Raw genomic sequence first — 72089 nt, 5'->3', positions numbered from 1 at the left:
GGCCTCTACCTTCCTATTCTTCCCTCCGAAAATAGACCCTGCTCCTGTGTGTGGGAGGATTCCAATCCCTGCAGCCTTTCCCCTGCATCCCTCCTTCCTCCACCCCTTGCCACTGAATTGCAGTCCTGGGGAAGTAAAGCCGAATTCCCCAGATTAACTTGCCTCTCTTTGAACCTCCTGGGACTTTCCTCCAAGCCTGTCTTGTGATGTGCATGACTCCCCGAGGATCTTGGTATCTACAAAGACAGCTTTGGGGTCACTGAGAAGCTTAGAACTTTCTTCTTCTTTTCAGTGTGTTGCATTTTGGGCTAAGATCGAGACATAATGGGAGGAGATGCTGAGAGAAGGAGTGGGTCAGCAGGTCCTGAGCCCCAGAAGGAATGGGTGTGGGTACGAAGGCAAGGAGTGTGCTCCTCGCTGGCAGAGTCCCCAGGCCTTCTGCCTCAGCCTGCTTCTCTGTTTGCCACTGGTGGTATTTGTGCTGCTCACCGCAGGTACGAGAGATTTCTACTCCTTCCGAGGGGCAGATGTGAGGTGCTTTGTGTCCCACCCCGGGCTCACGAGTTCAGCTCTGTGGGGTTCTGGGGTGGCTTTCTGGCTTTATTACAACATGGGTTCCCATCTGCCAAACTGTCAGTTCCTGGAGGGTAGGAGATCTGTCTCATTTATCTTTATCTGTCCCCTGTCCTAGATGTTTAGCAAAGTGCTTTTCCACAACAGATGCTCAGTCAGTATTTACAGGAAGAAATGTCACCACACATAAGGTTTTATGCTTCCTTGTCTCTTTCCCCAGTACCTTTGTTCAAGGAGAGGGAGTGGTATGGAGGCAGCTGCACTTCAGGTTTGGGTCAGAAAAATTGCACCTACCTTCAGTCCTGTGAGCGTTACCTGATGCCCAAGAAAAGCACCTTCCCTAACCCCCAGTGCTGGTCCTCACCCCCTCCTTCCTCAGGCTGCACAGCCCATAAACCCGGTGCCGGCAGCATCCTCCCCGATAGCGTCCTTCCCCTTAAAGCCCCATCCTGGGGCTGGTCACTGGAGTGGAAGCTGTCCAGTTGACTTAATTCTGAGTTCAGAGTCATGTTCAGAGAGGAGAATGGGCTTTGCTTACTGTTTTCCTCTCTTGCATGACCGGGTCTGTACCAGGGATGACACTTGGCACTGCCCCTTCCCCGCCGGAAGGCGAGCAGTGCCACAGCCCTTATACGTAAGATGCAGTTGCTCAGCTTCTTCTCAGGAGAAGCAGGAACCCCGCGTGGACAGTGGAACTGGCCTGGCAGCTGACCCTCCGAGGCTGGGAATTTCGTGCATTCCCTCTGACCCAGCGTCTTGTGCTACAGGCTTCTTGCAGAGGACCAACAGCCTGGAAGAGAAGAGCCGGCTTGTGAGCGCCTTCAAGGAGAGACAGTCCTCCAAGAACCTGCTTTCCTGTGAAAACAGTGACAGGGATGGCCGTTTCCGGCGCACAGAGACCGACTTCTCCAACCTGTTTGCTCGAGGTAGTCCCCACCTCCCTACCCTCCCCACACCCCCCAACCCTCCCCAGCCCTGTCCAGTACTATCCAGTAGGTTTCTTGTTTAGGTTTCTTAACCTTTTCCTAAAATTTTACTTCTTTGACCAAATTGATCATTACTCCTTCTGAACTGTCATGAAACAATTTTTCCAGTATTTAAATATAATATACTCCCTTCTTCCCTATGGCCTAGGACTTCATCATTTTGGAAGCTGGATGAGGGTAGTCAGTAAAAACAGTCAACTCCAAAGACACTTGCAGGGACAAATACAGTTTCATAGACTCTCAGAATCCAAAGGAATCTTACATAAAAGAAAATCCAGTGATTCCCATAATAGCATTCATCCTCCAAGGGCGGCAACAATGACAAAATCACTCTGTGGGAAGCTGTGTGGTTGGGCCTAATGACCAAGTACTGTCCTGAAACTCATTTTCCTTTTGGAGATCTTTCATTATTACTTCTGTCCCCACAACTCTGTCTCAGGAGGAGCTTTCCCCATCTCTCCTGAACAGCTTGAAGGTAAACCCCCCTGTGCCCCCTTCCATTAGCTCCCCACAGGCCATAGAGGCCAGACCCAAACAGTTGATAAGACTTCACTAAACCTCAGAGATAATCTTGGGAATCTACACAGAGCATTATGTAAAGCCAATCTGCTCTTGAGCTATGGCTCACCACTTCAGTTGGGGCCCCCCATAGTTTTCCTCCCAGGTTAACCCAGCCTGACTCTGCCTACCAGAGGCTGGAACCCAAAATCACCCCCCAGACATCCCAAAGCCCAAGCCCAAAGGACGAGGTCGAGAGGGAGAGATGTGGGAGTTTCCTTTCCCACCTTTCTGAGCCCCACTTTCGAGCTCTTGTTTTCTAAAGACACTACAGAGGACCGCTCCACTCTGCAGGGGGGACCTCAGCCTCTACCCACAGAACCCTCACCCTCTGCCATCAACGATCAAGTGTATCATAATGGCCAACCAGAAGGCCAGTGTCTGAACCAGATGTAGAGAGACACACACACCTGGTCGCAGGGGAGCAGGGCAGAGGCCTCCTCCATCACGTTCCTGACAGGTGCCCAGTCAGCCTACAAGTGGACAACAACAGTGACCAGCTGCTCATGGCTTCTAAGAGCTCTCCGTTTATGAGCAGCCTAACTATCGGAAAGTCTGCCAACCTTCAGAAAGTATGCAAAACCTCTGTGTGTAGGCATATGCGCATTTTTCTGGGGAGACGGTACATCAGATTCTCCATGTGTATACATAACCTGGAGTAAATTAGGTCTGTAAAGATATCATGGCTGGTATTTGGGATTTCTGGGCTGAGGAAACCTAGACATGGGCCAGGCGATAATCCTTTGTTGGCTTTCCCCCCTCAGATCTGCTTCCGGCAAAGAATGGGGAGGAGCAAACTGTGCAGTTCCTACTGGAAGTGGTAGACATACTGCTCAACTATGTCCGCAAGACGTTTGATCGCTCCACCAAGGTGTTGGACTTCCATCACCCACACCAGCTGCTGGAAGGCATGGAGGGCTTCAACTTGGAGCTCTCAGACCACCCCGAGTCCCTGGAGCAGATCTTGGTTGACTGCAGAGACACCCTGAAGTATGGGGTCCGTACAGGTAAGGGTGAGAGCCAGATGGACATGCGGCAGGAACCTTGCCCTCTCTCACACCCCTGCCAGTTGAGGATGGCAAACCCGTGTGGAAGGTGGTGAGGGAAGGCAGCAGTGTGTTCAGTGACCACAGAACAACCTTGGGCAATGCCGGGGGTGGAAGGCCCAACCTGGGCAAAAGCTCATCATTTATTGTAAACATAAATTTAAAAATACAAACACACGGTGCTGTGTTAAGTTCTGTATAAAGAGTTTGCATTCTTTGGATTTATTCACAAGCTAAAAAGAGCAGAATGACCTGCTTCCTACTTCTTTTCTCTCCTCCGTTTCATGCCTATTTCATTCTGATAAATCCTACCCTTCCCTGTCCCTAAAACTGGGGAGAATTGGGCCCATTTCCCTCCCTTTCTGTATTAGTTTTCTAGGGCTGCCATAACAAATTACCACAGGCTGGGTGACTCAAAACAACAGAAATGTATTCTCTCACAGTTCTGGAGGCTGGAAGTTTGAAATTTCGGTGTGCAGGGCCATGCTGTCTCTGAAGACTCTTGGGGAGATCTGTCTTCGCCTCTTCCAGCTGCTGGTGGTCGAGGGCTTTCCTTGGCTTGTAGATGCATCACTCTAATCCCTGCCTTCACCTTCCCTTGGCCTTCTCCCTGTGAATGTGTCCAAAGTTTTCTCTTCTTATAAGGACACCAGTCTTTGGATTAGGCCTACTCCAATCAGTTATGGCCTCATCCTAACTTGATTACATCTGCAAAGGCCCTCTTTCCAAATAAGGTCACACACACAGTAATCAGGAGTTAGGACTTGATCATATCTTTTTGATGGACACAATTCAACCCACAACACCTTCTGTTGGCAAGGCAAAAAGGTCACATACATACACACCATTTGCATCCTACTTCAACTTCTGGAGTTTAGATGCTCTGAGTCACTAAATCCTATCTCTAACAGGGGGCCCTTGAGGAAGCCCTCTTGCCTCCTTTTCATGTTGCAGGAACCCTCTCTAATCAGTGGTCCTGGCCAAAGTGGTTACTTCCCAGGTGCCTCAGGTTCAAGGATTTTTTGGGTTTCTACCTGGCTGTTTCTAAGCCTGGGAGTAAAGCAATTGTTTCTTCTCACTGCTTCTTTCCCCACAGCAGTCTGGCTTTCCTGAGCTCTTGGGCACGCAGTTCTGCAGGAACTGGCAATCCATGGCATAGTTGTCACCACAGGGGATCCCCTGATAGCCCCTTGTTCTTTTTTCTTCTTTCTCTCTCCCTCTCCTTTATTATCCCTCTCACTCTTCCTAGTCACCTGAAGAGAGATTTAAGGCCAAGACTAGGGAGCTTGGTGGTGATAGAGCTGAGTAAGACTACTGGGTGTCAAAAACAAAGTGTTATAATGGAATAATGAGGCCGGTCAGAGAGGCATTTTTATTTTTTTTTATTTTTATTTTTTAAAGATTTTATTTATTTATTTGAGAGAGAGAGAGAATTAGAGAGAGAGCATGAGGGGGGGAGGGTCAGAGGGAGAAGCAGACTCCCCGCCGAGCAGGGAGCCTGATGTGGGACTCGATCCCGGGACTCCAGGATCATGACCTGAGCCGAAGGCAGTCGCCTAACCAACTGAGCCACCCAGGTGCCCTGAGAGAGGCATTTTTAAATAAGGAATCCCAAACAGCTTTTGAGGTCTGCCAATGCCACTGAAATAAGTGTAGCTTCCTTGAATAACTGCAGGATGGACAAAGCCTAATTATGTCATAAAGTCTGTGTTTGATTTTTAAAGAAAAGCACACTCATCAATTTAGTTACTGCTCACCTTGGTCTGATGGCTAACCTATTCCTGATGGAGATCAAGTAGTGTTATATAGCTAGATAAAAAAAGAGTCTGGATTCTCCACGTATGTCTTAGCTGGACTTGGTTTAGGCCACCGTTTGTTATTTTATCAGGCCTCTCTGTATGCACTTTCTCAGAGAGTTGAAACCATGTACTTCTATCATTAAAGCTCAGAATAGTGTTGTCCTTCAAAGAAAAATACATGGGTTCCTCATAACTAGCAGCTTATACTGCCTACAAAATGGAAGCATCACAGGGTCATAGGAGCATGGACTCATATGAGTGCAGTGTATGACTCCACTTAGTTACCCTGCAGCCATTCATCCCTGTTCGTTAACATAGCATCTGGGAGCAGGTATTTACATTTATAGAGTTCATGATCTCTCGGGCCATGTGAAACCTTCAGCTGCATCGCAGGGTGTTGACCCTGGGAAAGTAAACTGTTGCTGCCATATGAAAACACAGTTCCTGGTTGCTGAGCTGTAATCAGATGTAGATCAGAGCCATAGGGAAACCCCACAGGTAGCCACACACAGTGGAAGGTAGTTTTTTTTTTTTTTTAAGGGTATTAATACTCAGCCAAAATAATGAATTGGGCTTTAATAGTGAAAACGTTGTCTCTTATCTCTGACTGAGCTGGCTGCAGTTTGTGAAGAGATGATGGTATTTGGAAATTTCTTTACAAAGTAACAAAATATTTCTGAAAAAAAAAGGAACAAGTACGTGTAGATTTTTCATGACCTGATACAGACACTGTTAGCCCTCAACCATAGTAGCTATACCAACTCCCGTAGTTCTTCTTCTTTTTTTTTTTTTTATTTATTTATTTGACAGAGAGAAACACAGCGAGAGAGGGAACACAAGCAGGGGGAGTGGGAGAGGGAGAAGCAGGCTTCCTGCTGAGCAGGGAACCCCATGTGGGGCTCGATCCCAGGACCCTGGGATCATGACCTGAGCCGAAGGCAGACGCTTAACGACTGAGCCACCCAGGCGCCCCTCTTCTTTTTTTAACTATGTATTATGGAAAAGTTTAAACTTATACAGAAGTAGAATAGTGTAATGAACCGTATGTAACCAACACTCAGCTTCAACTCTTATCAATTCCTGACAACTTTGTTTCACTTTGTCGCCTCCCCCTTCTCTATTATATGGAAGCAAATCTGAGATATACTATTTCATCCATAAATATTCTTTTGGGGGGGCAGGAGGAAGCCACCTTCCCTTTTTTATTTATTTATTTTTTATTTATTTATATTTGTTTATTTTTTTTTTTAAAGATTTTATTTATTTATTTGACAGAGAGAGAGAGAGCACAAGCACAAGCAGGGGGAGCAACAGGCAGAGGGAGAAGCAGGCTCCCCACTGAGCAGGGAGCCCAATGCGGGGTTTGATCCCAGGACTCCGGGATCATGACCTGAGCCGAAGGCAGACGCTTAACCAACTGAGCCACCCAGACATCCCCATAAATATTCTTCATTCTCAATAACTGCTTTCTTTTAAGAGGAGGGCAGGGGCAGAGGCAGAGGGAGAGAGAATCTCAAGCAGACTCCCTGCTCACTGAGATCATGATCTGAGCTGAAATCAAGAGTCGGCCACTTAACCAACTGAGCCACCCCAATGCCCCCTCAAGAACTCTTTAAAAAATAAATAACCACTCGGGGTGCCTGGGTATCTCAGTCAGTTAAGCGGCTGACTCTTGATTTCAGCTCAGATCATGATCTCAGGGTCATGAGATGGAGTCTGCGGCAGGCTCCACACTCATTGGGGAGTCTGCTTGAGATTCTCTCTCTCCCTCTGCCCCTCCCCCCACATTGGCGCATGTGCGTGCGCTCTCTCTCTCTCTCTAAAGTAAAAAATAAATCTCTAAAATAAATAAAGAACCACAATATCATTGTTAGATCAAAAAAATCCAAAATTCACAGTTCCTTAATACCAAGCATTCAGTCAGTGTTCAAATTCCCAGTGGTCTCATGAATGTTATAATTCATTTGAGTCAGGATCCAAGCAAGTCCTCCACATTGTAATTGTTTAGTATATCTCTTAATAGATTTCCCCCTCCATTTTTTTCCCTTGAAGTTTATTTATTGAAAAAGTTAACTTTGAAAAAATAACTCTTTCTCCCACTACCTGACTTGGTACCACATCTATCATCTGTTATTTCATTGAATAAAGAGATTTGAAATTGAAATTTAAAAGAGGTCATTTTGTTACTTGATAGAAATTCTGGTATAAGATTTTGGGGACATAATGTTGTAGTCGTAAGATAAAAGTAAGGTTTTAGACAACTTCGTTTCCTTTATATATCCGAAGAACAAAGAGATACTGTTTCATGTTTATTTGAGGGCATTTGTGTCAGTCTGTCTATCTTTGTTCATCTTTTGTCTCTGCCATATTGAGTGGCTTTGATACATGGTCCAATAGTGTGATTCCGTTTATTATATATATATATATATATATGTGGTCTTGTCTTGAAATGTTTATTGTTATGGGGTGCCTGGGTGGCTCAGTCGGTTGAGCGTCTGTCTTTGGCTCAGGTCAGGATCCCAGGGTACTGGGATCGAGCCCTATATCGGGCTCCCTGCTCAGCGGGGAGCCTGCTTCTCCCTCTCCTCCCCGCTTATGCTCTCTCTTGCTCTCTCATTGCTATCTCTGTCTCTCTCAAATAAATAAATAATATCTTTAAAAAAACATTTATTAAAAGTTTTCAAATGGATATTGCGTATTTTTTTAATGGATAGCAACAAAATTTGTTAGGTTGCAGGAGATCTTGTAGATTCTGTTGGCAGTGAGCAAAGTAGAATAAAGTGGACTGGCTTAAGCATTTAGAGTAATCTACATGAATGTCTGGAATCTGGCCCCATAATTACACTAAGCTTACTGTCTATGAATCTTTCATTTTTTCCCCTGAGGAGGAGGAATATTTTTTGAGGACTCTGGAGATATGGTGATTAGTATACTCTAAGAAGTCATAGTCTGGATGTTCTAAATGAGTCTCCATTACATCCAAGGAGGAATAGGCATTTTCAGAGAGGGGGCTCAGACCAGGAACATTCAAACACCAGCTCTCTGACAGTTATTTCAGAGGCAAAAGCAATTTCTACTGGAAACACAGCAGTCAGCATATCTCCCTAACACCAGTTCTCTGTCACACACCCCTAGATAATCTATTGCATTGACACCTTCGCGACAGCCTAGCCAAGCCTGCTGATGTGGGATCGAGATTTCCTGTGCACGCCAAGTTGGCCAAAACTTGGCAACAATCCTGAATTTGCTGAGAACAAAGCTTGTTAAAGCATCCTCTGTGTTGCAAAGGGTTTCAGAGTTATAAAGTAATAACAATTATTTTACCAACAACTTGATGAGTAAAGGAGGCTATATTTGCCTCAGTTTCACAGAGGAGATGCCAGGTCATCCATCTCAGCAATAAATTTAGTTTAATGGTCACCTGACTATATATGGGCAAAAGACACCAATGCTTGACATCATATTTGAGTGACACAGAGATCCAGAGACGGCATGCCCTCAACATCAGCCTCAGAGCTGGCACTTTTCCCGGGCTTGGTTTGGTCCACAGAGCCACAGACCCTCTCTGAGGCCTGCAGGCTCTCCTCCATCAGTAAATGTTGATCTACTTGATCTTGAGCCCTTGAGATGTTAAATTGAAAGTTGAAATATTTATAAATAAAACTAGGACCACCACATCCTGATTTGTAATTTAAAAAATTATTATGACAGAGAAGTTCATCTGAAAATCAACAAATTAGATACCAGAAAGATTATTAGTGTCATGACATAGGATTTTTTTTTTTAACTTTAAAAGCATTCTGCTTCAGAAGCATAAGTTTGGGGAACATCATTAATGCTAAAGGTTAGTATAGCAAGGGTCAACCCGCCCTTCCTTCCCCAATATCCTTGGGCAGTCCTGTTAGGCTGCTGGGATGGAGGCACCATAAGTATGGACAGCCTTTTGCTTTGGAGAGAGCTTAAAAAATTTGGGTTTGCCTTGATGCTTGCCTGTTACTCATCTTCCCAGGTCATCCTCGATTTTTCAACCAGCTCTCTACTGGATTGGATATCATTGGTTTAGCTGGAGAATGGCTGACATCAACTGCCAATACCAATATGTAAGTTCCACATATTATTTTCATATAAGCAACCATGATATGTGATTATGGCTTGTTGCTTTAAAAGTGCACTTCCAATGGTTCTATAATAATTTATTACGGTTTTCCTAGTCATCTTTTCTCTTAAAATCTTTTAGCTTTATCACAGTTCTGATTTAATAGTAAATATTCGGGTGCCTGGTGGCTCAGTCGTTAAGCGTCTGCCTTTGGCTCAGGTCATGATCCCGGGGTCCTGGGATCGAGCCCCGCATCGGGCTCCCTGCTCGGCGGGAGGCCTGCTTCTCCCTCTCCCACTCCCTCTGCTTGTGTTCCCTCTCTTGCTGTGTCTCTCTGTCAAATAAATAAATAAAATCTTTTTTAAAAAATAATAGTAAATACTCAATAAGCTATTTTTAATGAATAATGCAATTTAATAAGAACATGGTCATGAGAAAGAATAATTCTAGCTTTCAGAATTTAGTGTGAAATTTCATGTTAAAAGACTCCATGTCCCTTAATGATGTATCTAAAGTGGTCCATTCCATATTTTGGAATATGATCTTGGTCCGTTTTCCTATCTAAGTAGATTGGTCCTCATCATTTAGGGCTATATTTCCTTCACAGTTAAAGCTGCCAGAGAGCCACAAACCAGTTTGATCAACCTATTGCTTACCTAAAAATTCTAAAACAAAATTCAACTGATAGTGATATATATTCCTTTCAAAGTAACTCATTGTTTTTCTAAATTTGACATTTTTTTCCATACTTGTTAGGGTTGACAAAGCCTTCATTCATTTCCAATTTCTTATACATTTATATGAAAGTGACTCTAAGGTCCTGGGGTGCAAGTACTTCCTGGGTAGTCTTGCAATCACCCCAGAATTTCCTCTACATACACATGCCCTCTTTGGAGACAAGGACGGGTTACAAGTTGATGGAGGGTCATTATAGCCTACTGAGTACTGTCTTTTCTCTCAACACTGTGATAATATTTTAGGATTATCTATACACCCAGCCCATGGAACCACATTCTACTAAAGTATCCAGGGGAAAATAATAAAACAAGTTTCTAACAATAATTCTTTAAATAGCTACATAAGAATTATATAAGTTTTAGTTACTGTGGAAATACTTAGAAAATAACCATCCACTTTTTAAGTTCATGGTAAAGTAGATTTGAAAAACAAATTTAGGTGAAAGGGGGATATTTTTTAAAATGAGAAATTCCATTTGATATCAAGATAGAATGTAAGTTATTGAAGTTCCAGGTATTCTATTTTTCTTAAACAAGCTACTACCAGCCACAAAACCTGAAAAGTCACTTTAAATTATACATTGGGGTGGCTGGGTAACACAGTTGGTTAAGCATCCGACTCTTGGTTTCGGCTCAGGTTGTGATCTCAGGGTTGTGAGATCAAGCCTCAAGTAGGATTCCACACTCAACACAGAGTCTCCTTAAGACTTTCCCTCTCCCTCTACCCTACACCTGCCCCTCCTGTGAGTTCTCATTCTCTCTCTCAAATAAATAAATAAATCTTCTTTAAAAATTATACATTGATACATGTGTGTGCCAAAGCTATTTAATGCTGTGACTCAAAATATCTAACTACATTCAGAAAAGTTTCTACTGGGGCACCTGGGTGGCTCAGTTGGTTAAGCATCTGCCTTTGGCTCACGTCATGATCCCAGGGTCCTGGGATCGAGCCCGCATCTGGCTCCCTGCTCAGTGGGGAGCTTGCCTCTCCCTCTCCCTCTGTTCCCCAGCTTGTGCTCTCTCTCTCTATCTCAAATAAATAAAGAAAATCTTAAAAAAAAAAAAAAAGAAAGAAAGAAAAGTTTCTATTAATTAAGGATTCCTGCTTTGTTTGCTAACTTAAAACAACAGTGACAAATTTTTTAAAAGCAAATGTGACAAGTGAAGCCTTTAGTGCTAAAAGGCACAAAAGATTAAATTAATTGGAAACAAAAATGATTTTCATGCTCCCTGTTTGCAAGTCATGGTTAACTTCATGGAGTGTCTGTGTTGGAGCACTGAGGCTATAAAGAGCCAAGAGGAATTGGGGTTAAAGATACAAGTGCTCATATGGCCTCCTCTAACAAAAAACTTGCCTTTGCAACCTTTACTGTGGTATGATTTGTGAGATAAAATATATCAGCAAGCCCAGACATCATAATGTACTAATTATAACTTGAAAAAAGACACTAATGCTTAATTGGAGCATCTCACACTGAGGAACAATTTTAAATTGGGAAGTACAACTTTTTAATGAGAAAAGTAGAGTGAAAGGTATATATCCATTAAAGCCCAAGTACTCATATTAACATAGGCTCTGAATTCACCCAGCGTCTTTAAGTGCATATATCCCAATCTCAAGGTAAATAAAAGGAACTCACTCTTTTGAACCGTTCATGACCAGATATTCTCCTAAAAGGCTTTTCTTCAATCAGAGAGATCTCACAAATTCTCCTTTTTGTGTGTGTTCATAAAATCAAGACCCTTACTCTTTCCTTACCTCAGCTCAGCCATGAAACACTAAAATATGTCCCAGCCATCTGAGGTCAAGGCCAGTCCAACTAAATGGCACATAGTAATTGCAGCTGTACTGATCACAGTGGATATTTATAAAATATGACCCAATTCCAGCAGATCGATAGAGAAGGTTATTTAAAATAGTGAAATAGTTTCTGTCAGTTCTAGAGACAAGGCATTGTCTGAAGAAGTAATAACTATTATCTAGAAATTGTTCTAAGTCCGTTCCCCTGGAAGATCATGAAATGTGGCAGCACTGTCAGAAGCTGATGCAGAAATTTGCTCCCTCGGGACAGTTTCTTCTCCAACTGGGGACAGTGTTCAAAATAAACCTGGGAAAGAATGACAAAAGGATTTGTCTTTGGCAGAGTAGGATTTAATTAGTGACATACTCATGTTGATGACCTGCACTATCATTGCATTTGGGTGGCACTGGAAATAGTAACAACTATATTCCTCAGTATAGTCTTTCAGAAAGAACTATCCAGGCTCCCAATTCAAGTAGCAAAGTTTAAGGGATCTGACTGCTCACAGAAAGTAGAAAGAACGTTGATGTTCATGCTTTTACACCTGCCTGTGCATATAGCTTTGAGATCTATTCTTCCAAGCAAGGACCCAGTGAAGACCCAAAGAAGACTTCACAAATATGTAGTTGTTCATGGCATGTCCAGCTCTTTTCTTCCAAAACAGGGCTCCTGAGCACAACTGTGCAGGCTGAGCAGTGCCCAAGTGCAAACAACAGCCTTCCCTCAAGCACCTAATGACAATACATAATCTCAATGGCAAGATCTATCACAGCCCTTTGTTATGAGGTTATGGTTTCAAGTATCCCGTGCTTTATTTTTCAGAGAAATTACACAGGAGAAATTTTCTGTGGGAGTTATCAGTCATTTTGTACTGCTAGGCAGGTTGTTAGAGAGGAACCTGCAGTAAGCAGATCTCGTTTGTCATAGAAAAGCATCTGGGAGGTAAAAAGCCTGGGAATTCTGACTCTGAAACATACTGAGATCTTAAAGCAAATCACTGGATTTCTTTGAGCCTCAGTTCCTCCTTCAGAAAATGAGAGATAATAATATCCATCCTATAGAGCGGCTCTGAAGACTGGAGAAGGCGCCAGTCTTAAGTGCCCAGTGTATGCAAGGTGCAATGAACACACCTAGGAGGGGCAGCCACCACACAGGTCACTGTCGCCATTTGAGATGCCTCCCAGCTCTTTTGTTTCTGTATGTCATTATCTCTGGAAACCAGAGAGCCTCACTAAGTTTCCCCTCAGACATGTTATCTTTTAAGGTGAAGATGGGCCACCTGCCACATCTGTAAGAAGGAGAAATCTAAGAGGAGTGTATAGTTAGAGAGTCCACATAGAAAACTATTTCTTTTTCTGATTAAAGAAGATCCCAGTTTGACAGTCACCAGGGATCCAGGTTCCTTGTGACTTTCCAATCCATACTATAGCACATGGCTCTCATACTCAGAGTCACCTCATGGTGCAGGCTGGCTGCTGGAGCTCTAGCCATCACTTATGTGTTCCAGAATTAGGAGGGAGGGAGGGAAGGAGGGAGAGAGGGAGGAAGGAAGGAAGGGAGGGAGGGAGGGAGGGAGGGAGATGGAGGAAAGAAAGGAGAGGAGGGAGGGAGGGCAAGCGCTCAAAAAGGGAACACACTCTTTCCTTCTAAGAAACCTTTTCAGAAGTTCCACACAACAGTTCCCATAGCATCTCTTTAGCCAGAACTTAGTCCCATGGCCACACCTAGGGAGGCTAGAAAATGTAGTCTTTGATCTAGGTGAATTGCAACCCTGAATGAAGCAAGGGAAAATTGATACTGGTTAGCAACCAGCAAACTTTGCCACAAGAGAAATACAGCTTCTTAACGATTTGCCTTAGTTTGGAGTGAATCCCACTAAGAAGTTGAGTTGAACCACTAAAAAGGGCAGACCCACTACCCTACTCAGAACATAGAAAGTCTCTGAACTCTCCTTTAGAGAGTCACTCATGATCATCACCATCCTGTTTTGAGCCCTTACTTCCAATCCCATGTTCTTAACTTCACCCCACAGCCTTTTACAGTTTTAACTTCTTGTTCTCTGATTCTGAAATGTCATCTTGTACTCTGGCTTTAGCATCTAACCAGCTTCTTTTGAATCCGTATTTGACCTTTGATCTCTTGGCTTTATTTACTTTTATCTGTCATTTAGGGAAAGGGTACCTAACTTGGAGTTCAGGTTGCAAGAAAAGAATCTCCTATAATACAAAAATGATGTCCATATCCTCATTTTCTTCCTGGAGAGAGGGACCAGAGCTTTCCTAGGATTCCCAGAGGCTTCCATGACCCCAATTAAAAACCACTGCTCTAGGGTGAACTTCAAGGCCTTCTGTAAGGCTTTGGGTATAGGCAGACTCCCAGTTGTTAACATGGTCCAGGATGGGAAGGAAGGATAAGAAAAGTGTCAGAAACAGAGAACGCTATGTTAGCCCATTTGTCAGGCTTGGCTGAGGATCAACAGCCATGGACCAATCTATCAGCTTCCAGAAGAGGATGTCAGGACTAAAGCCGTGGATCAGAATAAGCTTGGTGTTAGCTATGGGATAACTGATCCTTCAGACCCCAGCAGGGACTGTCAAACAGGATGCTGCAAGGCCAAGAAGCAGATGCTGGACTCATCCTAGTAAGTTTCCTCCTCAAGGCTGGGAATGGTGCCATAACATCTTCGTCTCCTCAGTACGTAAGATGCCACCTAGCAGAGAATAGTCACTCAATATGTATTTATTGAACAAAACTGAGAGACAAATTTAGGAACTGAGTACCTGGTACAGATAAGAAAACTGAAACAGATGAGATCAAATAGTCTCATGGTCAAACTCTCTAGACTCTTCCGCCTAATCCTGAGAGTAGTGGCCATGTTCCTGGTCCTTACGTGGAATCACTAATTCATACAAACCTAGGATCTAAATTGATTTAAATCATGAGGTGGACCAACCCCCTGGCCTTCAGTGCCATCCCTTCTCCCTTCCCCATGTGGTTCCTGCCTGGCCATCTAACACGGACTTGACTCCCACTCAGCTTTCATCTAATCCGTGATAAGGTTCTGATATTATGGTGTGTGATTCCATTTGTTCCTTGCCTTTTCCCAGGGAAATTCCAGCACACACGCCACCAGTACCTCCACCATGCAAACATTTTTGCCATTCCAACATTTCCAAAACTCAGTGGCACTGTTGATACCACGTTTGTTCAAGAATGGTTGGAAGCACATCATGAGTTTGCCTCTTGGGTGCACTCAGCAGCACAGGCTAAACCAGGAATCCTTCTCTTCTTCTTCCTTTATCAGGCCATCAGACATGAGGGAGTGTTGGTTGCTACGGTGATGGGGCTCAGAGCAGAACCAAAGCATGATTGTGACCTCCAGAGGTGATGGTAACTGAACACATGATTTCCAAGGGTCTTCCTCCTAAATTTCAAGGGTCCTCCCAAGGAAAATGGACATATTCTTTTTGGAAACAAAATTCTTCTACCAACGGATATATCCTGAGTGTCCTCCAGGATCTCTTTGTCCTCTTTTACCACCAAGTGATTAATTTGATGGCTTCCCCCCAACTCCATGGTTAAAACTTAGTAGCTTCACCTGTGTCTTATTGTACAATTGTTACCTCATCCTTGCAAATAGCTTTTCTAAATCATTAAGCCAGCAAGAATTCCCATTAGTCCTCAGCATTGGTGTTCAGCCCAAACACCCTAATCAATGGTAAAGTCTCCCCATATCACTTGGCTGAGTCAATCTAGGAATCTCTCTTCAGCAAGCATGGTCTGAGCCGAGCCCACTGGCTTTAATGTTTAAGAAGACCAAACAAAAAGCAGAAAGACAAAGAGCCTCAGAGTCAGTAAATATCTTTTTGTTTTCTGGCTTAATTTTCTATGGATGGGCCTTCTTTGAATTCTCTTAAGCCCTATCCTTGGTAACACAATCTTGTTTCAATGACTAGTCTATTTGACCGTGCTTCTGTTCTCAATTGCTTTGAGAAGAGTATGGCTTGCTACTTCTAAATCGGTTTGTTAGAAGACAAAACTAGCCTACCAGGATATCTGATAGCCTGCAGTTAGCTGTGTATGCCAGTTGACTATCTTCTTATTATTTATAATTGGTAATTAGAAAATCATCACTTATAATTATTCTTGACGGTACTGACTTCAGAAATTATAGAAACATAGCTGTCCTTGGGGATTATCAGTAGAAAAACCATGTAGATAATTATATTGAGATCTTTAAAACCTGGGTCAATATTTCCAATTAGATTCACAGTTAGCGTTCAGATGTTTACATTGTTTTTAAAAGATAGATTTTGGCTCTGGGTTTTATAGATTCTACAAGTATGAAACTGGCAGTCGGTTTCGGTCAGTTGCAAACCAATTTTATGTAGATCTTAGAATACATTTTTTCAATTAACATTTGCATCATCTTAGATCTTAGAGGTGAAGGAGACCCAGGAAAGTCATTTTCTTTCCTTCTATTTTTCTGGGTGGACCACATCTAAGACATTCCATTCAGATAAAAATCTATTTTGTTGATGAGAAAGCACAGAGCAGGCACTTCCACCACCTCTCTAGGTAACCCCGGCTGGTTTCTGATATTTTATGATTGGTGACTTACTGCATTTCCAGGAAATAAATGTTTTAGGGGTTTTGAATACACCTTTTTTTAGAACCCAAGTACAAGTACTAAACCTATCATCTGTGTTCCCCAAACAAGTGGTATGACTTCTGTATGTTCATTTTTTTTCTCACCACCTTTTCAGGTTTACATATGAAATTGCACCAGTATTTGTCCTCATGGAGCAAATAACACTCAAGAAGATGAGAGAGATAGTTGGATGGTCCAGTAAAGACGGTGATGGGATATTTTCTCCTGGTATGTTTCTCTTCTCTTTCCCTGACTCTCCTCAAGATTTGTAGAACACTAAACATAAAGTGAGTTTGTGAAAGAATACCGACCTTAAAAGATATTTTTTTCAATACTCCTGCCCTGTCTTTGTCAGGGCGAAGGCTAGCAAGAATACTGCATACTGTGTGCACTATCTAACAGAGCTTGTGCCTCAGCTGTAAAAGCTGACAAAGGTTGTGTTCAAATCATGCTAAACAACTAGTCCGTCAAGAACAATTTGCTTAGTCTGGGAATCAGTGAATCAACATTATCAACTGACTAACCAATTTCAGCCAAAATAGTGTATCTACTTTGACTCTTTAGTTTGATGTAAATACGGTAAGAATCTTCAAAACAAGGACAGATATTCTTGAAGGTAAGAAGCACTGTGGGGTGGTGTCAGAGCAGCATGATTGTGTACAAGGGGAAGAAAAGAAATAAGAATTACAATTGTCCAGGCAATTCAAGTTGGCCGTGAATTTGCCTGTTTAATTGTCAAGGAATTGCCAGACATATCTAGTTACCTCCATTCTCCTTGTGATCTTTATTTAAGTAAACACAAGTTTAGTTTGATTTTAATAAACTTAGAGCTCTCCCAAATGACTCAATATTCTTTGAGGACAGTATCCAGGCAATGTCACTGTTTCCTTCTGTAGGCTCCATTACTCTCCCTTTTTCTGTCTTTCTGACTCAGAGAATAGATTCATCTTTGTTCGGTAAATAGACGGAGCAGGATGGCAAAGCAGGAAAGTGGTAACTCACCTGTCCCTTTGCAGTCACTGCCATTGCCACCTCTTATATCTCTGTCTAGGCTTCAGGTGGAATGGGCCTTGGAGTACATGAATCACCTCCAGCCAAATTGCCCAGATGGCTTTGGTAATGAGTGTGACTACTCGTATTCCCAAGGACCAGAGGGAAGCCTGGCAGTAGGGAAGCCAGCAAAGCCTATCAGGATACTGTCCCTCCCCTTTCTGCCTCCCTTGTCTCTTAAGACACCAGCTCAGTCTTCGTTACTAGAAACAATAATGATGGAGCTTCATACTTCCCAGTGTATCCGCTTGCTCATAGGGGGAGCCATCTCCAACATGTACAGCATCATGGCCGCTCGCTACAAGTTCTTCCCAGAAGTTAAGACAAAGGGCATGGCGGCCATTCCCAAACTGGTCCTCTTCACCTCAGAACACGTGAGTTGGGTGCTCTTGCTTGTGGATTATGGTGTTTTACAAGGGACTGTCTAATTTCTAACCTCAATCCTCTGTTTGTTGCAGAGTCACTATTCCATAAAGAAGGCTGGAGCCGCACTTGGCTTTGGAACTGACAATGTGATTTTGATAAAGTGCAATGAAAGGTAGGCAGGGGAGAGTGAATATTAGGTTCTTGATGTATTAAATGTGTTCATCTGTTAAATTTGTTTTATTGTGCTTAAGCACTGACTCAGTACAGTGTGCCAAGCTGCTAATGGTCTGTTGAAAATATCCGATTAAATTACTTTTTGCTGCTGCTGAAGTTTCTTTCATGTGCAATCTCATTGATTCTTCATTTTAATTTCTCTTCCTTTTAAATAATTATAGAGGGAAGATAATTCCAGCTGATTTAGAGGCAAAAATTCTTGATGCCAAGCAAAAGGTATGTACTATGTGGTGCACCAAAACTCTGGTGAATACAAATTTTTAAAAATATCTTCTTTCTGCCCTAGACAATAAAAGTCTTTGATAATATAAGAGGTAATTTTATTGTGTTTCTAAAATTATAATGTCAGGTATTTGCTTATTTCCAATTTGAGATGATTCCACTTTCAACCTGTGTCTATACAACGTCATTTTTTTTTAAATGAGAAACTCAGTCTTAATTAAGCCACTTGTCCTATCTTTATTATGCCAAGTGATTAGTTTGATGTACTTCAGTAAATCCACTACCCAATCATCATGAAGATACAGCCTAATTGAGCTTTTTACTTGCTACTTGTTAGGTATAATCTCATTTTAACAAATACCATTTTAGCTTAGGCTTCTGTTTAGCAGAGTGCTTCCATGCCTTGGCAGATGGCCCATGGTACTTGGTGAATCTAGCCTCAATAAATTCTATTAAACAACAACAACAAAAACCTGACAGAACAGATGTATCCACAAGGCGCTGCCAGGTAGCTATCAGGCATTTACCAACTCGTTGTTTTGGTTACATCCTTGTACCTCATTCTCTAGCCTTAGCTGTTTGCTGGTCAGTAGAGGAGATGGATGGAAATGTCACTAGGATTGAGCAACGGGCATGGGTGGAGCTGAGCTTGAAAAAAACCTAGGACTCCTAGATTCTCCCAAGCCTGTCTTAGCCCTATTACTCCACTCACTCATGTATTTCTCGTTCACGTGAAAATTTTACTGTGTCGACTATTCGTGAATGTTTCAGCTTCCACTGTGTTTTAAATAACCAAACAATGCCTCAGTATAATTATTACATCAATACCCTTAGAGCAACACAGCTTCTAAAATGTATAATACCCAGATGATGTTCAGAGCTATCCGCCCATCACTTCAAACACTTATTATTACTCTTTCCTGCTTTCCTCTTTGCCATAGAACTTACCGCTGTTGAACGTACTGTGTATTTTGCTGCTTTAATTTTGTTTGTTGTCTGTCACTCCCCACTAGAATGTTAGCTCCATGAGGACAGAAATCTCCATCTGTTGTGCTCACTGCCGTAGTCCTCTACAGCTCAGCAAACAGGGCCTGGCATGTAAATGTTGCTCAAAAGCTATTTGTTGAACGAATGAGTAAATGGACCAACAAAGAATTCTCCCAGATACCGTATCTGACAGCACATCGGCTTAGCTGATCTCTGTTAGAAAGAAAGGCTATTGCAGCTCTTCTACTTCATGTGGAAAGGAGAGGGTTAAAAAGACTCATCAGCCTGTCTTTCTTCCCTTGTAGGGATTTGTTCCTCTCTATGTCAATGCAACTGCTGGTACGACGGTGTATGGAGCTTTTGATCCAATACAGGAGATTGCAGATATATGTGAGAAATATAACCTATGGCTACATGTCGATGTAAGTGCTATCACTCACAGTGTAACCAGTCCGTTAGGGGGTGTAAACCGCTCTGCTTTACAATTTGCTGCAAGCTTCTCCCCATGCCCCAGCCAGCCCTCTCTCTACGTCCCATCAGCTCGCCCTCCTGTGGCCTCCAGCCGGCCATTCATGATGGGTACATACTACAGGCCTGTACATCATCTAGGACTCATCCGGCTCCTCCCTGGCCCACCGCTGTCTTCTGCGGTCCTTGTGAGACTACAGTCCCCCTCACCTTTCCAGGAAGCTTGTGTCTAGACAAATGGCTACAGAGTGGAATATAGCCGGTTTCGGAGGGAAAAAAAGTATAAGCTACAACATAGAGAAAGTAGCCGTGAATCCAGACACTCAGCTGCCTGCCTTCAGTCTAGCCATCTATGACCCTTTAAAAAAAAAAAAACCCACGTGTCTGCATGTAGGAAAAATATGGCCCTATAGGAAGGTGTTATCAACAAAGAGATTTAGTCCCAAATTTTCCTAGGAACATAAAAGGTACATTTTCCACATGTGAGACTGGGTGTATTTTTTCCTTTTTCTCTCTCCATTCTCTTACGGGTATAACTTCTCACAACTGGACAGTTGGGTAATTTGCCCGACTGTTGAGCACGTGACCAACAAAGGCTGCTGTTGTGGCATGTGGTGTCCCAAGCCGTTCAGTAAACATGCATCAGCGTACCCACAAAAATGTCTCCCTGTTGTGGGACCTCCGAGCCTGGCAGAGTTGCTGCTTTCTGACTTTTTTTTCAGGAGCCCTTAGAATTCTACCCTAGGGAGAATTGGATGGCAGGCTCCAGTCCTTTGGGTCACTTCCAGAGCCATGGTGGGGCTCACTGAGCGTCCTTGGCTTTCCACAGGATGCTGGGCCTTTGGGTCTTGGCACCCCAGGCTCAGACCCGATTTATCTGTATCATTCGCACAGCCCCTCTGCGGTTAACCTGGAGGAACTTTTGACGAAGAAGTGACAGATGATAAATAATTACAACTGCCGCTGGTTGAACAATCAGTTGTGGGTTCCTTTTGTCAAACAAACTCATGCTTTTCACCATTTACGTTCTCTTTCATATTTTACTAGAGGTGTGGAGTGATTGGTTTGTGAGTCTTAAATGTCACTGCTCCCCCTCCCTCCCCTGTCTCTGTCCTCACAGGCTGCCTGGGGCGGCGGGCTGCTCATGTCCAGGAAGCATCGCCACAAACTCAGTGGCATAGAAAGGTAAGGGCCTGAACTCAGGGCCGCCTTTCATCCAGGCCGTCAGACATGCTGGGCCACCCCGTCCGCTGATGTTCCCCACCCTGATTCCCAACATCTTACTTCCATCGGACTAGGTCCACCTTAGTTCAGTAGGCATTTACTGAGCAATTATTGTATGCTAGGCCGTGGGAAATCAAAAATGATTCCCAGTCAAACAAGTCCTCAGTGAGTTCACCATTTAGAAAGAGAGAAAGATAAGTAAACAGTGACAACACAATGTGGTAAGCACGGCAGACGTGATTGCTAGGTGGCCAGCTGGTAGAGAAGAGAAAGTAAGCAGTGCAGGGCTCTAGAGGCTAAGGGAGAGTTTGCCAAGGGCACAGAAAGGGGCCCGGATTCGGTCCACTCTTCTCGCTCATTAAATTTACTGCTGAGAGTGGGGTAGTTCTAACTAATGTAGTTGATCTAACTCAGTTGATCAGTTGATCTAACTAATTTATTTTCTTGCTCACCATTTAAGTTCAGTGGGTGGTTCTAAGCTAAATATGATTTTTTTTCCCTAACCCATTCTACTTTTTATTTTTTCTGGCCCAGTATCAGAGCCATTTCTGCACAAGCTCCCAAACTGAAGCCCCCCCTTTGTTCCCTGTTCTTCTCAATCACTGAGTTTATTTGGTTGGCGGTCAAAGCCTTTGGCATGTTTGGATCTTGCACCCATTGCAAATGGCAGTCCCCTCTCCTGTCACCTACAGGGGCTGAAGAGGCAAAGAAGATTACCCAGAGGAGCACTGAGGCATCGAAACCCATCTGGGCTTTTCCCAAGTCATTCACTGCCGCCAGGACACCCCTACCTTGACCTAGGAGAACCAGGTCCCTACCCCACCAGCTAGAATTAGAACCATTTCTTGTGTTCACTTGCTAACCTGGCACATTTCGTGTCAGGAACAGAAGCTTCTGATCAGAGAGAATGTAGTCATAAACTAAACATGATTTTAACCTGACTCCAAAGATTTTATCCAAAACGAGCTCACTTCGATTCATTTATTCATTAAGCAAATATTACTGAGCACCAGTCATGAGCCAGGCAGGCATGGATATGAATACTCAGTTACCTGCCTTCAGTCTAGCCATCTATGGCACTTTTCTAAAAAAAATGTGTATCTGGTACACGTAGGAAAAATAAGGCAGTATCTAGAAGGTGTTATCAACTAAGAGATTTACCTTCCTGAAGCTTACCATCCAGTGAGCTAGCTGTTCATAAACAAGGAGATATTCAGTCTGCCTCATAGTAAAGAAAAATAAAGGAGGGTAGTAAGGACAAAGGCATGCCATTTGAGACAGGGTAGTCAGAGGCCTTCCTGAGGATGTGACATTGCAGTGGATACTGGGATAAAGGGAGACAGGAAGCAAGGATACATAAAAGAGTATTCCAGGTGGTGGAAGGGCAAGTATGAAGGCCCTGGGGTAGGACTGTTCTTGGCAAATTGGAGGACCATCAAAGAGGCCAGTGTGGCTGGAGCAAAGTAGAAGAGGTGAGAGCAGAGTGAAGTGGAGAGGTGGGCTGGGAGCAGGGAAAACCCACCAGTGGCTTCTCTCACAGCAAGGACTCTGGCTTGAGTTTCAGTTACCTCTACTGTGCCTCTTCCCTTCAGTTTTGGAAGGCCAGGGTCAGGTGAGTAGGACGGACTCTTTGAAGCATAATTATACGACCCTGTGACTTGGAGGATAATATACTAAATGTAGATGAGCCAGTCAAACTCAACTTTAGATTTCTCAGGCAATTTCCATTTTCCATCTTTGAGTCCAGGAAAACCTGAAACATTTTGCACAGATCTTTCTAACATTTTAAAGCACATACGTCTTCTAAAAGAAATTGAATCCATATCATGTCTTGTTACTTTATACTTGGAACAGCAAAGAACCATTTACTTCCGACCTCTAAGACATTCAAAAAACCATTTAAGACATTTTATGAGATCTAAATAAAAAATTTTAGGGCACCTGGGTGGCTCAGTTGGTTAAGCAACTGCCTTCGGTTCAGGTCATGATCCTGGAGTCCCGGGATCGAGTCCCGCATTGGGCTCCCTGCTCAGCGGGGAGTCTGCTTCTCCCTCTCCCGCTCCCCACTCTTGTGCGCGCGCGCTCTCTCTCATTCTCTCTCTCAGATAAATAAATAAAATCTTTTTAAAAATATTTAAAAAAAAATTTAATGACTCAGTGAATGAGAGCTATGAGAAAATTGATTAAATCCACTACCTTTTAAATATGGCCCGACACTGATGATTTTTACTGTGATAAACATTTAGTCACCTTTTTAAAGAATTCTTCACAGGTCTCTTTCACAAAGGTTATCGTACTATGTGCAAAGGCGAAAAGTACTTCAGGCTTACTTCTCCATCTAGAGGACCTCACCAAGATGAAGAGGTTAAAAATTCACAGCAAGGATTTAGCTCTAGGGAGAACAGAGGCAGTATAATTCAGAGCTGTATCTGGGGAAAATATCCTTCACAGGTATGAAAGTGGGGCCAGGCTGTGGGCCAGGCCATTGGGAAGGAGTCTGTAAACCACTGAAGCAAGTTACCCCGTTTTAGTCATCAGGCACTCGACTTAGTTGTCTCTGGAATGGCTTAGCCAGCGTGCTCCTTAACCGTTTTATTGTGTCTGAACGACTGATGAGGTTGCTAGGAAACCCTGCTTGTTCAGCCATCATTGCAACCTACACTGGCAAGATCCTGCTCATTTGGCACTTCAGCAATACTGCTAAGGAGTCAAAATCTAGAGTTATCCAAGTGATCCCTGCTTTTAGGTGTCACTCTTCATGCTTCCTCATCGCCAGCCCATTTGATAAATAAGGACAGGAAGGCAGAGGGAAGCCAGGGTCTGCTGCCAAGAGGGAGGCAGGCTGGTGGAAGGGTTATGAGCGCTGGCTCTGCAGTCCGACTCCCTGGACTTGAATCTTGGCTCTGGCACTGCCCGGCTGTTTGACTTTGGGTGATGCATTTAACCCTTTCATGCCTCGGTTTCTCCATGTAAAACCCTACATCATAGGGTTGTTGTGAGAATTAGATATTCCAGGAGTGGTTGTTAGCGTTTTGTATGTGTCTACTCATTTATCCTTTATGAACTTCTGGGAGGGAGACACTATTCCCCCCCCCCATTTTACTGATGGGAACACTGAGGCACAGAGGAGTTAGGTTACTTGCCCAAACTCGCCAATGTCAAAGCCAGGATTCAGGCTTGGACAGTCCGGCTCCAAAGCCTGAGTTCCCAACCACCATACCATACTGATATAATGCCTGTAAAGCTCTCAGAACAATAGGACACATAATAAACGCTCTTCATGAATGTTAGCTATTATTAATAGCGGTTATTTAGAAGAGGCAGTCTGCAACGTAGGACCCCGAGACTGCCTGCAAAATATTTGTTTACTGTTTGATTAGCCAATCTGGGGGAGTAGGCATCGAAAACGTATATACCGACTCCAGTTGCAACAGGTGGCGTTTTCCTCAAGAGGACAGTTGCCTCTCGCTGACTCCTGCACCTTCTCTTCAGAGTGCATCATGTGCTTCTTTCAGGGCCAACTCAGTCACCTGGAACCCTCACAAGATGATGGGCGTGCTCTTGCAGTGCTCTGCCATTCTTGTCAAGGAAAAGGTCTGTACCTCCTCCAAAGATGAGCTGGCAGCCTGAATGTCCTTGACGAGGCACAAGAGGAGAAAAGCGTGTTTTCGTTCTGTTTTGGATTTGGTTTCCTGTACTTGACAAACACGCAAGATTGACAGCCCCATTGAAACTACCATTGCAGTTCTTTCCTGCCCTTGTCTCTGAACCTACAGCCAGCTCGTGCCTCCTCTTGGCTCTTGCCCTCTACTGCCCTTCCTACTGTTCGGTGCTCAGGGCCTTTTAAGTGACGGAAACTGTAAGGACGTTATTTCATTGCTCATTCCTTCCTGTTTGTACAAGCAAAAGTGAGCGCCATTGGGTGAGCCACCAACCCTCACCTCAGTGAACACAAAAAGTGCTCCCTAAACATACTACAAATTCTTAGCATGCGTGTGTGGTCCCAAGAGCTGAAGTAAATTAGGCAGAACAACAGCTGCAAATGTCAACTTAGGACAATAAGGAATGTTGACTAAAAAGCTTCTGTAAACAAGTTAGTTCTTTAAGTGTCTAATAATAGGACCCTGCTTTCAAAAGCATTGTTGCTCCAATAAAATGTGTGTACACTGAGGCATTCCAAAAATCTGTCTCCAGCTTGTAGGAGCCAGAACCTGCCCAAGCCCTTTACTACTTTCCTAATAGAGTGTCTGTTAACATTACAGGAGATCCTGGAAAAGTCTAGAAGACTTGGGGAGGGGGGCACTTTGGGCGAGGGAAATTCTTCACAGCATGAGACTGTTCCATCCACTGCAGGGAGTTTATATCCCCAACCCTTGTGCACTGAATGCCATAGAACTTCCCAGTCTTGGAAACAACCCAAAACACCCCAAATGCTCCCTAGAGGGGACGGTGGGTCCCTTCTTGTAAGCATTTGAGACTAAAAAATCATTTTCTAGTCAGAGTGACAGAGAGAAAGGGGCAGAAGTTTTTCCAAGGGTGGTTTTCGAGAAAGATATCAGAACAAATGCAAGGTCTTATGAAGACATTAGAAGAAAGGTTGCACGCGATCCCAAGTCCCTCCTTCCCACCAGCCCTGTTTCAAAGCCATTCACATCTCTGACCGACGAATACAGATGCAAGCTTGTCTTGATTTTCATCATAGGGTATACTCCAAGGATGCAACCAGATGTGTGCCGGATACCTTTTCCAGCCAGACAAGCAGTATGATGTCTCCTATGACACTGGGGACAAGGCGATCCAGTGTGGCCGCCACGTGGACATTTTCAAGTTCTGGCTGATGTGGAAAGCAAAGGTACAAAGGAGAGAATTCAGGACATAGAGCAGAAATGCAATTTGCAGAGGCTGGCTGGCAAAAGAGAGGCAAAGATATATCACAGATAATTTAATATGTGTGTAATCAATATCTAGATAATTGAGCTAACTGTATTTTCTTTGTTTGCAAATGAGATCACTTTATCCCTTATGTCAGAATCTCCCTCCTTCCATTCAGTCTCCTCAATTTGAATTAACATGGAGTTTTCTTGTAACTTTCTCTTGTAACAACTAAAAATTTTGCCAAGATAAGGACTTTCTCCATAATCCTTAGGGATGCTGAAATTATTTAGTGCAGATGTAGAGAAAGAGAGATAAAATTACTGCATTATTCTATGCAGAACCCTGAATTTCTTTATGAGGCTTCAAATCATGGGAGATATGCGACAGTTTTTAGTTCTCTTAAATAATGGCTTTCCCATTATTTGTACTTTATATGCTATTCTGGAAAACTGCATACTTTATTCTGAGAAATCCTACTGCTAGACTAAGGCATGCTGCATCTGCATTCATCAACCTTTCGGATTGCATTTCTGTGTCTAAAAAAAAAAAAAGCAAACTATTGGAATCTCCCCCTAAATATGGGTGAGGGAGAGGATTGCCATTTCGACTATTTGTTTCAAAAGTATGCAATCAACTAAGGCAATTTTGATTTCACAGCTTTATTATGCAACCATTGTTTTTATTTACCTACTGTAGAGTAATTTTAATAATTTCCACATTTAAGATTGTATCTACTAATACCAAAATAACAAAGTTTTCCAGCAAAACATCTAATCAAATGTTTTTTCTGTAGGAAGGATTTGATGGATTATTTGTTTTCTTCTTCATTAAGTCATTTTGTCTTAATATAGAAATAGTCTGATTTCTACCACAAAGTAATCATAGGTATTTTAAGCATATAAATAACCATGAATTGCAACAAGAGAAAGAGCCCTATCATTTAGAAATATAATGACCATGTGGCCTACATCAGTAATTTATGTCTTCATTTTGCCTAACAATAACCTCCTGAACCATCTGCCAGGAGTTTGGCGCATAGTGAATTGGTTGCTGAGGTGGGACCCCAGTGCGGGCTTCTTTCTCAAGTGGAAAGTGGACTGGCCAAGGGACACCTGCGTGGCTCAGTTGGTTGAGCATCTGCCTTCAGCTCAGGTCATGATCCCAGGGTCCTGGGATCGAGCCCTGCATTGGGCTCCCTGCTCAGCGGGGAGTCTGCTTCTCCCTCTGCCTGCCGCTCCCCCTGCTTGTATACGTGTGCTCTCCTCTCTCTCTCTTTCTCTCTCTCTCTGCCTGACAAATAAATAAATAAAATCTTTCAAAAGGAAAAAAAAAAAGTAAGAAAGTGGACTGGCCAAGGTATCACACTCAGCAGTGACTACTTGGGGAGGCTCATGCTTTGCCTGTGTTGGATTCTGCCCAAGTCCATTAACAATCCACAAGCCAGCCTTGTGCATCTGCTCACCTTGCTAACACCGACCCACTCAACAACCCCCATGCCGCTGTTATTAATCAGCCATGCTGGCTTTTGAAACTTGAGCTCAGCCAGTTTGTCAATAGCTAGAGCTACTACTGCAATCTCAGGGCATGTAGTCAAACCAATGGCTTCCCCACCTGCCTGCCTGCCTGGCACCGAAAAGAGATGATACTGTGTTATGTGCAAGGTAGCCTGCCAGGGAGTATGGGGACATGCTTGGCTAGGACTTACGGTTGGGGAGGTGGGTTCTAAAGTAGTATTTCACAAACTCTGTGGTGAAGAACCAGTTGTTGTTTAACCTATCATGGACCAATACAATAAATGATGATGAATTGCTGGAAAAATGAAAAAACTATATAAAGTTCAAACATCAATTTTTAAAACTAGAGTCAGTAGACATAAAATTACTCTGTCAAAATGCTATTAAAATTTCTTACTGCTTAATCTCATTTCTGTTCTCACATTTGCATGCGCCAGTTACAGTTTGTGGACAGCTACACTTTGAGTAGCGCTATTCTAAAGCAAACTAACAATAGGCTTCAGGTCCCGGCTGTGAGTAACTAGAAGGAAGCTAAAAGTCCTATTGAGACTAACTGCCCAGAGCTAGAGTACCTTCCAAAGAGAGTAGATGTGCTTCCTTTTATTGTTTTCGGTGCTGTGAAGAAACTGTACTCATTTAATTAGGTAGCTCTTCCTAACCATCTCCAAGAATACTCTTATGTGTAACTCCAAAAGACAAGGTCAGCATAGCTTTCTCAATTGCTCATTGCAGGAAAATGCAACCCATCACCAACCAACATGACTTTTCTTTTTCTAAACCAGGGCACAGTGGGATTTGAAAATCAGATCAACAAATGCTTGGAACTGGCTGAATACCTCTATGCCAAGATTAAAAACAGAGAAGAATTTGAGATGGTTTTTGATGGGGAGGTAAGTTGTCATCATGGACTAGATACACAGCATTTCCAGAAAATCTAATGAGGGATGCTCCTGAAGCCATATTTTCCCACATTGCCAGAAGCTGCTTCTGAATTTTTATTTTTATGTACTCTTCATTTATTTCCCTCTGTGTCTATGAACTTCTCTTTTGATAGCATTGGGATGACTTTTGCCCTTTGCCTTTTCTAAAATGGTACAGCTCTTGACCAGCCCTTTGCAGAGAAGAGCTCTTTACTTGGCATGTTTGAATCCTTTATCTTTCCTACGTATGTCTTATTATTGTGTCGAACCTCCATGATAAAGTATTTCTCAGTTCCAAGAAGTTTATAGGATGGGTATAACGTTGTCTCCCCAGACTGGTTCTAAAATGAAGTTCTACTTTACATAGATTCATTATGAGGAGAGCAAGATAAAATTGTTTCTGCTCTGAGGCACCCGGGTGGCTTTGTTGGTTAAGCATCCTACTCTTGATTTCAGCTCAGGTCATGATCTCAGGATTGTGAGTGTAAGCTGTGCATCAGGCTCATGCGCTGGGCATGGAGCCTGCTTAAGATTCTCTCTCTCCCTCTCCCTCTGCCCTTCCCCTCCCCCATACCCCCTCTCTCTTAAAAAAATTTTTTTTGTTTCTGCCCTGAGTTCATATCCACATTGCCCACGATAAGCTACTTGTCATACTAGTATTGACTGAATGCTTGCTGTGTGCTAGATCCCATGCCATGAACTAGGTTATATAGTAGTAACCAAAACAGACACTGTGTCTGACTTAATGGAGTTCACAGCTGGATAAAGAAAGTTAGAATGGGAGCTAGTATAAACCAGTGTAACACCACCTACATTCAACTTAGTCTATTTAACAGGCAATCTAAACTATTAGGAATGTGCTGGAGGGTCACCCAATAAGGAAGAAAAAGCCCTGAGCAGTTCAACTTAATGACACAGTGCTCATGCATTTCACCTATGGGACTGCACTTGGAGTATTTACACTATTTTGAATATTCTAGCAGTTTAGAGACAAATGTGATATCTCAAGCCAGGTAGAGGCAGGCAGAGTGATAAACAGCAGTGTGGAAGGAAATTGAAAAATTATGGCAAGAATACAGAAGAACTGGAAAAGGATAGGAGGTTTTAGAGCAGAGACACTAAAGAGTTCTAGGCACCTCAGTGAGACCTATCTTATGGTTTAGACATGGTATTAGTGTCCATTATAATAATCCTGAATCATCAAGAGAAGATTCAGTATCAATATAATAAATTCATAGTATATTCAGTATTCAGATAAACTGTGCTGAGCCTCTTCTATATATGAGGTACTACAAAATGGCAAGACGGATAATACTCTTTTTAAAAACTACCCAAATGTAATAATTTTTTAACATTTCAATGTTTAAAGGTGGTAACTTTGAGATCATGAATGGGGTGCTTGGGTGGCTCAGTCAGTTAGGCAGCTAACTCTTGATTTCGGTTCAGGTCATGGTCTTGTGGTTGTGAGATCAGGTCATGGTCTCAGGGTTGTGAGTGTGAGTCCTGCATCTGGCTCTGCACTCAGCGCAGAGTCTGCTTGTCCTTCTTCCTCCCCCTGTGCCCCTATCCCCACTCGTCCACACACACACACACACACACACTCTAAGATAGATAAATAAAATCAAAAAAAAAAAAAAAAAGGTGGTGGGGCACCTGGGTGGCTCAGTCGGTTGAGCGTCTGCCTTCGGCTCAGGTCATGATCCCAGGATCCTGGGATCGAGCCCCGCATCGGGCTCCCTGCTTCATGGGAAGCCTGCTTCTCCCTCTCCCACTCCCTCTGCTTGTGTTCCCTCTCCCGCTGTCTCTCTCTGTCAAAAAATAAATAAAATCTTTTTTTAAAAAAAAAGGTGGTAACCTTTGGTCATCTAGAAGATTGGTTATAGGAAGCAGCTCTCTTGCTAGATATGACTAGATAAATGAGGCATTGTTCTTCCTAGTATAGAAGTAACATTGCCTTCAAGATGGACTTAAAGACCTTTATGAAAAAAAAATTTTTTTTGGTCTGAGAGCCTTCCACCAAGGGCACATAGGGGTTTGGGAATAACTTTCTTTCAGGTTCTCATAATTTTCTGGTTTGTTTGTTTGTGAAAATCTCTGCAGCCTGAGCATACAAATGTCTGTTTCTGGTATATTCCACAAAGCCTCAGGGGCATTCCGGATAGCCCTGAACGACGGGAAAAACTACACAGGGTATGGAATCTCTCCTTGTCTCATCTAACCCTATGCAATTTCTCTAACTGGTCAGAACATCCACACTTTAATGTGTCCTTCTAATGGAGGAAAAATAAAAAATAAAGACTTGGGGTGGTAGGCAGCCATCTTGTTATATTCTTTTTGAATCTGGGTTGTCCCTTTGCTGTGATTCAGATACAGGGGGAACCTCTAAAGGACACATCCCTGTTTTAGGTTGGTGTTGCTGTATGCAGGACAGTTGAACGATATACATATTCCTAGGAACGTCCATATTAAACTCTGTCTATTAAAATGTCTTTTACTAAGTTCAAGTCCACTCTAACGCTGATTCATTCTAGTTGTTGATTTCTATATCCAGTTTATTATTTGTAGTTGTTGGTATTAGCATTGAATTTATATAATATTTCATTCATCTAACAAATATTCATTGAGCACAGCTCTATGTGCCAGACAAGATCCTGGGTTCTGGATTATTCAGAAGCCTTAATTTGTGTTGCAGCCTATAAGAGTTTTTTGTTTTTGTTTTTTATTTTAGCACTGTTCTATGACTGACTTTCAAAATTCAGTCGCACAGTAGTTTCTGAGGGAATTTATGATTGGGTAGTCTCAGTCATTGGACATTAACCCCTGAAGAAACTCAGGTATAAAGTATTTGCCTTCGTGCCAGTATGGATACAGATGGGAAAAAGCAAATGGCTCTTTTTTCCAACTAAGAAATGGGTTGCATTGTTCAGAAGAGAGTGGTGTTAATGTTGGTCTTGAGTTTTGTTTTGTTTTCCATCACAAGGTGGCCCCCAAAATCAAAGCGCTGATGATGGAGTCTGGCACGACCATGGTTGGCTACCAGCCTCAGGGGGACAAGGCCAACTTTTTCCGGATGGTCATCTCGAACCCAGCCGCTACGCAGTCTGATATTGACTTCCTCATTGAGGAGATAGAAAGACTGGGCCAGGATCTGTAATTGCCCTCCACAGAACATGAGTTTATGGGAATTCCTTTTCCTTCTGGCACTCTAGAACAACCTCTATAAATGGCTAAACCACATAGGCTATTTCATTGAGGGGAAACATAATATCTCAAAGAATACTGTTTAAACCTTACTTAAGCTTGTTATAGTTAGTAGGAAATAATGTTCTTTTTAAAAAGTTGCCCATTAGGAACACAGTATATATGTACAGTTATATATACGTCTCTCTCTATATGTATATGTATGTATCATCGTGAGTGTGGCTTGGTGATAGATCACAGCATGTCTCCCACTCCAAGAGAATTAACTTTACCTTCAGCAGTTACTGAGGGGCCAAACATGCTGCAAACCAGCTTGCCCAACAATCCCAGGAAAGATGTTTTTCAAGATGTTGTGTCATAGGGACCAAGGGACATCCTGTTGGCGAGAGTTGACCTCGTTGTCAGTGTTTCTCCTACCTGAGGTGATGACAGATGAAACGAAGTACCACTAGGTGACAAGAGTCACACCCTCTCCATTAGTATCCTGTTAGGGGAAAATCATAGCAGAGTCATTGTTACAGGTGTGCTGTTGTTGTATTTTGGGGGACTAATTTGTGTAGATTGTATATATTTCTGTTGTCTGACCTTTGGGGGGTAGGGGAAGAACACATGTAATGATTTCAATGACTGTTTAAATTGTAGGTAAATGACAACTGTTTAAATTGTAGGTAAATGAAATAATTGCTTATTTATATTCAGAGATTTACCATGCTAAAGAGGCGTCTTGTATTTTCTTCCCATTTGTAATGTATCTTATTTATATATTAATGCAGTAAGTTCGGGAAACTGTTTATGGTATTTTCGTGCGTTTGTGAGCCAAAGAAAAAAGATTAAAATTAGTGAGACTTGTATTTATATTAGAGTGCCCTTAAAATAATGATCAAAGCATAAGTTTACTGTCTGTAAGAGAATTCTGATACTGTACATAGAATCATCTGTATGGAAATCCCATGACTTAAATAGCATCTGCTCTTCTATTACCCTCTCTGTCTGGCTATATGTCTGGTGTTCTCAATGCTTTTCTAGTAACTGTTGGATAATAACTAGATCTCCTGTAATTTTGTAGTAGTTCATGACCAATCTCTGTGACTCGCTTAGCTCAAACCTAAGGCAACGTTTCCGAAGACCTTCTGAAGAGCTCCCATAAATTGACCAGGCTCACAACTGTTTTTGAGGAAAGGAAATTCACACTGTGCATTTTAGAGTATGCAAGAAGAATATAAATAAATAAAAATATTCTCCATGGAGAATTTGAACAAAATTTTCTTCTAGTTTGTGTTTCATACACAGAGCTTTCCAGTGATGGTTACAGATCAGGGCCCAGCCCAGCCCCTTTCCACCAGCTGCCTTTAGGTGATGCTCACTACTCTTCTTAAGTTGGGACTCAACGCACTGTCATAGGTGCCCAAACCCGATCTGTAAAATCATTCTGATTGCAATTAAATAAAATTTGCAATTCAAGCCCAGAGAAAGAAAAGCCATCCCTGTTTCTCATTTTCCTACTTGCATCTTGGAGTTCCATTCATGCAGCCATTCAAAACCTGTTTTCTTCTTCTGTCTCAGGCACGGCACTGTTCTAGGCACTGGGATTACAGTGATGTGCGTGGCAGACAAATTTTCCTTCTAATGGGGATCTTACAGCATTTGGCGTCTGTGGTATCTGACTACCTCTACGATCACGGAATCATGCCTTGCTGCTGCTCATGCTTGAACAGTGGGCCTGATTCACTTTTTCAGGAAATATGTCTTGGTGCTGGATCATCAGGAAATAGGTCCCGCTTTCTACATTCTGTTAAGCTATAATAATACTATTTCACTCATTTGGAATACAAGGAGCTCTCTATTCAGCATGTGGAAGGATTGGATAAGAGTCCTCTGTAATTAGCATACTGACCGCATGATTAACTGTTGAAGTAAGACCAGGTTCCACAGGGAGATGATCATAAAATCACTTTATTCTTTCTGCCACTGTTCCTTCCAATCCCCTCCGTGGTATGATTCTTTCCCCATGCCCCTGTTTGAATTCAGGTCAATCCCATAGCTTTTCTGGCCTCTCAGTTACCAGAACAGTTTCATTTTAGCAATCAAATGTCCAGCTCAATGTAACAAGGGAAGACTTCAAGTTTTTATACAACAGAGAGTTTCTCCCCTCCCTTGGTCCGGCACTGTTTTAGGCTGCCATCCTATAGTGGTAGGGGGAGACAGGCTGGTGGTGGGACAAGGTCAGCTTCTTTTTTTTTTTACTCTTTTAGCTCATCTCTGCTCCCTAGCTACTGCATTTCCCCTAGAGGCAGAGGGGTTAAAGTAAAAAAAGCACAATTTTAGGTAGCTGATAAATTCTCATCTAGCATCAGGGCCTCTGGTCCATGAGATTTTTTTTTCTCATGGTACCATTTGGACGGGGGGGTTGGTGGGGATTTTTCTTTTATTAAGGTAAAATCTAAGATACAATAAAATTCATTCTTTATAGTATACTGTGTATACTATTCTGTGAGTTCTAATGACCCCATTCAGTCCTGTAACCACCACCACAATCAAGATCTAGAACAGTGCATCACACCAATAAATGTCCCCCTGTCCCCTTATATGTAGCACCTCTCCCAGTCTCTAATTCCTGGCAACTTCTGGTTTGTTTTCTGTCTCTAGAGTTTTGCCTTTCCCATCATGTAAATGGAATCATATAACATGCAGCCTTTTGAGTCTGGTTTATTTCACTTAACACAATGCATTTGAAATTCATCCTTGCTGTTGTCTGCATCAGTTGTTAGTTCCTTTTATTACTGCATAGTGTTCCATGTGGATGTATCAGTGTGTTTATCCATTTCCTCACAGAGGGAAATGTGGCTTGTTTGCACTTTGGAGCAATTAAAATTAAGTCGCTATAAATGTTGGTATGCAGACTTGTGTGAACATAGGTTTTCATTTAACCTGGGTAAATACCTAGGTATAGAATTGCTAGATCATACGGTATAGAATGTGTTTAACTTTACAAGAAACTGCTATACTGTTTTCCAAGGCGGCTCTACCATTTTGCAGTCTCACAGCAATGTACAAATTTTCCAATTTCTCTGTATTCTCACTGATAGTTGGTATTACCAATTTTTAAAAAAGTTTAGCCTTTCTTTTTTTTAGTTATAGTTTTATTGAGATATAATTTACATGACCACATAATTCACCCATTTAAAGTGTACAACTCCCTGGTTTGTAGTATATTCACAGAGATGTATATCCATTACCACAATCAATTTTAGAACATTTTTATCATCCTAAAAAGAAACCTTATACCTGTTAGCAGTCTCTCTTCATTCTCCCACAAACACTCCCTCTAGCCCCTGGAAACCACTCATTTACTTTCTGTCTACAGATCTGCCTTTTCTAGACACTTCATATAAATGAAATCACACAATCTGTGGTCTTTTGTGACTGGCTTCTTTCACTGAGCATGTTTTCAAGGTTCATCCATGCTGTAGCATTTATCAATACCTCATTCCTTTTATTGCTGAATAATATTCCACTTGGAGATATACTACATTTTATTTACCCATTCATCAATTAATGGACATTGGGGTTGTTTCCATTTTTGGGTTATTGTAAATAATACTACTATGAACCTTTGTGTACAAGTGTGTACAAGTTTTTATATGGACATACGTTTTCATTCTAATAGTCATATCTTGCTGTGTGTTTTTTTTTTTAAAGATTTATTTATTTGACAGAGAGAGAGACAGCAAGAGAGGGAACACAAATGGGGGGAGTGGGAGAGGGAGAAGCAGGCTTCCCACAGGGCAGGGAGCCCGATGCGGGGCTCGATCCCAGGACCCTGGGACCATGACCTGAGCCAAAGGCAAACGCCCAATGACTGAGCCACCCAGGTGCCCCATCTTGCTGTGGTTTTGCTTTTTCATGAAGCACTTTTGACGCATCCCATTGAGGTCCTCCCGCCTCATTGCACATGAGGCAGTCAGCGTCTCCCCTCCTGTGGCTTACTTAGGACTCAGACCCTCAGCTCTGGGCCCCTTGGCAAGCTACCCTGTCCAAACCTTTTGTTGGGAGCCCTTCTCCTCAGGCAGTAAGTACTCTTGGGTGGAGTGCCTTTTATTTAAAATCATTACGTGGAATATATAGGAGGTTTTTAAAAAAAAAAAAAAAAACAGGCGTGTAAAGGATAAAGAATGACAACATGATACGCGAGTACCCACTACTCAGCCAAAGAAATAGAATATTATCTATCTTAGAGCTGTCTAACCCATCATGAACCCTTCCTAACTGGATGCTTCCCCTTTCCCAAGAAATAACCAACTATTCTGAATTTTGTGTTAATCACTCTCTTGTTTTTCTATATAGTTTTACCACATATATATGAATCATTATTGTTTAGTTTTACCTGGTTTCACACTTCATAGAAATACAATAATACAGAATGTATGTACTTCTCTGATTTGTCTTTCTATTCAACCTTATGATTTTGTGGGACCAGAGCTAACCTATAGAGGGTCTTTGTGCAGTTAAAAAAATTAAAAAGACACCCTTCCCTTCAGGGATAGGCATCCCTGTGCCAGTGTGTACAGCTTGGCACATGGAGCATAGAATAGACTGCAGTGCCTACTGGACCCATTGCCACAGCCTGCAATCACAGCCTTATGTGGTGGCCTCATGTTTTTGAGATTTACCTTTGATGATGGTTCCAGCCAGAATTCATTCATTTTTTACAGCTATTCCATTGCATGAACATACTTCAGTTGGTTTATCCATTTATAGGGGGTGGATATATTAATTTTTTTCCAGTTTCCTGCCTTTAAGGCCAGTGTTGCTATGAGCATTCTTATACTTGCTGGCTGGTGCACGTGTAAAAAACATATTTTTCTAAGGTTTATATCTAGAAGTGAAATCGCTGGGTCATGTTGTTGAACTTCACTGAGTAAAGCAGAGCGGTCATACCAAGTTGCACATTAACCAGCAGCACGTTGTTCCATGACCTCACCATCACTTGGCTTAATAATTTTGCCAGTCTAGTGAGTATGAAATAATATCTCATTGTGGTTTTAATTTGTCTTACCCTGATTGAAAATGAGGCATCTTTTCATACTTTTATGAATCATTTGTGTTCTCTCTTCTATGAAATGCCTAAATCATGCCCTTTGTCCAACTTTCAGTTGAGTTGTTTGTCTTTTTCTTATGATCTTTAGAAGTTCTTTATACATTCCAAGTACTAATTCTTTTTGATTATACGTTTGGCAAATCTTCTCCTAATTTGGAGGTTAAATTTTCATCTGTTTAATGGTCTTTTTTGAAAACATAAGTTCTTAAATTTAATGTAGTGGACTTCATCAGTTATTTATCTTTACATTTTCTGCTTTTTTGTGTGTCTTAAGAAATTCTTCCCTACCCTAAAGTCATAAAGATATTTTCCTATATATATTGGCTTCTAAGTTTTATGGTTTTATTCCTTTCACATTTAAGTCTCTATTTGTCTTGAATTGATTTTTTTGGTATTTGGTTCTTCTTCAAGAGTGAGAGCTATTATTAGCCCTTACTCTTCCATATAAATTTCCACATAATTTTAGAATCAATTCATCAACTTCCACAAAAAAATCCTATTGGAATTTTATTGAATCTGTGGATCAGTTTGAAGAGCATCAGCATATTTTCATATTGGATATAGTAATCATAATCATAGTACGTATCTCCACTTAACTAGGTCATCTTCAATGTCTTTCAGTAAGGTTTTACAATAGATATGCACAATTTTTGATAGATCTATTCCTAGGTGTCCTATATTGTTGTTATTTTAAATGGCATTTTTTATTGAAGTACAATTAACAATTATAACAATATAATATACAATATTATATTAGCTTATATTAGCTTCAGGTGTACTATATATGATTCAATAATTCTATATGTTACTCAGTCCTCACCATCGTCAGTGTATTCTTAATCCTCTTGATCTAGTTCACCCCAAAATGGCATCTTTTAAAAATTACATTTTCCAGGGGCACCTGGGTAGTTCAATTGGGCATCCAACTCTTGATTTCGGCTCACGTAATGATCTCAGGGTTGTGAGACTGAGCCCCACGTCGGGCTCCATGCTCAGCACAGAGTCTGCTTTAGATTCTCTCTCTACCTCATCTGCTCTCTCTCCTGCTCATGCATGCTCTCTTTCTCTCTAAAATAAATAAATAAATCTTTTTTAAATATTATATTTTCTAACTGTTGCTGAGGTATGCAAATGTAGTTGTCTTTAGGGTAATGATTCTGTATCCAGAAAGCTTGCTAAAACTCAAAAAATTTTGGTTCTTTAGTGTTTTCCAAATAGAGAAATACACCATCTACAGATAATGACAGCTTTATTTATTCATTTTTGATTCTGATACCTTCCTCCACCCCTTTTCCTTGATATGCTGCACTGGTCAAGATATGCAGTCCAATGCAGAAAAAAAGTGTTGGTAGCAGGCACCCTGGCCTTAATCCTGATATTAGAGGGAATGCTTTCACCAGTAACCATTCAGTTTTATGTTTCCTTTAGGTTTTTTCATAGATCCCCTTTATTGGGATAAAGAAATTTCTTTTTATTCCTAGTTTGCTAAGTTTCTGCAATAAATAAATGTTTAATTAATATAGTATTACTCATAAACAATTTGTTTTCCATGCCTTTTTTTTTAACTAAATGAGTTGACAATTTTATTTTCATATTTCACAAACTGCTTTTTTTTTTTTTGGTCCCACTACCAAAGTGGGCACCATCATGGTACGGGTGGGAGGTCTTATCATTGGCATGTGACCTCCCATAGGCAGCCTCATTCCAGGAGCAGGTCTCACTGGCATCATCCCAGAAGGAGGAGGACCCATCATTGGCATCATGGGAGGGCCCCCATATGGGGTGCTGGCATCCTACCAGGGAGAGGAGGACCCAGGAGACTGGGGGGAGGTGGGATCATTGCCCCTGCAGGAGGAGGAGAAGAGAATGGAGTAGGAGGTATCTTTCCTTGTTGAAATGCTGCGGTTGTTTTGTTGATCATGCTCTGAGCCTGCTCTTCCATCCATTTCTGATAGTAGTTTTTCACATTCTCTTTCTGTTTCCTACCATTGCAGTGTGTCTTCCTCACAGATGGAGAGTCATGGGTGAGGAATGTGTCACAGCAGTCACATTAAAACTTAGACATGTTGCTCTACAGGCCATTGGCCACTCTGTCCTGCCCCACCTGGAAATGACCTCCCGGTCTTTTTGAGTCCGTTTTTGCAAGTTACATTCTCTAGGAATTTTTACATATTTTTAAGTTTTCAGATTTATTGGCATAAAGGTGTCCATAATAACCTCTTCCTTTTTTTTATTATGTTAATCACCATACATTACATCATTAGTTTTTGATGTAGTGTTCCATGATTCATTGTTTGCGTATAACACCCAGTGCTCCATGCAGAACGTGCCCTCTTTAATACCCATCACCAGGCTAACCCATCCCCCCACCCCCTCCCCTCTAGAACCCTCAGTTTGTTTCTCAGAGTCCATAGTCTCTCATGGTTCATCTCCCCCTCCGATTTCCCCCCCTTCATTTTTCCCTTCCTGCTATCTTCTTTTTTCAATCTGTTGCATCCATAGTTACAGTCTTCACTTTTTTCCTTATAATGGTAATTGTGTTTGCTTTCTTTCTTTTTTTAGATTTTATTTATAAGTAATCTCTACATCCAACATGAGGCTTGAACTCACAACCCCGAGATCAAGAGTCACATGCTTTTCCAACTGAGCCAGCCAGGCACCCCTGTTTTCCTTTTTTATTGATTAATCTCAGCAGAGGCTTGTCAGTTTCATTAAACTGTTCAGAGAATGTCTTGGTAAATGCTCTCTACTGTATGATTGCTTTTACCTCATTAATTTCTGCTTCTGTGTTTATGATTTCCTTTCTACCTTTTTTTAAAAGTCTTATCTGGGGCGCCTGGGTGGCTCAGATGGTTAAGCGTCTGCCTTCGGCTCAGGTCATGATCCCAGGGTCCTGGGATCGAGTCCCACATCGGGCTCCCGGCTCAGCGGGGAGCCTGCTTCTCCCTCTGACCCTCTCCCCTCTCATGCTGTTTCTCTCTCGCTCGCTCTCTAAAAAATAAATAAAATCTTTAAAATAAATAAATAAATAAATAAAATAAAAGTCTTATCTGCTGTAACTTTTTCTAACTTCTCAAGTTTTATGCTTAGGTCATTAATTCTGAGCATTTCTTCTTTTCTAATGGAAGTATCTAAGGATAGATATTTCCCTCAAGCATCTATCCCTTTAGCTATATACCACAAGTTTTGACACACAATGATTTTGTTGTCACTCAGTTCTAAATGTGATGGATTTGTCAATTTTCCTTGTAGTTTAATTTTTGCTCTGTTATTGGGTATAAACAAATTTATAATTGTCATATTTTTCCGATGATTCATAACTTTTATCATTATATGCTGACCCACTTTTTTGCCTTCTTTTCCATTTTGTCTGATATTAATACAGCTATACCACATTTCTTTAATATAGCTTTTTAATATAGCTTTTTTCTAATATAAGCTTTTTCCTCTTTGGACTATATTTATGTATCCTTATGTTTTAGGTGTGTCTCATATAGCTAAATTTTATTATCTTTTCCATCTTTGTCATTTAACTGAAGGATTTCATTTATTGTGATTACTGTTATATTTGGATTAATTTTACTATGTTATTTTGTGCTATTTGTCCTATCCTTTTATGTTTTTCCCCTTTCTTGTAAAAGATTTTAATTAATTGAGGTTTGTCTTTTGTTTGTTGTTCTTCTCTTTTAACTTATGAGAATATAACTGCTCATAAGTTACAGTCTTAATGTCTGTTTTTCATTGCTTACCCTAAATATATTAGCATGAATACTTTACCATTTCATGACTTTACAATTTCAAAAGTTAATAATTTTACTTTCCTCATAAATCATATAAGAACCTTAGATCACTTTGACTCTGATCATCGTCCTCCCAATATACATGCCGTTGTTATCCAGTATCTTAGGTCTCTCTTTTTTAACTGTATCATCTGTTTATTATTAATAGTTTTATTCAATAGATTTTTGCTTAGTTATACCCACAAATTTACCACTCTATTTATGCATGATATGTTCTTACATCTCAGACCTTCCATTTGGGTAATTTTCTTTTTCCTTGATCTGCATGCATTTGAACTTTTCTTTACTGAAGCCTTTTAATAGCCCCTCTCTGAGAATGAGCTCTCTAACTTTAATTCCTGGGCATCATTTGTGAGGCTGGTTTGAAAGCACAAGGATCCAGGTGATTTGCTGCCTTGAAGCTGGAAAGGGTAACTATTAGATAAGGTGACTTTGTTAAACAGGAAATGTTTCAGTCACATCAAGGGGCCCTGCTCCTAGGCATTATGGGGATTCTGTTGTCTCTTACAGATAAAGGAAACCAGATACATGCATCAAATTTACCTGCAAAAATCTTAAAATCCTTTAATCTGACCAAATGATGTAAAGCAATTTAATGAAAGGGATCTTACTATATTTGGGGCTGAAGACTGGAATTTTTTATAATACAAGGTTGCTTTAATATTCTAATAAAACCACTTCCAAAGCTGCTTCTTATTCCCTCAGCCTCCATAATAAACATCTGTGTTTTATGCCTGCCTGGCATCTAGTCTTCCTTTTTCTGATCACATTACTCTAATTTTCCTTTAACAGAATAGCCCAGTGTAATTTGAAGGGATGAGCCCACTCCCTGAGTCTAGAGATCACCTGACTCAAGTGTGGCAAATCAGGACATTCCATCCCCTGGACCATAGGGCTGGACACTTGACCCTAGACAGGCTGAGGATATTCCTGAAGTGAGGTCATAAAGCCATAGACAATAAGGATTCCATGAGTAAAGCAACATGTGAGAAGCCTAAGCAATCTTGCCCTGGACATAACAGATGGAACAGGGGCCCCACCTTGGAAGCCTACACTATGTTCACCCTAAGATTCTTTAATAAGGGCTCAGCTTGTCCAAAGGGCTATGTTAGTTTCCTATTGCTGCTGTAACTACCACAAATTTAGTGGCTTAAAACAACATAAATTTATGTTGTTAGAGTCCTGGAGATAGAGCTGAATTCCTTCTGAAAGCTCTACGAGAGACTCTATTTCCTTGACTTTTCCAGTTGCTAGGGGCTGTCTGAATTCCTTGGCTCATAGCCCTACTTGGCATCCTCACCTTGGACAGTCCTGTCCCCTTCTTTCCATTATAAGGACCCTTGTGATTACATTGGGCTTACTTAAATAACCCAGCATAATCTCCCCATCTCAAGATCCATAATCTGATCACATCGGCAAACTCCCTCTTATCATGTAAGGTAACATATTCATCGGTTCAGGGATAAGGCACGAGAACGTCGTGGGAGGCTGGCAATGGGTAGGATCCACCATGAGTTAAATTCGCACTGGGGGCCAAGGTACCTCCTGACAAAAACTTCATCGGAGGAAAAGAGACAGTTAAGGGTCTAAGGACAATGATTCGGTATGAACAGGAATCCATTAAGCTCAGCAGGAAATGTCTGGTTGAGATTTTAATTTTTGAAGCGGCAGCCCTTGGATTATTCCTGAGAACTAGTGTCAGAAATCTGAAGAAGAGGCGGTAAGAAGAGAAGTTGTTTCACTACAAACTGTGAGACACACAGAACACAAGCTTTTATGGCTTTGTAGCCACATAACAGAGTGGAATCCACATGGGAATTTTTTGGGGAAAGGGCCATGCCTTATGTCTAGATCTCAATTATTGGATCAAGTTTGGCTTGAAAAAAGACTCCAATGATGATGGCTTCCAAGTGGTTAACTTTCGAGTGTATTTTTTTTCCCAGCCATAAATACATTTCAAGGACTCAAGGGAAGAGAGAAGGGTGAAAAGGACAAAGCTAGCCCGCTGCCAGGGCTGCAGATGCTTCTGCTCCAAGGCCAGGACGACTTGGCCATCAGGGTGCTCCTTGGGTCACTCCAGCAGCGCGAATGCAGGAACAACAGGCAGACCAAATGGCAGGAGGATATGGCTTGGTGAGCTGTTCCAGACTTTGCCTGTGCTCCTGGTCCTCAAAGCGTGTGTGTATGAGGGAATGAGGGCATGAGGGATGGTTCTGTACTCTGTAGTAGGCTTCTGAGTGAGGCTTTTCTGTTTGTCCCCAAATTGGTGCTTAGATCCGATTACAGAGTCAAAAAGCAGTAAGACCACATTCTAAAGAGAACTGACCACCATTAAGTTGCTCGCCCGGCTCACAGCTTACTGCGAGGTGCTAGAACTGGCCGTTCCAACACTAGTCGTGGCCTCGAACCAGATTTCCAACCCCACCTCCTCCCCAGAGAGGACAGAAGCGTTTGGTCAGGACTGTGAGCTGGGGCCCAACACCCCAGAGCCGCTGGAGCCTAGCAGTCAAAGGGGAGGAGGCATCCCAGAGCACCTAGCTACCCCTCCACTAGAGGAGCGCCCCAGTTCACGGCCCGCCCCTCCCGCCTCAGGTCCCTGGAGGCACAGCTGCGGGCGAGATGGGGAAACGGACTGGAGAGCTGGAACTGGGGACCTCGGGGCGTGCGTCCCAAGCCTGGGAGGTGAGGGAATCCGGGCATGAGTGTGAGGGGACCGGGCTTCCCTGACCACCCCAGGCCTGGCCTCGGGGGCTGGGGGCACGGGAGGGCCGCTGTTGTGCAGTCACCTGAAGGGTGCCCGCAGCAAGCCCACGTGGAAGGTTCTGGAAGCCGCCACGGAGTGTGCGCGGATGGCAGGACGGCACGATGGCGCGTAGGGCGGGCCAAGCCCGGCGTCAGGACACGCGCGTTCCCGCGGCGTCTCGCTCTCGGGAGCAACTCTGGATGGCGGTGCGAGTGTGTGGTGTGTAGGGAAGGTGGGGAGGTTGCTGAGGTCGTGACGCCTGCTGCGGATTAAATAAGGGTTTTAAAACGGCCCTTGCGTCTCAGTGGTGAACCCTAGTTGAAAATACACGACCGTGTAAAATAAATTCTCTGGGAAAAAATATGCCAACTTGTAAACAGTGGTTATTTTTAGATGACATTTAAAAGTGACCTTTTTAGTGCTTAAAAAATAAATAAATAGGGGCGCCTGAGTGGCTCAGTCTTTAAGCGTCTGCCTTCGGCTCAGGTCATGGTCCCAGGGTCCTGGGATCGAGCCCCGCATCATCGGGCTCCCTGCTCCGCGGAAACCTGCTTCTCCCTCTCCCACTCCCCCTGCTTGTGTTCCCTCTCTCGCTGTCTCTCTGTCAAATAAGTAAATAAAATCTTTAAATAAATAAATCAAGCAAGCAAGCAAGCAAGCTGGACTGTTAAGGAATGTAAGCTGCCCCTAAAGGGTTCACTGCATAGTGAGGAAAAGAGGTTCAACAGTTGAGACCAGAGACTGGAAGACAAAACAGTTTCATGTTTTACTCCACTGAATTAGGATTGTTCAAAAATGCTTACAATGAATTTATAGTAACAGATTAGGCACCAAAGATCTTATGTTCTGCTAATAGGAGGCAAGCTGCCCTACCCTTTCGTAGAAGAGAGAAACCACCTGGAGAGATGACTTTTTCCCCAAATGACTGTGGAGAACCAAAACGAAGGAAAGGGCATGAAGCTGGCTCAACCAATTTGTGAGCAGATGAAGTCAAAGAACTTCAGTAGATTTCTTAAGTACTTACACATTGGAAGGAAGGAACAAAAGGAATCCCCATGGGGCCCAATCAAGGAAATGGCTCCATGTGCCTGGGTGATTTAGTGAAGTGGGGATGGCCTGCAGATGTAGGAGAGCATATCCCACACTCCGGCTTGCTGGGGCGGCCCCTACCTGGGCCTTTGGTACGTCCCGGCAAGAGCTGCAGCAGGAAGGAGGCAGTGGAGAGGGCATCCCAGCTCGGCTGGAGGAAATGGTGAGCTCCCCCTGGTACCTGAAGGACAGCACCGCCACTTGCACTCCTGGGGCTTTCTGAACAAGCTAGGGAGAATTTGAGCAGGCCTGGAGTTCCCTCCGATAGCAGATGGGGGTAGCCCCAAAGATACAGGGGTTTGCTCCTACTGCTATGACCTTATTTTTACTTCCATGCACATGTGGCCTGGGAAAATGGGTTATAGACAATCAGCTGCTATAAAGAACTCAGAGGCACAACTCCGACCTCGAGATAGCAATGTCTTTTATCAGCATGGCTTCAGTTTTTACTTTGTGGGAGCAAATTCACAGGCTGAACCCCAGTGTACGTGTGCCTGCGCCAATACTAATGTCCGCCAAAGTCCCTGTAGTTAAGTCCTGCTGAATTGATAGTAGACATTGTCTTCTGCCACTGCACTGCCTTCCAAAGTAAATTTAAAACGGAACAAAGGTAAAAGAGAGAGAAAGGGGGAAAGAAGAAAAGAGAAGAAAATGAAACCCCGGGCTAAGCTCGGTTGTGGGCTTTGGAGAAAATCAGCGGAAAGGAAGGAATGGGATGAGGTAAGGTTACTGGCCCTCAGCTGGCTCCAATTACGACCCATTGGCAAAACTAGTCTGGCAATCATGGCGGACTTAAGGTAAAAGCACCGCCTTCTTGCCTTACTCAGGTCAGGGGAGTCCGAGAGAAGCCGGAATCCTCCAGGGATTCCTCCAGAAGTAGAAAGGTGCCTTGTTTTAGTTTTACTTTTAGGGTTGGAGGCAGTGGGGGTGGTGATGGTGGTGAGTGGAATAAATAGAAAGGAAGAAGAGAAGCACAAGAACACTTCCCTTGTGCTTTTAACAGGAAAGCTTTCTCTTCAGGCTCGGTAGACGCCACCTAGTGGGTAAACAGTCGGCTCCACTGAGCCGCAGTTGTGGCCCGCCCAAGTTTATTTCATACTTAGTTCGCTTCACCTGCCAAATGCAGGGGTGTGAGTGGTGTTTTAGTCCCTCAAAGGAAGCCGTCACATCGGGGCAGAGGCAGCAGCTGATTTACGCTGGTGGAAAGTGGCCAGGAGTGCCAGGGACCCCTGAGAGCCGGGATAGACCAGGGGAACTCAGCAGCTGCCGAGCCTTAGGAGTCTGGAACCAAAGAGGCAGAAGACTGGGGGGTGGCCTACAGCGATCGGTGGTTAGCAAGAAGCTGAGGGCCTGGAACTGGGGGCATCTGATAAGGCAGGTTGGAACTCTTTGGTCCTTAAGACCGAAGTCTGACATTTAGAAGGTCATTATTCAAGACACCGGCTAGCAGAAATGCAGTGGTGAGATTCATTCTAGGCAGAGACCATCTGTCCTCTGATCATTCTGTTTTTTATTACACTGTGGGTGCATTCTGGGCCTGGAGAAGATTTGGGGGGACCACAGGAGTGTGGGTATAAGGAATATTTCAGTCTGAATTTTTTTTAAGTTGAGGTATAATTGACCTATAACATTATATTAGTTTCCGATGTAGCACATGATTTGGTATTTGTATATATTGCAAACAACCACCACAGTAAGTCTAGTTAACATGTTATCTTACATAGTTACAATTTATTTCTTGTGACGAGAACTTTTACGATTTATTCTCTTAGCAATCTTCAAATATGCAATGCTGTATTATTAACTATAGTCACCATACTGTACCTTACATTCCAAGACTAATTTATTTTATAACTGGAAGCTTGCACCTTTACCCATTTTTCCGCCCCCTGACCCCCTGCCACTGACAGCCACCAATCTGTTCTCTGTATTTATGAGCTTGGATCTTATTTTTGTTTTGAGTCCACATATAACTGAGATCATACAGTATCTTTGTCTGACTTATTTCACTTAGCATAATGACCTCAAGGTCCATCCATGTCATTGCAAATGGCAAGATTACCTCTTTTTTATGGCTGAATAAAATTCCATTGTGTATATACACTACATTTTCTTTACCCATTCAATTTTTTTTTTTTTGAGGAAGCTCCATACTGTTTTCATGGTGGCTGTACCAATTTACATTTCCACCAACAGTGCACGAGGTTTCCCTTTTCTCCTATCCTTGCCAATACTTGTTATTTCTTGTCTTTTTGATAATAGCCATGCTGATAGGTATGATGTGATCTCTCATTGTGGTTTTGGTTTGCATTTCCCTCATGATTAGTGATGTTGAGCATCTTTTCATATACCTGTTGGCCACCTGTATGTCTTCTTTGGGAAAACATCTCTTCAGGTCTTCTGCCTATTTTAATTTTATTTTTTATTATTTTTTTAGATTTATTTATTTCTTTAAGAGAGCGCATGTGAGTGGTGGGGAGGGGCAGAGGGAGAGAGAGAGAGGGTGAGAAGCAGACTCCCCACTGGGTGGGGAGCCCAATGCAGGGCTCGAGATCATGACCTGAGCTGAAATCAAAAGAGTCAGACGCTCAACTGACTGAGCCACCCAGGTGCCCCTCTTCTGCATAGTTTTAAATCCGATTGCGTTTTTTTGCTATTGTGTTGTATGAGTTATTTATACATTTTGTATATTAACCCCTTATCAAATATATGATTTGCAAATATTTTCTCCCATTTGGTAGGTTGCCTTTTTGTTTTGTTGATGGTTTCCTTTGCGGAGCAGAAGCTTTTTAGTTTGATACAGTCCCGCTTTGTTTTTGCTTTTGTCACCTTTGCTTTTGATGTCAAATCTAAAAACGCTTTGCCAAGACTTATGTCAAAGAGCTTACTGCGTATATTTTTTTCTAGGAGTTTTATGATTTCAGGTTTCACATTCAAACCTTCAATTCTTTTTGAGTTAATTTTTGTGTATGGTGTAAGAGAGTGGGCCAGTGTTATTTGAATTGAGTTTGACATTTACAGTCAAAAGAATCCTAAATAATACAGTTGCTCAATCCTATCGCAAAGGACTATGGAGAGTGCCAGTGGTCAGAAATAAAGTGGCAGTAAACATGATCACTCTACCTACCTACCCATAGCCCCTTCTAAGGGACTGTCCTGCCTAGAATATCCTGATGAAGGTGTGGATCTAAGCATGTTATTCCAACCTAAAACTTGGCCAAGAGCAGATGCTTGACCCCAGGATAGTCAAGATAGGTTAGGTTATGTTGCCTTAACAAGTAACACCCACAGTATTAATGGCTTAGAAGAATATGGTGGGGAGAGGGGTGATGATCATACCCATGTCCATGATATGCCAGGTCGGGTTCCTCTCCAAACTGTTTTCAATTCCAGATAGGTTGAAGGGGCACCACCTACTGGGGCATTGCTGGTCACACAGCAGAGGAACGAAATGGCCAAGATGATACAAAAGGTTGAATTGTCACATCAGACTCACAGTGCTCATAAATCTTACCAGGTACTAAAATGTATTAATAATTCAAAAGATACAGGCAATCCCAAGATACAAATGAAACATGGAGAAACTCGGGACCACCAGTGTGGTTCTCCCTTTCTGCATTAGAACACATTCTTTCTTGTTCAGATTTAAAATTTTAAGGAAGGCTTCACTTAGAAAAAGGGAGACTTTCGGTTATGAAATATCTAATTTATACTCTAATCATTACATAGCTGACTGACAGTTTTCCAGTGGGTCATGCCCCATAAATGCATAAATTTCAAATTTGTTTACCTTAAGCCACATAGATAAGTGTCCGGCTGAAAGCATTTCCTAGGTGATGATTCCCTATTATCTGTCACCAGGAAGTGTACTTAGCACATTTACAAAGAATAATTCCTTTCTTTTAATCCCACCTACTACCTGTTGGTATCCCACGGAGAAGGAGAACTGGTTGCTGGCCAGTTGCTAACCTCTTCTTTTCTAGTGATGAATCATCCTTTGGCTTTTAAAGGCTTCTATATGGAAATTAAGCATATCACTTCTACTCACATTCCACTGGCTAAAGCAAGTCACATGACCAAGCCTGGGATCAAGATGACAGGGAAGTATAATCCTTCCTCAAGGAGGGGAACCAGATATAATTGTTGAGCAGTTCAACATCTACCACAGGCAGCCAATCCACAGTCAGAAAGGGGGACCCTGGCATATAGATTTGCCTTGTATTAGGGTAATGCTAATTCCTGAAACAGAGAAATCTCTCAATTTCAGGTGTTTACACAAAGAATGCTTATTTCTTTTTCACCTTATAATTCAACATGATATTTGGCAGGTAGCTTTCTACATGGTAATTCAGGATCCCAGTCTCCTTCCATAGAATTACTCCACTACCCCTTATGGCCTTAGAGTTCTCTTCCAGCTGGCTAACGGGGAAAGAGAGGATGGAGAAGTGAGAACAGGTGCTTCTTAAGAGCTTTGGTTCATAAGTGAGACACACAGTTTCACCTACATGCGAGGTTGACTGTATTCCTAGACTGTACAACTACTTCCCAAGCACGACTCTACACAGTAGAAAGGGAACCAAAATCTCTGGTGGAAGCCAGCCATCTCTGCTGTAAGCATTTAAAAAATGAGGCTAGAAAGCTCTTTCTCTTGGAAGATTTCAGCTAGCAAACACTAAAGGAATTTTCCAATTTGTGATGGAGCTGTAAGAGCTAAAGGAATATACGTTAGAATTGGGTTGAGTTGTGAATGGGGGAGGGGGTAGCAGCTTTAAAAAGAAGGGTTTTTTTGTTTTTGTTTTTGTTTTTTTTATGTAAAAGTCCAAAAATGAGCATCCCAGGGCTAGTACTGTGGCTTGCTCCATAAAGATCTCAGGGATCCAGGCTCCTTCTATCTTATTTTAGATAGCATGGCCTCCATTCCCAAGGAATGGCTTCTTCCTAAGCCCCAGTGATGATTCTATGTCCAGCTATCTGTCTATAACCAACAAGACAGAACAAAGAAGAGGATAAAGGGTTCATACCTCCTGTCATTTTCCTTGAAAGGTTACTGGAAATCCCCCTAAGATACTTATGTTTATATTCCACTGGCCAGAACATAGTCATATGGCCAAATCTAGGTGCAAGAGAGCTGGAAAATGTGGTCTTTATTCTGGTAGGCCAGACAGTTAACAAGTTAACTGGTAGGGAAAGAACTGTGTGCTCTCTCTCTCTCTCTCTCTCTTTTTTTTTTAAGAAAGCCTAATGAATGGGATTGGTCATGAACAGCTAGGCTCCTTGAAGATTAACCTCGATGAGAAAGAGTTAAAGAGCATTCAGTTGCTTTTCACAATAAAATCACAGAAAATTTGAATCTTTCCCTGTTATGCAAAAGAGCATGATAGTGGGAATACAGAAGAGAAAGAGAAAGGTCTTGGTGGCATGGGGATCTGGGTACAATGGGGTATTGGTTTCCTAGGACTGCTGTAACGAAGTACAACAAACTGAGTGGCTTGAAGAACAAAAATGTGTTGTCTCACAGTTCTAGAGGCTAGAAGTCCAAGATCAAGGTGTAGGCAGGGTTGGTTCCTCCCCAGGGCTCTGAGGGAAAGATCTGTTCCAGACCTATCTCTCTGGCTTGCAGATGGCTGTCTTCTGCCTGTGTCTCTTCTTATCATCTTCCCTCCACACACGTCTGTCTCTGTGTCCAAATGTCCCCTTTTTTATAAGGATCTTGTCACATTAGGTTAGGGCTTATCCTGGTGACCTCATTTTAACTTGATTTCTTCTGTGTAGACATTATCTTTAAATTAGATTACATTCTGAGGTACTGGGAATTAGGATTCCAACATATCTTTTTTGGGGGGACACAGTTCAACCCGTAACAAACGGTGAGGGGAGGGATGGCAAGGACCTTTACAAATAGCAATGTTCACTATTCAGTTTAAAAGTTCATTTAGAATGAATTTTTTCATTTAGATGTAAATCCCCTCTGTTACCCCAAATCTTCAGTTAATAGTCTGCCACATGTGTTAGGGGCACTTTGGAGAATGTGACTCTGTCTGAGGAAGCACACTTGGCCGCTTATCCACTCTGCCCACTCTCAAAGCAAGCCTGAAGAGTAAATGCCCCTAAAGCATCCCTCAGCCATTTCCAGATGATGACATGTGGGTGGGTAAATACAACTTCCTCAGCCCCTGGTTGGGACAATTCTGAGGTGTATCCCTCGTGTCATCTCCAGATTCCCCAGCAGCATTGACCACCAGTTGCCCACAGTGGTAATGCATGCCTTATTGGCTTCCTTCCCCTCTGACCTCACATCCCCACTCCCTCATTGGTGTTTCTGGGGGTTACCTCCCAAGTAAACTACTTGTGATCAAGCCCTAGCTTAAGGATTTGCTGCTAGATGATCCTCAACTTAGACAATGACCTCAAATCTGACACCAGACTGAAATCCAAGAGCTTTCTTAGTATGCTTAGGAAAATATTCTTAATTAATGTCTATTAATGTCTTTGATAACCCCTTGCGGTGGAGAATAATCTGTATCAAAGTCTCTTGTTTCACTCATGGGCTTTCAGCATTAAATTTGAAAAGGTGGAAACAACAAATAATTGTATTTTCAAAGTTCTTTTTTTTTTTCTTTGCTCCCTACTAGCACCTGAAAACAGATGGTATCCATTCAAATGAAAATGAGGTATAAAAGTTATTTTTATTAAAATTAACATTCAATTTAAGTTTTGCTTTATTCATACCACAAATAACTGTGTGAGTTCCCTGTAAATAGATTGTATACATGACATAATTCATAGTTATTTGTGCTCTACCAATTACATTGAAATTATGACTGGAGTTACCACAGAACCTCAATAATCATTACTATGTAATTTGCAGTTTTCCGGATTGGGGAGCTCTTTGGAAGCTACAAGTAACTAGCCAATTGTTTTTAGAGAGTACAGTAATGACTGTTATTACTGAGGAGTTGAATGAAGCTCCTTTTTATGCCCTGAAGATTACTTGATAATTACACTTGATGCTATCATTAAAAAAAAAAGTTAGCAACAGATAAACAGACAGCAAACTAACTATAATAACAGTCCAATAATGTGGGCCAATATTGTTGGCTGTGAAAATTAGCACAATCTGCCATTGATTTTTATTTCTCTAATGGGAACACCTGCATATACAAGTACACTTAATTAGATGGATTGCCTTGCCTCATGAATGGCATTAGAAGAATAATAAGTGAAATTAAAGGGAAGATTTCTGAGATTTCGTTTATTATGTGAAAGTACAATAGGCCACAAAGATGACTCAAAAGAAGGCAGCCCCCCTAGTCTCACCCACACCAAACCTAGCTCCATCTTCCCTTCAAAGTCTTCCTTGAATATGGTGCTCTGATCATCCCAACATCTCCTTTCAGTAACCTGAAACTAGACCCTGGACTAGAATGTATTACTGTGGCCCACTTCTCAGAAAATCTTTATTTTCTATAGATGAAGCCCATTAAAAGATTTCTTACATGTAAGTACTTGAAAACAGTATCTTTCCTCTACTTTTTTCCCTTTTAAACTAGGCCATAGTAAGCTTTTCCCAGACATTTTTTATGCAGGGAAACACTTCTCCTAAGAACTGACCCCAGGCTAAAGTGTCAGGGATTCAAAGTTTGCTTTCAGTCCCATTAACCTCCTTTTCCCTTTCTCCTCCTCTCACCTTTAGACATTCAGAGTGTGTCTGAGCAAAGCTTATTTTTATGATAGGATCTTGTGCCATCCCTATGTTACCTTTCCCAGTGATAATTGCTCTGTAAATTACCTTTAGGGAGTGAATGAAAGGTTTTCTCCCCATCTTAAATACCTCAGGGCAAAGGCCCAGTGGCTTCTGAAGTCGTAGGCGGCACCTTGTCAAGTCACCCTCCTGCAGCTGTGGGTATAGCCAGAGAAAGTGCCCACCGCCCTGAATTCTCTGCTGGACGAATGGAAGTCCCTGCCTGAAAACAGGCACAATGACAGCTTCAAGACCGCCTTTGACACACTCATTTTCTGCATCAGCTCGTCCAAAGTAACAGCTCCTGCTTTTCACTGGTAGGTTGCCCTGGGAACCACCTTATGGAAGTCTATTAAGATCTTTGTTCATATTTTTTCTCACTGCTAGTATTGGCTCCTATTGCTCATTTTAATAAGACTTCTACCAGCCGGCTCATGGAAATGGCCCTCTTATATTTTTATTCAACTGATAAACTCCCAGCTGCTTTATGACAAAACCATTTTATTTAATGGTCTCCAAAAGCACCCCATAAAATGCTTCACGAGTCCTTTCTTGGGGCGAGTATAGCAAGACCTACTAGACTTTCAAAATTCCTGTGGCCAAAGTCTCATGTACTTCTAGTGGACTCCAGGTGATGGAAATACTACCTGTAGAAACTCCTCTATGGGCTGTATGGATGAAATGACAGACTGATAAGATGGATAGAAGGGTTCAGGTAGACACACGGGGGTACTGCCCAGCTGTCCCTCTCTCAGGAAACTTCCTTCCTCACCCTTTTCCACAGAGTTAGGCCACTGACAGCTGGATCAGTTCTAGCACGCCATCCGGCTGGCCTCAGTGGTTGGTGCAGAAGTGGATATGTGACCCCCAGAGTACTCTCTAGAGTCTTTTCTATGGTAGCTAGATCTTTTTAAACTAGCAAGCCTTCTTCCCATCACATGACAAGGCCTGCAGGTGGCCTGAAGAACGGGAGGTCCTGCAGAACAGAGAGAGGGAGAAAGAGAGAGTACCTTGATAATATAGTTTGACCTACCGGCTTTAACTGTGCCCAAAGAAGCCAATGCATGTCTTTATTTTTTTTTTTTTCTTAAACTAATTTGAGTGAGTTTCCTGTCACATGCCGTGAACAGAATTCGAGCTAAGAATCCCATTTGTTTTACAGATGAGTCCACTCATCTAGTTAGTAGTGTGGATTCAGGGAGTCCAAGAGGTTACCTGATTTACCTGAGTCCACTCATCTAGTTAGTAATGCAGTCAGTTGGAAAGCAGGCTTTAAAAGAATGTGACATGAACCATCTCTTCTTGCTGGGTCAGAGAAGAAGCCCCTGTTGAGAGCTATTTGGATGCTGATTCTGTCGTCAGCTCTTCCAGTTTCATGTCAACCAGCTCTCCTTATGTCCTCTGAAAATTGGATAAGCAGCTAGGAAATGTCTAAGCCACTATTAATATTCTTAAAACTATATCCCAACTGCAGAAACCTTCCTCCAGAATGACAGTCACCCATTGACCAATCTTCTTTTTATTTAGATTTATTTATTTAAGAGAGAGAGAGCTTGAGAGTGCACAAGTGGGGGGAGGAGCAGAGGGAAAGAAACCCAAGTGGATTTATCACTGGGTGTGAAGCCCGATACCGGGGCTTGATCCCACAACCCTGAGACCATGACCTGAACTGAAACCAAGAGTTGGATGCTCAACCAGCTGAGCCACCCAGGTGCCCCAATCTTCTTTTGATATAGCTATTCAGTTGCTTACTAATCCACCTAACTACTGTCATGCAGTCTACACTCTTGCTACTCAAAGTGTGGCATGTGGGCTAGTGCAACACTGTGGAGCTCAGTAAAAGGCAGATTCTCAGGCCCCACTCTAGACCTACAGAATCAGAATCTGCATTTTAACAAGATGCTCAGGGGATTCACTGCACAATAAAATTTGAGAAGCATGGATCTTGGTTCCTTAACACATACACACACACACACACACACAATTTTGCCACATATAGTAGTCCCCACTTACCTGAAGATTTGCTTTTTGTAGTTTCAGTTACTGGCAGTCAACTACGGTCCAGAAGCAGATGACCCTCCTTCTGACATATTGTCAGGTCAATAGCAACCTAAGACTGTGTCGCAATGCCTACATCATTCACTTCACTTCATCTCATCACATGGGCATTTTATCAGCTCACATCACAAGGGTAAGTACAGTACAAGAAGATATTTTGAGAGGGAGAGGGACCACATGCACATAACTTTTATTACAATGTATTGTTATAATTGTTCTGTTTTATTATTAGATATGTTAACCTTCTATAGTACCTAATTTATAAATTACTTTTTATCATAGGTGTGTATGTATGGGAAAAAAACATAGCCTATATAGGGTTCAGTACCACCCACAGTTTTGGGCATCCCCTGGGGGCCTTGGAATATTGCCCTGTGGATAAGGGGGACTACTGTACCTTTAGTGAATTTATACATTACATGCCCCTTATCCAGAAGTCAGGCACTTTTGTTGAAGTAAGGAATACAGTTAGTTTGATGTGTCTCTTGTTGAACCTGTGCAAGCTCGTATTGATTGCTATTGATAAACTATATTGTAATAAAAAGAAATATTGCCTGGGCTTAATGCCAAGTTGCTAGAACTACAGATTAGAGTACCTTTTTTTTTTTTTTGGACTTTTTTGAAAATTGGGATCATATTTGCCCATCTCGAGTCTTTCCAAAGCCACCCCAAATATTCTTCCAACACATTCTTCACAGTTCCTTAAAGATGATCAGAGGGGTTCGCGATTTCATTTGCAAGTGTTTTCAATACTCTGAAACTTATCCAGGTTAGGTCACTCAAGCTAATTTAGAACATCTAGGTCACTGGATTTCAACCCTGGCTGCACATTAGAATCACCTGAATCATTAGACGCACAACCTTAAAACTACTAGTGTTTGGGTCCCTTCACAGGCCAATGGAATCAGCATCTCTGGGGTGGAGCACCAGCAGGGTATTGCTTCTTTAAGCACCCAGGTGATTCTAGTGTGCCAGCGAGTTAAGAGCCATTGAAGAGCGGGTGGAGGTTTTTTAAAATCTAATTCCCAGTGCCCACAGAATCAGAAGCTCTGTGGTTGAGGCTCAAGCATCAATAATTGTAAGCCCCTCAGATGATACTCAGGTGCAGCCGGGACAGAGAACCACTGAGCTGGGTGAGCCCATAAGCTCTTCTCCCCTATTTGAGCTCATTTCCTTATGTCAGAACTTGCCCCATTCTTCTTTTTCCTGTCTGAAGGGAATTTGCCCTGACAAAGAAATTCAAAACAAAAATAGAAGTTCCTGATGCCTTTCACAGAATTTGTTTTACAGTTTTATCTTGGCTTTTCTTTCTTTCCCCCTCAGTACAGTTTGAAATCTTTTTTTTGTTGAGAAAGAGAGCACACAAGCATACCTGTGCCAGTGGGGGGAGGGGCAGAAGGAAGCAATCTCAAGTAGACTCCCTGCTGAGCTCGGAGCCCTGAGCCCTACTGGTGCAGTGCTGAGGCTCTATGTAGGGCTCCATCTCATGACCCATGAGATCATGACCTGAGCTGAAACCAGGAGTCGGAAGCTCAACCAACTGAGCCACCCAGGTGCCCAATGACTGAAATCTTGATTTGACCAGCTTGTCCCTAAAAAAGACACTGTCCAATCCTCATGAAGCCTACCATGTCCCTAGTTTTCAAATCTAGAAACGTTTATGGAGTAAACAATTTACAGTCTACCAGCTTAGTGCAATATACCTCCCAAACTTTTGCCCCCGACCTGCAGGACAGGTATGATTGATACCATTAGGCAGATGAAAAAACCAAGGCTCAGAAAAACTAAGTGACTTCAGAACTATATAGCCATTAAGTGACAGAACTAGGATTTGAATCCAGGTCTCTTTGGCTCTATAGATCATACTCTTTTTCAATATGGCATGGTTCCTCTCAAGTTTTTTTTGCTCCTCAGAATTTTATTTTTAATTAAAATCTTAGATTTACAAAGGGTTAATTCAGGTATTGAGAAATTTTCCGGTATACTAAATTCTTATCACAGATAAACAAGACCAGGCATGGAATATCTGTCACTGATTCCTAGAGGAGTTATATTAGCATGACCTTGAAGTAGGCAGTCTAGCCCTTTCTACAAGTCATAGCCACAAGATTGGACCTTGATATCTTCAAATGTTTGCATGAGTTTTTGAGCCATGGAAGTACAGTGCTTATAGACACTATATTTCCAACGTATTTTCTAGCTTGTTAAATAGTATTTTTTTTTAAAGATTTTATTTATTTATTTGAGAGAGAGAGAGAGAATGAGAGGCAGAGAGCATGAGAGGGAGGAGGGTCAGAGGGAGAAGCAGACTCCCCGCCGAGCAGGGAGCCCGATGCGGGACTCGATCCCGGGACTCCAGGATCATGACTTGAGCCGAAGGCAGTCGCTTAACCGACTGAGCCACCCAGGCGCCCCTGTTAAATAGTATTTTAAAAATGCTACAATTCCTGGGGCACCTGGGTGGCTCAGTTGGTTAAGTGTCTGTCTTTGGCTCAGGTCATGATCTCAGGGTCCTGGGATCAAGTCCAGCATCAGGCTCCCTGCTCAGCGGGAAGTCTGCTTCTCCCTCTCCCTCTCCCTCTGTGCATTCTCTCTCAAATAAATAAAATCTTTAAAAAAAAATACTACAATTCCCTGCAATCCTCTCCCCCCAAATAGAAATCTAAATAAATCCACCATATCTCACCTGTTAACTAAAGTCTTATTTCTAAGATTTAGATATAATACAAACCACTGAAAGTATAGTCTTAGATTTAGGTCCAATAGAGCTAATTGGTCTCCATTTCCAAAGTAGGTAAAACATAAAATGGGTTCGAGTTATATTTGAAGCACTTAGATTAAATATGAGGAAGTTCTTTATAATGTTAAGTATGGGGAAAAGTCTCTAAGAGACTTGATCAGTAAAATCAGGACTTAAAAGTGAAGAGAGGAGGAATAACAGGCTACTTCTTTAGGGATAGAGTATTTTGCACTGGCAGATCTGGGCTGTTTGAGATGCATTAGGACAAGTTGGAGGAATCCTGGCCTGGAACTTAGAGAGAGGTAAAAGGAGATCATTTACTCTAAGATAATCCTGGTTATAATAGTTTAGGACTACAGTAAGGTGTCAGAAATGGGAAGTGAGGGAAATGCCTGCCTCTTAAAAGTTAAAATGCCAGAGAAATACATTCTGGATCAGAGTACGTAGGATCAAAGTCACCTTAAGAAGACAATGCCTCCCAGGCTAACAAGGCTCCGCTGGAACTTGTTTTCATGTAATTTCGGCTCTTCATCCTTTCTGCTGCCTGGAATGGGTCGAAATGGCTGGAACTCTCAGTATCATGAGATGGCACTGGGACTAGAAGCCACTTTGATCAATATAGCAAATAAAAAAAATAGCCGGCTGAGTCTCTGAGGACACAGAAAGCTGCTATAACACCACACCTAGGGGGTCTACTTCCAGACCAGAAACTGTTCTCCATGTTAGCCAGATGTTATGCATTCTTCCGTGATACAAGCCCAACCCAATCCATGCCAATGGAAGTACGGTTCACATTTTGATAAGCTCTTGAGCCGTCCTAGCCCAGGACCCCCTGGAAAGCAAGGAGAAAAGATCGATTCAAGGAAAAGGTACCTGAGACCAGTTCAGGAAAAATATATAGCTGCCAGATCAGCTTAGCAGCTGAGGGTGTTCCTGAACTGAAAATACTCTGCTGACCAGCTCAGAGATGCTAATATGGCCCTTGGCCTGACCAGAAGAAAATGATTTTAAATCTGACTGGATCTTGATCCAAGTCTAAACGAGGCGGGGTGAAGGGACCAGAGGAGCGAGCACTGTTGAAGAGCTCCATTGCGCGAGGGCTAACTGCCTCCTAGATAGATGTAAAGATGCAGGAATCAATCCAGAGTGTTACCCGGATCCCAAAACTGAAGAAGCGAGGCCTCTCAATGTCACCCCAAGAACTAACCTTGTGGCAAGGGCAACACACATGAGTAAGAATCTCTAATTACTTTTGTAATTGATCTCAGCTGATCTATTCATCTGGTACACCCTACACTGAATGGAGGCTCTGCATTAGTCCTCTCCTGGCTGTGGGGCTTGCTTAATTATTCCTGGCATCCAACTGATCACCTCAGAGCCTTCCTCATGAAAGATGTCGCTCACACCTCGGAGAAAGGCGCTCTTTATAGTGCAGCATTTTCTGTAGAGGATTTCACCTACCAAATGGGAAAATACAGCTTGTCAGGCAGACTGGTGGAACATTTTTCGTGCTCTGAAAGTTTTCTTTCAGCTGTTCAGCCGGCCATGCTCTGGGCCATTTTCAAGACCTACTGAGAGCCAGCGACTGGCTGTGCCCACAGACCGGGCTGCCATTCAGCCCTCCTGGTAACACTTCTGTGCTTGAGCCCCCTTCAGAAGGACCGTGTTGCTTGAGAAAGCGCAATGAACTGCTGTTCTGGGTTCAGATTCTGACTCTGTGCCTCACTCTGAAGTGGCCTGGGGTGACATCTTCGGGCAACTCAGTTAATCTCCCAGGGCTTCGGTCCACTTATTTGTAAAATAAAGGGTTAAAGTAGTCTTTAAGAACACTTTCAACTTAAAATGTTATAATTTTTGTGGGTTTTCTTATTGGGAATAGAAAAATGAAAACCTCTCTTTGTTTTCTTACTGCACATGAGCAATTATTTTTTATTGCTGAAATAACACACTTACTTTGCCAAAAAGCACAAATGTATATTGGAAGAAAGATTAAAATGTAGATCGTCTGTGTTCTTACCACTGTTACTGTTTTATATATATCCCTACAGACTTTAAGCGTAAGCATGCGAGAAATCTTTTTGCAAAAATATCACATCCAGTCACCTGTCCTGTGGTCTGCTTTTTCACTGAACACAATATTCAAAAATTCCTATGTCAAATATCTATATCTGTATAGCTATATCTATATATATATATACACACACACACACACACACACAAACACACACATCATGTTAATGATCACACAGAATTCTAAGAATGGAGTACAATTTATTTTACCAAACTCCTGCTTCTGCTATTATAAATATTGCTATATTGAACGTCCCTGTATATACAGTTGATCCTGACCAATGCAGGAGTTAGGGGCACCAACTCCTTGCTCAGTCAAAAATCCACATATATAGTTTCTGGTTCCCCGAAAACTTAATTACTAATAGTCTCCTGTTGACTGGAAACCTTATTGATAATGTAAACCGTCAGTTAACACATTTATATTATATGTATTAGACACTGTATTCTTATAATAAAGTAAGCTAGAGGAAAGAAAATGTTATTAGGAAAGCCATTAGGAAGAGAAAGTACATTTACAGCACTGTACTGTATTTATAAAAAAAAAAAAATACACATGTAAGTGGATCCACGCATTTCAACCCTGTGTTATTCAAGGGTCAACTATACATCTTACCTAATTTCTTTTTCCTTTGGAAAATTCCTAGAAGTGAAATTCCTGAATTTGACACTATCCTTCTTTTTTTTTTTTTTTTTTTTTAAAGATTTTATTTATTTGAGAGAGAAAGAGAGAGCACATGAGAGGGGGGAGGGTCAGAGGGAGAAGCAGACTCCCTGCCGAGCAGGGAGCCCGATGTGGGACTCGATCCCGGGACTCCAGGATCATGACCTGAGCCGAAGGCAGTTGCTTAACCAACTGAGCCACCCAGGCGCCCGACACTATCTTTCTTTTAAGGATTTTATACGTATTCCGAATTGTCCTCCAGTAAGTTGTATGGATTTACTTTCCCCAAACAGTAAGTGTGCCTTTCCCAATTCCTTTTACTTTTTGTCATTCTGCTAGGTATACCCTAATCCTTTTCATTTTGTATTCTTTGGCAACAAGTGGGATTTGTTCTTTTTGTTTCTTTTTCTTGGAGCTTTGTGTATTTTCCCTAGAAAACTGTCTATGTCGCGTGTCCGTTTTCTCTGTTGGGACTGTCTCTGGGCTCTCTTGTACAGGAGTAACTGCTGCCACCTGAATGTAATGGATGGGTGACACATGACAGGTGAAGGGGCGAAGAGAGAGGGGTCCCCTAGGAAGGCCTCTAGGAGTCCCGGGAGCTGGCGGACAAGCCCACGTGCTCCCACATGCCCACCCCACACCCCCAGCCCCTAGGTAACATGCTGCAGACGCGGAGAGGAGGGAGATCTAGATCATGTGCCCCTAAGAATGTGGAGGGAACTGAAACAGCCCTCGGATGACTACTTGCACCTTGGTTATCACAGTAGGGTCAGGATATGGGGAGATCTAGAACAGTCCAGGAGCCAAGACGTAGAAAAAGTGACCGGAAGACAGTGAGTGATAGCATGAGGTGGGGGAGGTATACAAAATGTCCAGCTGCATTCAATATCCACCACATATTTATGCTTTAGTTATTTGATATTTATTGAGTATTTACTATGAGCCGGGAACTGCGCATGCCAAAATAAATAAATATACTACAATAATATTGTTATTTCTATCGTGATTTGGTTTTTGTTTCTTCAAAAGGACTCCATTTTTCAGCATTCAGCAGACTAGGGGGTATTTCATTTGAAATAGTTAGCATGTATAGTCAGAACACTGAACGGGATAGGATCCGAATGGATGAGTTAGAATACTCTCCAAGTGATATGTTGTCTTTATGGAACCACGTGACTAAACAGGGCCTGGCGTTGACAAGAGGATTTGCAACAATGCCTTTTTTTTTTTTTAAAAAGATTTTATTTATTTATTTGAGAGAGAGAATGAGAGAGAGAGAGAGCATGAGAGGGGTAGGGTCAGAGGGAGAAGCAGACTCCCTGCCGAACAGAGAGCCCGATGCGGGACTCGATCCAGGGACTCCAGGATCATGACCTGAGCCGAAGGCAGTCGCTTAACCAACTGAGCCACCCAGGCGCCCCTGCAACAATGCCTTAAATGGTTTCCTTGGCGCTGGAGAGAGTGATGTAACGCTATGGCCAGCCAACTTACCTCATGGGAATGTGTTTTCACAAAAGGCAAGCTATCAAGAGACGGTTTTGAGTAGTGATAGAAGTAGTAGGACCAGAAATGGTAGTGGAACATCTATCAGTTTTTACAGTAATGTGTATTAAAGCATTTTTATGTGAAAATCTCCAGACCATTGACACGAGAGAAGTGGAAATTTCTGAATATGATGACCCTGTGGCAGCTGGTCAGTCATTCACTACAGCTGACTCAGAGAAGACTTCAGACTCAGTAGAATCCAGCTGCTCGACCTTGCCTGTCCCCAAATACCACTTTCTGGTGCCATCAAAAATCAGTAATTCAGTCATGTGGATTATCTCAAAGGTAAGAGGTAGCACAATAAATAAGTCCCTCCTCCTTTATTACTTGCTCAACATTATGTGTGTCTTCACTTTTCACCTTGGGCATATCACCTACTTGCCCAGCCAGTTTTTCCTTTCTGTGAGTTTTGTTCCATAGGACCTGGGGCTAAATACCACAACTCACAGCTTCCAGGCAAGGGGGTTGGGGAAAGGAGCAGATTTTGCAGTATCTCTAGCAATTTTCCAAACAATAGCTGTTCAGGAACATAGACCTTTGTTTCAGCGGTTCAGGAGAGTTCATTCTGAGGAGAGAAAACTCATTTGCTGGTGGCAGTGATTCAAGCTGCTAACTTCACAGAGAATATCGCCAGAGCCAAATTCTTTCCCAGTTATGGAGGTCAGAGGTGGGCAACTGTGCTTACAGGGCAAAGCTCTTTTATGGATCCCCTTGGCTTTCTGCTTTCTTCTTTACAGCTGATTAACACCCAATGGCTATTTCTTTAAAAAAGAAAAAATTTAATTCCTTGGTTTAATTAGCTTTCCTAACGCAGTACTCACCACAGCCTGCCGGGATCCAGACCAGACAATGACAAGACTTCGTGATACTTGATTTCAGTTCAAGGTAATTCATTGTTGTAGCTCCCTTAATTCCAAATGTTGTCTCAGGGTTGTGTGGTCAAAATAAGGCCTGAATTTAACCCTTGACCGGCACACGTGAGGACTTTTACACGCTGAGTTAATGTATCCGCTGTAGGGGCTCTTTGGAGAGCCTGAAACTTCTTGCTTTGGTTTGACATTTTGCCTCAACTTCACGGTCACTGTCTTAAGATCAGTCCTCCCTCCCCCTCTTCAGAGCATTTGTTGATTGTGTGGGTTTTGCTACTGTTAATTTTAACATACCGTGGAGTACTTCTTTCTGCCTCATTCTTTGAACAACCAATAAACAAATGTTTATTGAAAATCCAGAGAGCATGGTTTATTTATACATTTACTACATATCTGCAGATTTAGATAATCATATTTGTTTTTATTCTTTTATGACAACTTTTCAGTATTATATGGTAGAGACAATAACGTTAGGTGCATGAATGCTAAGCCAAATTGCCTGAGTTCAAATCTGGCTCTGACATTTCACAACTGTGTGATCCTGGGCAAGTTAAGTGACGACGCCATGCCTCAGCATCCTCATATGTAAGGTCAGGATAATAACAGTATCTACTTTGGGGCTTGTTAAGTAGTAAATTAGTTAAGCGAAGTAAAGCAGTTAGAACAGTGCTTGGCTGATAGCAAGTCCTCATAATGCCATTCATAAGCAGCATTTATTAGCGGATATCACTACTGAGAGATCAGTATTATTTCACTGAGGAATGAGATTGTAAATTATCTACAATTCACTGTCCTGTCAACTGTCTTTCATCTATAACCTGGTTTGTGCAAGGCATGATGGGTAATGAAGCCACAGAGGGGAATCCTACATAAACTCTACTCTTGACTTGATTGGGACTGTTGCACATAGATCACAACTGTGTGATGATTTGCTGCGTGAAGAAGTCGCCTCGTTGCACCAGCCTGGCTAGTGACTGAGTTAGGACCCCGTACAGCACAGGATAGTGTGAAATCTCACAGCATTCCGATATCCAACGCCTTCTTTCCTCTAAGGCTTTCGAAATGACCTCACCTTGGTTGGTGATCTCTGCTCCCGGAAGAAGCCCGGGACACAAGAAAGGAAACAATCCCCGGTGACCTTTAAGAAGACCCTTGAAGGTGGTGTTATTGTACGTTACTGATTCTAAGATGCACATTTTTTCCCACCTTTTTATTCTTCTGAAATCAGAGGCAGCAAAAAAGTATTGTGGGCGCCCTTGCCTCTACATGCGAAAATGTGGTCATAGGTGCTCGGCTGCCACTTCATTTGAGTTATGCGCAATGTCAGTACCACGGGACTTGAGCTTTATTGTTGTTAAAATATCTTCAAAATGATTCCACTGTGCTATGAATTGAGATGCAAACTTATTATACGTGCAGGAAGGCACAGAAACAGAGCACTGTAATATGTGATTAAAAAAAAAAAAATGATGACTGTGCTCACTTTGTACTAAAATTGGAATGATACGGAGAAGATTAGCATGGCCCCAGAGCAAGGATGACCGGCAAATTCGTGAAGCGTTCCATATTAAAAAAAAAGAAATTATGACTGGTAAGTCTAAAAGAGCACTTTCATTAAACATAAAATTCTAAGTGCTAAGAAAGCATGGGCCATAGTTCAGTTGGTAGCATTTTGTTTCTTTGTGGTACATAAAATAATGCTTCATTTTATAATTAAAATTTTCTTAGATTTGATGAAATGTACCTCCTAAACCTCAAGAAGGAAGATTATAAAATAGCTACCTTGAAATTTTCCACAACATTCCAAGTTTTCAATTTTTGGCAGAACCGAATTCTACCTACATTCATATTTAATTTTTAAACTCCTCTCATTTTTTAAACTTAAATACATTTCTTTTGAAAGAGAAAGTATACTCTTGTGAAACGAAGGTTTTACTGTGCTAGTTGAGTGGTTTAAATATGAATTATAATTAATCCCTAACTATTAAGCTGAAAAAAACATGTTTGACCACTTACTATCTAAAGTCATCTTATTGGGGCACCTGCCTGGCTCAGTCAGTGAAGCACGCAACTCTTGATCTCAGGGTTGTGAGTTCAAGCCAAAAGTTGGGTGTGAAGATTACTTAAAAATAAAATCTTTAAAAATAAATACGTAAATACAGCCATCTTACAATAGAATGCAGGCATATGCCGAATCCTGTGGGGAAACCCCACATTTAGGTGAGATCCCCCTGCTCAGATCGGTCACTTCCTTCCAGCCACTAAGCCATTTCCACCATTTCCAGACTGTTTATTTGTACTCGCTTTCAAGAAAGAAATTCACACTGAAAAATCCTTCCCAAACTGAAATCAGAGAGCTACCATCAATTTATGTGTTTGACTTCTCAGCACCCATTAATTCCCATGTTTGTTTTTGTTACTCAGGGCTGTAAAGTTCGATGCCCTGTTTCGGCCATGATGCCTGACTCTCTAAGGTTGCTGGACACTTTGTCATGAGTTCTTACCAACATTTTGATACAATGACTGTGGAACTTTGGGAGAGGGGTTTGATTTTAGCCTAGGGAGATCATTTTCAAGATCGGTAATTGTCCTTCATTTACTTTCAGTTTGTAAACCCAGTCGTAGGTCGTCTTTGACTCAATAGAGCATCACTTTCACAGATGGACAGGACTCTTGTATCAACAAGATGAGGAAATTCTTTTTATCAGCAAGTGACACTTTCCCCACTTTCCACTTCCTACTAATTATCGCTGTTAAGGTTTCAGGGTCCTATCACAAAGAGCAGTTCATTAATTTTAATTATTTTTGAAATTCATTGGCTCCAATACAGAGTGAGGCTGGCAGATGCCAGAGGGTTAGAGTTGCAGAAATTAATTAACAAAGAGTGGAAGCTCTTATTAGCTGATGTTTTTTGCTATCTTCCTTTTTTTTTTTTTTTTTTTTTTAACCACTTCACAGTGCGTCTCAGACCCTTCAGACCAGAGGCAGGAGAAAGGTTAGAGCTGAATGTTCAAGACATAAGAAATTGAAGTCGCAGGCCCTGGCCAGGAGCAGAGTGCTTAGCTTGTTTTGCATTATATTCCAGCTATCTCACTATCGGGTCTGGATTCAGAAAACCCACAGATCAGTTGGTTCCCAAATCACGTCCAACTGGTGTCCATGTTTAGTTGATTCCAGATAGAAGTTGACACTTAGAAGCTTGACTGGAATCCCTCTGCATGGCAACCTGTTAAGATTTGATTTCAGTGGCCCACAAAAGTCCTCTGTGAAGGTATGGCACTTTGCTGGTAGTCTTTAAACATCAAACCAGTTAGAATCTGTTGCGGTATATTCCACCATTCAGTCCATATCTGTTCCAGTTTCTCTTGTAAAAAGTACCCTCCTGATGTGGAAGAGTAGTGCTCTCTAGCATTGCTAGAGGCAGTATAAATTGGTACAATCTTTCTGTCTGTCTGTCTGTCTGTCTTTCTTGTCTTTCTTATCTTTCTTGTCTTTCTGGAAAGCAAAATAGCCATAGCCATAAGGTGTCATCAAATGCACATACAATCTGACCAAAATTGCCACAACTGTTTTGTTCAAGGAAATAGTAAGAAATGTGGGCAAAGACGTCTCAACAGGGAAGTTCATTGCACCATTAATTATAGTAGTGAGGGCGCCTGAGTGGCTCAGTCGGTTGAGCGACTGCCTTCGGCTCAGGTCATGATCCTGGAGTCCCGGGATCGAGTCCCGCATCGGGCTCCCTGCTCGGCGGGGAGTCTGCTTCTCCCTCTGACCCTCCCCCCTCTCATGTGCTCTCTCTCTCTCATTCTCTCTGTCAAATAATAAATAAAATCTTTAAAAAAAAAATAAAATAAAAAATAAAAAAATAAATTATAGTAGTGAAATATTAGAAAAACCTAAACATCCCAACTGCTTGAATAATATACAGCCAGCAGAAGTGATGCCATAGAATATTTGATACTGAAAAATGTTTATCTTATAGTGTGAAGTTAAAGAACCATGTCCCAGAACTATATAGTGTTACTCAAATTTTAATATTTTTATATAGTTACAGCAGTTTATGGGGGGCAGAATTACAGTGTACCTTTTATTTTTATCCCTATATGTTTCTGTCTTTTTCAAATTTTCTACATTGAACCAGCACCACTCTTATAATCAGAGAAGGAACATGAAAGGCTTTAAAAAAGAAGAAAGAAAGCACCTCCTTGAGACATAGCATAATTGTTGAAATTAAAAGTTTATCAAAATCAAGGCCTTATTCTTCCTGAAATTTCAGGAAAAGGAAACTATGATTTGCTAAGGGCTTGTCACATATTAAGCACTGTGCTAGGACCTTTTTACATATATATATTTTTTAAATTTTATTTATTTATTTGAAAGCACGCACGAGCAGGGGGAGGGGCAGAGGCAGAGGGAGAAAACAGAGTCCCCACTGAGCAGAGAGTCCATGGGGCTCGCAGGGCTGGATCCCAGGACCCCGGATCATGACCTGAGCTGAAGGCAGATGCTTAACTGACTGAGCCACCCAGGCGCCCCCCTTTTTACATATATTATTCCACTTAATCATCACAATAGTCTGTGAGGCATGATACATGTGGCTGTAGTTTATTCATTTTAACTGCAATGTTGTATTCAGTAATGGTATTTCCGTAAGGGAACTAGTGAAGATAGAAACGTGGACATTACTGGCATTGGAATAAAAGAGATATAAAGATAATATATGGCAAATTATAAACAGCAGGTAAAGTTAGATTAAAGGGAAACATTTATAAAAACTTTTCATTCCTTCATTCAGCACAGATGCATTGAGCTTCTACCTTGTCCTAGGCATTGTGCTTGACACAAAGCAGAAAATTGAATATGACCTCGTCCCCTGCTCTCGGTTGCTGATGCACAATTAGATACACGATTTTCATCAAGGTCGTAAGTACTATGATAGGGTTATGATTATGGTGCTATAGAGACACAGAGCTTGATAAATAGAAAAACTACAGAGCAATTTCAGTTATATAGATTTAAAATTTCTAAATAAGTAAAATACTGTATTGTAAATGAAATTCAGCCGTGTAGTGAAGAAATGATACCATGACCAAAAGAATGCAAACAGCTTCAACATTTTAAAAAACCTATCAGTGAGAAAAATCATGGATTAAATGGAAATATGTCAAAGACTCATTTGAAAAAATTCTGCAGCTTCTCCTAATAAAAAGTTGAAATAAGATTAGCAGGATTCCATCTCAACGTAATAAAGATTAGTTAGCAAAAACTAAAAACAAACATCATATTAAATAAATTATTTACTACATTTCCATGTAAAGCAGGAGTAAGATACCACTAGCAATCATCTTGTTTTGGAAGCCTTAGATAATACAGCACATTTAAAATAAAATTGGGCATTGTAACAAGTATCAAATTGTGAATTATGATATTGCTATTAAAATAGAAATATCATATATAAGATTTATTTGAGAGAGAGCGCACGCACGTGCACGCACATGAGGGGGAGGGGCAGAGAAAGAGGGAGAGAATCCTCAAGCAAACTCCCCACTGAGTGCGGAGCCTAACACAGGGCTCGATCTCAGGACCCCGAGGACCCTGAGATCATGACCTAAGCAGAAACCAAGAGTCAGACGCTCAAACAACTGAGCCACCCAGGCGCCCCTGTCCGTGATATATTATTAAACAAAAGGAGAAGGGAAAGCAAATTGCAAAGACCTGGGTATGTGACCTTGTGGTGGGGAGGGGAAGAACAGGCAACGTGTTTGTACCTAGGTGTATATCAGTTTGTATTTGTTGAGGGAAAGAATGGAACTATACATACCAAACTCAACATTGGTTATCTCAGAGTAGAGAGTAAGAGTTAGTGGACTTTTTATTGTTTTAATTATATATCTTTGTATTATTTTAAGATCAGTCCCTTTTATCATCTAAAACAGAATTTTTAATTTTTAATCAGATGGTTAAGGAAGCCTTTCTGTAGTGATGCTTGAGCTCAGTTTGAAAGATGAGCAGTGTTTACTGAAGAAAGAATCAGTAAAGGGAGCTCTTCTCCGCAGGGGACAGCAAGAGCAAAGATGGTGCATGTGAGTCATCTCCATCATCACCAGACTCTGACATTTATGGGTTTACATGTGGGATGGTTGGTCCTAACAAAAGAGGAGTGACCAAATTCAGCAAATTCTCCTCTCCTTTAGTGTCATAGTTGGAAGGAAGGCACTAAAGGTACCCTCCCCAAAGAAGCTGATGGCCTGACAACATTCCTTCATGATCAAACATTCTCTTTATGATCAAAGAGAAGCCCTAAGCACTTCTACTGAGACTGCAGCTTCCTGATCAGTCTCCAGGAGGGAAGGGCTGAGTCAAGCTGTGTGTATGCGTGTGTGTAAGGGGGTGTTCGCGATTAGAGATGATGGGAGCATTTCCATTCTTTCCCACCAGCTAGATCATTCTTTCCTTTCTTGCATTTATTATTTTTCTTCCTTTACCCCTCACTCTATCCCCAGCTTTCCCCTCACTTTCACCCAGATGCTCTGTGGCTGCACCATGAATATTTCCACCATAAGTGGTCGAGCAGTCCCTTTGCTCTACAGTCATGGCATCAAGCCAGGTACCAGGAAGAGCCTCCTTGGGGAGGGGCTTCCCCTCCTCAAGATACACACCTGGTGGGGAGACCTCATTCTGGAATTCGAAGCTCAGTTCCCAGATTCACAGCAAAGACATGGTAGGTCCTTCAGCAGCTCTTACCCTATTCTGTGACCCTGCTCTGGCTAACCCAGGGTCCCCCACATCAGTACCTCCATATATATGTAACTGGGGTGCAGGGGTGCAAGAGCACTGGGCTTTAGGGGTCCCAAACGGATGGGGTTTGACCGCTTGCCCCTGACAAAATCCAAAGACAGATGAGCAGTGGTGAAACAAGAAAGGAATTTATCTCAGTGAGGCCAACATCGGGAAGACAGCAGAGTAATGTCTCAAAGACCGTGTCCAAAGTGCTGAAAAAACTTCTAGGTTTATATAAGGAAAACGTGGGACAAAGGTCAGAGGGTAGTGCAGGTGGGCAGTAAAGGTCAGTGGATCATTGTCTTGGGGTCAATCACATGGGGTCTTGCTGATATCAGGTCAGGCGTTATTGCTTGAGGGGGTAGTTTCAGTCCCACCTGGGATGCTTTGCCCACAGGGTCGCTAGGGGGAGTTAAGAGCTGGAAAGAAGAACTTAATCACGTAGAAAGTACAGACTGAGGAAACAGTGGAGGTAGTTGAAGTCCTCTCTCAGATACACCCTTCACCCAATATCTACCTGCTCTGACTCCACTGAACACTAGCAACTCTTCTTAAAAGGCAAGCACCACTGGCTTTAGAAAAATGTTCCCATCCATACCTGTCAAAGAGCCAGGGACTAGGGTGGACTCTTTATTGATTTTTTCTCATTTTGAGAAGCCCTCGAATGCTTTTCTAGTAGTTTTGTTTTGGTCTTGCTTTGCTTTTGTATATTTTTGTAAATGTATTATGAAAACACAAAGTATTTTTTTTTTAAGATCTTTTTTATTTATTTGACAGAGAGAGATACAGCGAGAGAGGGAACACAAGCAGGGGGAGTGGGAGAGGGAGAAGCAGGCTTCCCGCCGAGCAGGGAGCCCGATGCGGGGCTCGATCCCAGGACCCTGGGATCATGACCTGAGCCGAAGGCAGCCGCTGAACGACTGAGCCACCCAGGCGCCCCAACACAAAGTATTTTTTATAATTTTTTTTTTTTGGAGATAGGGTGTATGCCAACTGGGGGTGAGGGGCAGAGGGAGAGAGAGTCTTTTTTTTTTTTGTAAAGATTTTTATTTATTTATTTGACACAGAGAGAGAGAGAGAGCACAAGCAGGGGGAGTGGGAGAGGGAGAAGCAGGCTTCCCGCTGAGCAAGGAGCCCAATTGGGGACTCGATCCCAGGACCCTGAGATCATGACCTGAGCTGAAGGCAGTCGCTTAACCGACTGAGCCACCCAGGCGCCCCAGGAGAGAGAGAATCTTAAGCAGGCTCCACGCCCAGCACAGAGCCTGACACAGGGCTGGATCTCACAACCCTGAGATCATGACCTGAGCCGAAATCAAGAGTTGGACACTTAACTGACTGAGCCACCCAGGTGCCCCAACACAAAGTATTTTTCAAATAAGACATCTGAGCAGGTGCAAATGAAGGCCCCAGGATGTGGATAGGTGTGCAATACCACTGTCAATCTTCCTCCATACCCCTTGTCACCTTTTAGAAGGCAAAGAAGGAATTCACAGCTTAAGCTAACCCATTCCTTTCTCTAAGCCCAAACTCCTAGGATATACTAACTGCATACTCAAACACAGCACAGATGGAAGACCACACTCTTCCATTAGAAGAATCAGGTATATTTGGAAAGAATACATGTCCTTGATTATAAAAGGAAGAGCATCCTCTTCAAAGAATATACTAGCATGAGAACTCATCGATTTTCTCTAACTGAACCGAACTTTCTTATTGAAAGAAATTTTCTTCCAAAATAGGGCTGGGGAAGCACTTCTGGCTGACTAACAGAGACACATCCCCAAAGACAGGGTCTAGGGCAATGGTGGGAGTGTCCTAAGCATCATGACATCCTTGGCTCATGATGGAAGGTATTGGCTGGGGACACAAACTCCCTGGGGGTGTGGACCCTCCTGCCCCTGCTTGGACAATTCTAGCCCTCAAAGCCTACTTGATTGGTTGCACAAGGTGGCACTTGTAGTCAGAGGGAGACCCTTTATAGGGTGCTCTGCCCTGAGGGCTCTCAACTCTTTCTGCTCCACCCATGTACATGCCCCCATGCTAATGTTGCTCTCTTTTCTCTTCCTGCTCCCCACCCTTCCCCAACATTCTAATCCGTCATCTCATTATACAGAAAAATTCACCTCTCCCAAGTTCCCCCCCCACCCCAACTCATCCTGATTTGGGAAGTCACAGAGGCATAACTCAACCTCTTATGGAAACCCATCTGAAATTATATATAGCAATACATTTCGCTTTGTTTTGAATCAAACTACAGTTAATTCCTTTATGATTTTTTTCCTATCTACTTTCTATCTTTTCACCAAAACGTCTATTGGCCTCTCAATACTTTTTATTCTTTTAAAATTATGTGTTTCATGGAAGAATTTTAATTTTCTAATAAAACAGTAAGTCTCAGTCAAAAAGTCCAACTGATATATATTCCTGTGCAGTTAGATTCATATGAGATGGAAATGTATATGCCTGTAGCCAAACTGACACTTTAATCAGGAATTATAATCAATTCCCTCCCCTCACTCCCATGCCCCCGCAAAGACTGCTGTGTTTTCTGTCCCTATAATTTTGCTTTATCCAGAATGACCTAAATAAATAAATAAATAAATAAATAAATAAATAAATAAATAAATTTTAAAAATCTACAGCATGTAGCCTTTGCTGTCTGGCTTCTTTCTCTTAACATAATGTTTTTGAGATCCATCTATGTCATAGCCATAGTTCCTTTTTATTTCTGAGTAATATTCCATTGTTTGGATGCACCACAGTTGGTTCATTCATCAGTTGATGGACATATAATACCGAGACTGGTATTATAAATTAAGCTCTTGTAAACACTTGTCTGTATGTTTTTGTATGTTCATTTTCTGTAGGCATTTATCTGCTGTAAATTTATAGGAGTGAGATCACTGGATCGTATGGTGTTTGTTTAACTTCATAAGAAACTGCCAAACGGTTCTCCAAAGGTAGCTGGACTACTTTGTGTTTCCACCAGCAATTTTTCAGCATTCAAGTTACTTTGCATTCTTGCTGGTGCCTCATAGTGTCAGTTCTTTTTATTTCAGCTACTCTGATAAGTGTATAGTAGTATCTCACTGTGATTCTAGTTTTCACGTCCTGAAGCTTATGATGTTAAACATCTTCTCATGTCCTTATGTGTCATCCATATATCTTTTTGTGTGTAAAATGTCTGTTGAATCATTTTTGTCCACTTAAAAAATTGAGTTGTTTTGGGGTGCCTGAGTGGCTCAGTTGGTTAAGCGTCCAGCTCTTGATTTCAGCTCAGGTCATGATCTCGGGGTTGGGAGATGGAGCCCTGCATCACCCTCCACACGAGGCGTGGAGCCTGCTTAGGATTTTCTCTCTCTCCCTCTCCCTCTGCCCATCACCCCCACACTAAAAAAATTAAAAAATTGAGCTGTTTTCTTATTATTGAGCTATGAGAGTCCTTTATATATTGTATATATATTTATTAGATATGTGTTTTGCAAATATTTTCTTCTAGTACATGGCTATCTTTCCTTTTTCTTAATAATTGTCTTTTGCAGAGTTAAAATTTTTAACTTTGATGAAATGTCATGTGCCA

The 72089-nt window shown here is 42.1% G+C and overlaps 1 protein-coding gene, 1 non-coding gene and 1 pseudogene across 3 annotated transcripts in view; 2 read left to right on the top strand and 1 right to left on the bottom strand.

The window, feature by feature from the left end:
* GAD1 (glutamate decarboxylase 1) overlaps nt 1-32570 on the top strand; it is a 42164-nt gene extending 9594 nt beyond the window's left edge. For both annotated transcript variants that reach the window (XM_081814204.1, XM_081814203.1), the window contains 14 exons: nt 1341-1499; nt 2882-3124; nt 8972-9062; nt 16364-16476; nt 17557-17672; nt 17757-17836; nt 18060-18114; nt 19413-19529; nt 20696-20760; nt 24315-24393; nt 25502-25651; nt 27971-28078; nt 30209-30298; nt 31089-32570. In XM_081814204.1, the coding sequence (XP_081670330.1) occupies nt 1341-1499; nt 2882-3124; nt 8972-9062; nt 16364-16476; nt 17557-17672; nt 17757-17836; nt 18060-18114; nt 19413-19529; nt 20696-20760; nt 24315-24393; nt 25502-25651; nt 27971-28078; nt 30209-30298; nt 31089-31262 (1640 nt within the window). In that variant the 3' untranslated portion in view covers nt 31263-32570. The remainder of the gene's footprint in view (nt 1-1340; nt 1500-2881; nt 3125-8971; nt 9063-16363; nt 16477-17556; nt 17673-17756; nt 17837-18059; nt 18115-19412; nt 19530-20695; nt 20761-24314; nt 24394-25501; nt 25652-27970; nt 28079-30208; nt 30299-31088) is intronic.
* Nucleotides 32571-37996: 5426 nt separating this feature from the next.
* LOC102726386 (U1 small nuclear ribonucleoprotein C pseudogene) lies at nt 37997-38472 on the bottom strand (annotated as a pseudogene).
* A 24722-nt stretch (nt 38473-63194) lies between these two features.
* LOC115940419 (U6 spliceosomal RNA) lies at nt 63195-63298 on the top strand. The gene has a single exon (XR_004075176.2). It is a non-coding gene; the product is annotated as a U6 spliceosomal RNA (small nuclear RNA).
* Nucleotides 63299-72089: the final 8791 nt, after the last annotated feature.

Source organism: Leptonychotes weddellii, chromosome 3 (assembly GCF_054177405.1).
Source record: "Leptonychotes weddellii isolate Sample4059 chromosome 3, ASM5417740v2, whole genome shotgun sequence".
NCBI lineage: Eukaryota > Metazoa > Chordata > Mammalia > Carnivora > Phocidae > Leptonychotes > Leptonychotes weddellii.
This window is presented reverse-complemented; position numbering and strand designations above follow the sequence as displayed.